Here is a 68989-nt window from a genome sequence, read left to right on the forward strand (position 1 = left end):
CCTGCTACCAAGTTTCTTCTTTATTCCTTTGATAACATCCTTCGCTTGCCTGGTAATTCAAATCAAACCAAAAACTTCAAAACTTAAGCAATCTAAGAAAGTTCCTAGTCTTTAGATCGACAAGAAGCAAGCTTTATAATTTATTCAAAATGCAAATAAAAGAAAAAAAATAACTAGCCACGAGAATATAACAGGTTCAAAATATTGAAATTTTCTCCTCGGCTAATCAGAATCAACTGTTCGATCAAATTATTAAGAAAGAAGTTTATCCAGAACATTTACAAATTAAAAAACAAATCAATTTAAATTACAAAGTAATGAGTTACAAAATTATATGTGAAAAAAAGCTTAAACACGAAATCAAGAGAGAAGAATCAAGTGCTGCGGCGCATACGTAGGGTCGCGGTTGCACATATCACAGATCTCGATATTCATAGCCCAATCAGGCCCGATCAGCATGTCGCTCGTGGCTCTTTCCACCATAGAATTCACCATCTCTGCTTTATTTTTCTTCTCCAAATTCAATCAATAAATTAATCAAATACTCAATTTGTACCACCGGACACCAATTTCCCGGCGAGATCGCAGTCAGTTCCGGCTCCTAAACTCCGGTTAGAAACCTAACGCACTAACGTTCGCTCTCTCTGTTAGGTGTTTTTTCCCTTTCTCTCTTTAGATCCTTTCTCTCTCAGAAGTCTCTCTCTCTCTCTCTAGCAGAAGCGCAAAACAAGTAGTTTCTTTTTCATTTTCCATAGATTTTTTTTATTTTCGACTTTCCCTTTTAAGAAGCGAATTTGTTATTCAAGTTTTTCAGTTGGATTGTTTGAAAATGGTGGACCATTTAGATGATGACACGCGTGGGATAGATGAGCCATAATTCAGTAGAGGGTAAACTACATTATGACCCTGGTAGATTTTATAACGTTCCACTTCGGATTCTGTTTCTAGATTTCCTATTTTTAGTCCTGTTGGTTTAAAAAGGAATTTAATGTTACTCCTATATGTTAAATAAATGCATTTTTCATCTTTTTTCTTATTTATCTCTTTCTATTTTTATATTTCCTATTATGTATGTTATAATTATACATAAAATCTTCAAATTAAAAAATAATAAAAAATAAAAGATAAACTTCATATTAATCGACAAAAATAATGATAATTGATCAGTATATTAAGATGTAGATTTTGATATACTTACCCTTCATTTTTATATAAGAATATTCATATCATTCTTATATAAGAATATTCATATTCAACATCTTCTACTCTATCAAATCAGGTAAAGAGTTTATCTAAAAACATGGTTGCAATTATTTTTTAAAGTGTTTTTTATATTAAAATACATCAAAATAATTTTTAAGATTGACGCATCAAAACGATCCCAAATATAAAAAACAATTAATTTTTTGTAAAAAAAACAAATAGAGAAGGTTTTTTATTAGAATACCCAATCTAATCATAAATTATTATTATCCATCTGTGGAATATTCAACTTTTTTTTATTATTGTTATGTTATTATTTCAAAACTCCCATGAAATCATACTGTAAGTGTTAAAAACTATAAAAAAATATATAAATATATCAATAATGAATACATGAAATAGTCGAAATATGAATTACATGTATACAGTCAAGATTCAAATCCATACATTACATCCAAATTTGAAATTTAAATACCATAAAAACATATCATATTATACAATAAAATGTTTCAACATAAAAATAAATAGCCTATAAGATGACCTTATGGTATATTATGATTGTGTAGAAGAAGAAAGATTAATTTGATACAATGGCAGTAGCCATTATAGATTGGAAACTAAAGAAAAAGTTATCTAGGTTTTGTTGATGTTACATATATTAAAAAATAAAAAATAAAATATTCATAAGTTAATTGAATTTCAGACCTTACCGTATAATCAAATTTGGTTAAACTGAATTGATTTTTTTCACTTATAGTTTAGTGCATTCTAATTAAGAAAACTAATCAAACTGAATTAAATGACACTAATTATTCAATAAATCTTATCGATGAAAATGCCTTACTTTTAGTCAAGATTAGAAGGAATTTGAATAATATCAAAGTAAATTAAGTTCAACCTACCCCAAAAATCTGCTAATCCATAACTACAATGGATTTTTTATTTTTTGTAGTGATTTTTAAATATATTCAATTACATCAAAAATCAAAATAATTATCGGTGGTTTTTAGCTCAAGTTATAATAATTTTTAAAATTAGCTACAATGGAGAGTATTAATCTCGACACCTTTTATTTTCTAGTACTAATAATCAACCATTAAGCATATTTAGGGTTAGCAAAAAAACTAAAAAACAGAAGAAAAAAAACAAAAACAATTGAACTATGAAAAAAACCAATTAAAATTATGAAAAAACCAACCGGTCCAATTCGGTTTTATAAACCTAAAACTGAAAAAATCGAACCGAACCAAACCAAAATCAGAAAAAACTAAAAAACTAAGCCAAATAGGATAAAAACTGGTTAAACTTGAAAAACTGAGCCAAAACTGGAAAAATAGGCCAAACCAAAAAAATCAAGCCAAACTGAATTAAACCGAGCGAAACCAAAAAATCAAGCCAGACCATCTGAATTGGTTTGAGTTCTAAAAACTAAACTGAACTAAAATCAGCTAGTTTGAATCGGTTTTGATTTTTAAAAAAAATTCTTTGATTTTTTTTTTTATAAAAATCAAACTAAATAAAAAATGAATACCCCTACCCATGACCATTGTAGAAGAAAAGAAGAAAGAGAGAGAAGGCTGCTAACCATTAGTAGAGCAAAAACATTTCCTCCTCCTAACTCCTGTTCACTAAAGTCGAAATTAGAATTAGATTTTTTTTTTTTACTGGCCATGCCGGGATTTAGTCTAGTTGGATCAAATAGCCATTTTGAATATACTTGGAATCGTGTGTTGGAGATTGTTTTTAAATTTTTTTTTTGCTTGTAAATAATTTAAAATAATATTTTTTATTATTTTTAAAAATTTATTTTTGATATTAATATATTAAAACAATAAAAAATACATTAAATAAATTAATTTAACATAAAAAAATTTAAATTTTTTAAAAGCATGGTTGGAGTGAAAAACAAATACAGCCAGTGCAATTATTCAACAGTAAAGTACAATTTAAAATTATTACAGATTATATGGTCAATATAAGAATTATATGACAATGGAGACTAAAATGGAATATTCTTAATATAAATAAGGGCTAAAATGTACCTTACCATTTAGTTCACTGCTGATCAGCCGACCATTTGCAATCCAACGGTTTGTATCGTTTATGCGGTGATTTCTACGGGCAATCGTTCCTCTTTACCTGCTGTTAAATGACAACTTGATTAAAGGTGGTATTTAAAGGCAAAAAAATAAATAAATTATTTTATGATAATGTTTAAAAGATTTGTTAACCCTATTTAGAGAGAAAAGGGATAAGATTTAAAAGTTCCAATAAGAAATTGAATGATTTGATTTGATTTATTTTTTAAAATCTAACCCATTATCAAACATACAAATCCCATCCTTTTTTCACCTGAATAAAGTAGCCTAACACCATATATTTTATACGGAAACTATGTGTATTATTATTATTATTATTATTAGTTATGCGTTCTTGATTATATTTCAAGTATTAACTCGTTTATTTGTGAAAAATATTTATAAAAAATTATTTTTTATTTTAAATTAATATATTTTTTGATATTTTTAAATTATTTTAATGTTCTCATATCAAATATAATTTTTAAAATAATAAAAAATATTTTAAAAAATAACTGAAACTATACTTTTTAAATATGCTGCTAAACCTGTATAAACAAAATTTATTCTTGACATTTATTTTACTGTATGTTTTTATTTATTTTTATTTCCTGGTTCTTTGTAAAGAGTGCATATAAAAAAATGCTTTCGAATAAAAATAAAATGTAATTTTTAAAGAACAAACAAACAAAGTTTTTATTTTAAATTGACAAATAAATTGAATTTCTATATTTAAAAATAAAATAAAATTCAATTCATCTTGATTTCTGTCACCCTTATTTTATTTCTTCAAATATTTTTTTAATAAATAGATGAGTATTTTAAAATTAAATTTTTATTATTTGAAATCATAAATCAAATAAATTTATACTAAATTTATTTTTATTTTATTATAAAAAATAAATTTCAATCCAAGAATCTCGAAATAATCCACCATAAAATCAAGACTTTTAAAAACGCTGAGAGTGAAATAAAGTCTTTCATCGTTTTCTAAAAGATCAAAGGTCTCTTGTCTCGAAGCAGAAAGCTTTGAAATTTCAAGGGATAAGAAAGTTTCAAGCCTTGAAACCCCGTTGAAGAAGAGCCTACCATGACAATGGCATCTTCGAGCCCTCGAGAGTCGAGAGGCGGAGAAGGCGGCACAGAAGCATATCACTTTCTGCAAAGCAATGGCTTAGATGATAACTATACTCGACAAATTTGAGGACCATGACTAGATATGCTCCACTCATGAGGTTTCAGGCACAGGTGTCCAGCACTGTCCACCACATATTGATGCAACCTGTCTGTTTCTCTGATTCATTAGTACTACTTTTTAAGGTTCCATGATCATCATGCCCTTGATTAGATGCCATCCGGAAGTGTTCCAGCAATTTAGCTGATCTGTAGACATGCACATGCAATAGTGCCCCCAGCATACTAGTGATTAGTTTGGACATTCTTTCGACAAAAAAAAAGTAGGGCTAGTAATTTAGATTCTGTTTGGCTGCGGTTGCTTCTATGTTTAGATGCGTCAAAAATTAATAATATATTTGATTAATAATGAATTGTACCTTTTGATGTATAGATATCATATATAGAAGTAGCAAAAACAACTCTACCTTGCTTTTGCTGTAGTTGCTGTTCAAAAAATATAGAAAGTAAAAAATGAAACAAAAAAAAAAAGCTTTTGAATACGAAGATTTTTATGATAGTTGTGCTTCAATGGTAAATTCAAATTAATTAATTTTCTTATGACATTTTTACATTAAATAAGTATGATAATGATACCTTCTTATTACTATTTTAGAAAAAATTATGATAGCCTTTGGAAAAGAGATATATTTATCGTGTAAAATTTATTTAAAAATTTTATTTATTTTGTGTTTTATTTATAAAAAACATTTCTTAATTTTTAATTCATTTTTTAGAAAATACACAAAGAATAAATAAATAATTTTTAAAATAAAAAGGAATTGATAATTAATTAACTTTATTATATATATACAAAAAATAATTGATTTTGGATTATATGTGTGGGCATAACACTTTGATTTATGAACTATAATTCTTATAGAATAAATTTTATATATGGTAAAATTATAAATAGTTTAATGAATAATAAAAAATATTTTATATAAAATATTGTTTATTTCATAATATAATAATAGCAGTTAAATATATAATATTTCAATTAAAAACTATCAATATTAATATATATATATATATTTAGTTATTTTATAATCTTAATTTGAAAAATATTATTAATCAAATACATTATACTACTTTTTGTTCAATCTCAATTTTAATTGAATATATATTTTTTTAAACTAACATCAATTAAAAATACTTTTTATAAAATATTTTTTTTCAAATTACAATCACAGCAACTATCACTATATCAAACATACCCAAATTCATCTCTCCTTTTTACATGCCTTCCATGCCTTGGATTTGAAAGTGAAAACCTTTCTTATTAAACTTAGATTATGTTGACCCAATATTAGACTGAGCTGTCTTCAAAATAATGACCAGATCTAAAAAGAATCCACTCAAGATTTATTAAATAAACCTTATCAAAACTAAAATAAACTATTTCCTTTAAAAACAAATGGATTAGAGATATTAGCTGATTGTAAATTGTGTTTTTTAAATTTTCCACGTTGAATCCAAGCTTATATAGTGAGTATTGAATTAGTAATTTGAATCGATTTATCCGGAGACAAAAAACAGGTTTAACTAATATATAAAAAATAGATTTATACAATATCAAGTTGTATAAAGAATAAAATATTAAATAATTATTTTAATTTATTAATTTAAATTATTAAATAAAATTTTAAAATAAAATTTATATTATTTTTGAATACACTCTCTCAAGCGAAAAGCCTTTTAAATTTAAAATTTATACAAATCTATATTATTTTGTATTTAATTTTTTATTAAATAGAATATAAGTTGTAAGATTTGAATTCATAATTTTTAATTATATAAACTATAATAGTATATCACATAATTATTTTAATCTAATAACTTAATTTATTACACCTGATTTTAATATATAATTTATATGTATTTTTTTAATAAACAGTAGCTTTTTGTCCTTAAAGTCCCTATTTGCAGCACCGAAGAAAGAATAAATAATAATGGAGTTGAGGGACCAGCACTCGGACCCAAGGGGGGGCGTCATTTCATGTCCTCCAGTATAAGATGATAAGGTTCGAGCCAAGATATGAATCTCAGGAAATTGGCTTGCAGCATGCACAAATGCAGTGCACTTGGATATTTCTCGTGGAAAAATAAGAGGGAGAAAACCCCGTACAACTGCTGCACCAAAGTTTTCCTCTGAATCTATCTCTCGCAGTCTACACAAGGGACCTACCACATGGAACCTACAAATTCTTAAAGCACCACGGCAGATTTATGGTACAGCAGATGCTCCAGAGTTTTGTTCGTAAGAAAATCAAACACAGCAACAAGGAAACATCCATCGCGTGCATACTCTCACCATGGCTAAAGAGCCGCCCACGATGGATGGCATCGTATTGATTTAGTTGAAACTTGGAAGTGTCCTAGTTTTCTGCTATGAATTGAAGAGAAACAACGAAAAATTCGATCAATAATAGAAGATGATGGCTCCATATCAACCTAGCATCACGCTTCCACGTAAATCTCAGTTTGAAGGATGCTTAGTGATGTTTTTTACCACTGCAACACAGGGTGAACAAGTTCTCCGCTGCCAATAAGCATCATGATCTCACCAGCCTTCCTTCCTCTACAGTCACTTTTTGACCTTTATTCCATGGAGTTTACCCTCCCTTAGCAGCTCCTCTGATAGCGTCAAAACTCACATAGCAGTGCACCCGCTCAAAATTTTGTCGAAGGCAGGCATCATCAGGTCTTTTTCCTAGGTAGCAAATGCCATCATTATCCAGCCAAATGGATGCATATGCACCATTCTCCTCTGCATCCATCTTTGAAGGCACCTTAGGAAGGTAATTTACACTCTTCATGGTGGCAAATTGTGGGGGTTTTATTGGGACCGATGAAGTTATATCAAATTTAATTAATAATATGTTGTTCCATACTTGTAACACAGATTTCATTATGATGATGTATACAGAAAAGCCTTACATTTTATAATTTATTGAAAAACTAGTAACAGGGATCTAAGGAAGCCATAAGCACATGATGTATATATAACTCACCAGAACATCTAGTAGTCTTCGATTTTCTAAACGACCCACGTTGTGAAATTAACCCAAGTCTTTGAAATGCAAGATTTCTTGGTATTAGACACGAATTATGCAAGTGTCCCTTGTCCAGGCAGTTTTATGCCAATATTTGAGTGCTTGGCAGAGAAGTTGAATGAGAATCCATGGGAGAAAACCAACGAGAGCAGAGCTTTCCGTCAAATAGTGGCTCGTCGTATAATTGGTTTTCCTTTTCCTACCAATCTAATTCATTTTTTTTAATCAACGATGAAGATTTGAATTGCTCTAAACCATGCTGTTGCTGACTTCAGGTGTCTGGATTCCAAGAAAAATTAAGGCAAGTCGTTTGTTTTAAAATTTTGCCAGCGAAAAATTATTTTAAAAAGGGAAATTACAATTATACCCTCCCACTCTTGTATAGGTTTCTATTTCATCTTTCTCCAATGTCATCCTCAACCTTTTAAAATTGTACACAATCTTCCCTCGATGTTATGTCTCTCAATTTCAAATTTAAATATTCCCATGTTCCTTTATGATAGACCCTGTTCCAAATCTTTTAGTTGACTTTAAATTCAAGTATTTAAATTATATCAAAGAAAATAAATAATTTATAGCTAAGTTGTTGCTCATCTTATTATATTTTAAAATCATGCCCATTCAATTTGAATTTACTAATTTACATAAAATTAATAAACAAAATGATTATAAAAGAATCTTAATCAAGTATTGTTTAGTAAATAACTAATGATATTCTATTAGTTATACAACTCATATAAAAAAATAATGATAAAGAGAAATTTTAGGTGTAGATATTTTTATTATTTTTTGTGGATCATAAATTTTATTTTTCTCTTTATTTAATTTCTATTTTTTTTCAAGATAGATCCATGAAATAACTAATAAGATATCATTAGATATTTTCTTAGCATAATAAAGTTTTTCATCTCCATCCATTAATTTTATAAAAAAATAAAAATCTTATTTTGATTTTATTTATTATTTTTTATGCTTTCAACATATAAATATTTTAGTTTATGAAACATTGGTAATTTATAATTTACTGGGTGATCCATATGAAATTAATCATAAATACAATGAAAATAAAAAAAAATTGGCACTGAATTGTTAAATTGTTATAAATTGATAATTTATCTCTAAAATTTCCATTTCTTATATATATATATATATATTCAAGGATGTCTTTTGGCATCCATTGAAAAAGGAACAAGCCCAAGCCTTATGTTCCAGCTTGGGCCTAACAGGATCACGGTCGCAGCCTGGCAGGGTCCCTCCTCTTTCCTCTCGGCTACCTTATCATCTCCAAATGATAGCAGAGTCTCTTTCTTTCTATAACAAACACTGCCTTATCTCTTCTAGGGTTAGGCCTTCTCTCACTCTCAAAATTTCCCCGGATATTCTGTCTTGTCCACTCAAAATATGACTTCAACAGCATCAGCAACAGCAGCTCAAATTCATGTTCTAACAGCAACTGGGTTCTCAACGAAACCCACAAATCTTTCTCCAACAACAGTCTTCTTTGGCCAATCACTCACCAGAACGACACACTCCTTTGGCCTTGTTGCTACAACAACATCTACGACTTCTTCAAGGTTTCCTGTTTCTACCAGTGCAAAGGCCAATCCAACTGGAGAACAGAAATGGACCCACGAAGGCTCTGTCACCGAATCACTACCTAATGGAATGTTTCGGGTCCTCCTAGACAATAAAGATTTGATTATTGGTTATATTTCTGGTAAGATACGCAAGAATTTTGTACGGATTTTGCCAGGAGATAGAGTCAAGGTTGAAGTGAGTCGTTATGATTCGAGTAGAGGGCGCATTGTTTATAGACTCCGCAATAGAGATCCAACTAGTGAATGAGTGGTCTGTGTCCTTTTCTGTTATGCAACTCGTAGAAAACATCTGAATCCACATGTTTTTTGTCTTTGTTTGCTGTCCATGCTTGCATATGAAATTATTAAATAATAAAGTGCTTTGTATTCTTAGGGTGTCAAGGTTCCATTCACGGTTCCCATTCTACATTTTGCTATTAATCTTTGAGTTTTTCTGAAGAGGGGTGTTGTTAACCTGTTTAATTTGGCCAATATTAGTAAATCAAGTAGAGTGAAGAAAGAATTTCAAATGGGATAAGGGTAGTGCTTCGAGGAAATATGTCTAGTTAGTTCTCTCTGGTTTGCCTCAGAACCTGTTTACTGTAGTGTGGCACTGATTCCATCTAGTGGAAGCAAAGTGAAAGGTAGTGTCTGGTGGGGGATTTTATCTTCAAGGCCGTTTTGAGAGTGTTCTTCTATTTTATGGTGATTTTTCTTCAGCTCTTCCTTCTCTGAGCCGTGCATGGACTAGGAAGAAGGGCAATGCTATACTGTAAATTGAGCTCAGAGCTTGGAGTAGAGTTGAAAGAGTGATAATGGTTTCAACAACCTAATCCAAATTTTAGTTTGTATGGCACTTCTTTCGCTCCCCGCTTAGGAGCATATTGCCACTTGGAAACAAAATCATCTGAGATGCTGTGATTTTGTTGCCGCAGCCGCAAGATTTGGTGATGTCTAGATAGAATTAAATGGGATCGATTTTCCCTCTGTACAATCTGGAAACATGCCCCTCCTTTTGGCATTGGTAACTTATTGGGAGCTTCCATCTCTTTCCATGAAATACGCTAGTCATCTGGGTCTCCAACGGAGTCGATGATATTCTGAAGTTTGGATGTGCCAAACACTTACCGGTTTGTTACACGGCCCAGAATTGTAGCTAAATGTCCTTTTGATATTGTAATAACGGGTAAAATCAAATAATTATTTAAAAATAAAGAAAATAATTGTTTTTGACAAGTACTTTTGTAAAAACATAAAAAACAATAATATCTTTGTACTTTCTCATCGAGTTTAATGTGCATTAAACAGGGGATAGGATATCAACTTGTGATGTCTTGGTCAATTGAATCCCACCTATCTTATTATGTATCAAATGTTATGTTCATCTTATCAAATGCACTCTTATTATTATTATTATTGTCATGAAAACTTGAAACAAGGTACTGTAAAGGGATAGGAAATGGGCTGAAATATTATAGAAAATACTAAAAAGCATGATAATGATATTGTGGCTGAATGCACTTACATCCTCTTATTTATAATTTATTGTGGATTGTTGCGGAGATTTTTATATTTTGATCATTAAAGTATTTTTTTTCTCCTCAATTAAGTTTTTTTTGTAGCCAAATAGATAACCAATTAGCTCTAATTTATTAAAAAAAGGGTATGATTGAAAGGTGGAGGACCATGATGGGAAAAACATGGAAAATAGGTGGTAACTTCAAAGTTTGTGCAAAAAATCTATTTTAGCCCCTATACTTTTCAATTTCTATTTTTCAGGCGCTTTGGTTTTTGAGATTTTGATTTTGGTCCAACACTCCATTCTTTTTTTTTTATTATTATTTTTAGAGATGAGAGAAAGAGTTATTGTATTCTGGTTAAAAAGAAAAAAAGTTTTAATTGACATCGATTCTGACAAAAAAAATTGATCTTTATATCAATGAATTTTATTCAATGAGGGGAGTCTTGTCTAAGTGTTCTTTGTCATCCCTGTCATCTATAAATAGTAAAGTTGAATTTGAGAAATTTTTTGAATTCGAGTTCGTTTTGGATTTTGGATTAACTTTGGATTATTTAATATTATTAATGGGTTTATAAAGGTCTTCGGAGTGTTTTAAGTTAAAATGGATTTTAGGTCCCGTTTGTTTGCTGAAAAATAGTTTCTTTTTGCAAAGTGAATTCCAAGAAAGTTAATTATTTTCTGATGTTTGGTAATATAATGAAAAATAAGTCAAAAACACTTTTTAGTATTTGATTATGTCATGAAAAATGAGTTAGAAAATAACTTACTAATATTTTATTTTTCTCGAGTTTATTAAAATAATAAGAAATAGATTTTATAAATTAAAAAGTTGAATGAGAATAAAATTAAAAAAAAATATAATTTCATAAATTATCTCGAATAAAATAAATAATAATCAAAATTAAATCTAAAAAATAAAAGATGAAGAAATTATAATAATAATAATTAAAATTTCATAAATTATTTCAAATAAAATAAGTAATAATTAAAATAATGAGTACCAAATTTGATAGATAAAAAATTTCAATCAAAAAAATGATAGAGAAAAAGCAAATAATAATTATAAAAATGAGAGCCAAAGTTAATATAAAAATTATATTTTAAGAGATGAAATTAAAAAATAAATATTCAAAACAAAATATATATAGCAATCAAAAGTTTGAGGACCAAATTTGATATGATCAATAAATAATATGATATTTTAAATTTTTTCACAACTTCTGAAAAGTGTTTTCAGCTCAAATTTTTTAGGAAAACACTTTACTGAAAAGCAAGTTAAATTTTTCTTTAATTGAAAAATATTTTTTGTTGAATAACTTTTCTAATGACAAATAAATATAGAAAAGTTCAGAAAGTGATTTTTCAAAAAATGAATTCTAAAAAATAAATATAACCTAAAATTAAATTTCTAGAAAAAAACTCATAACTTAATTTTTTTAAAATTATTTTATTATTGAAAACCAGGCTAAAAGATGATACGTTGGTTGCTCTATTTTTTTTAAAAAAAGTTGGATGCCACTCATATAAATCTTTTTCCAAAAAGGCATGACTTGTGTATTTTTTTTAGATTAACGTGGGTGTCTGGGCCAGCTTGCGCGCACCACGACTAATCCCACGGGCCCTGAAGTTAACGACCATGTAAGCCTCCAGTGGCCATCATATGAGCAACCAAAGACTCGAACCTGAGACCACAGAGGAAGCAAACCCCTTGATCCCAAGTCCTTACTACTTGGCTACCACCTAGATGGTTGCATGACTTGTGTATTTTATTCCTGTGAGTCGTATATTTATTGGATGGGCTAAACATGTAGGCTTGCACGCGAGCTTGGCCGGTTGTATTTTATTTTTATTTTTTTATATTTTATTTTTAATTCATTAATAGATCAAGTGAAAAATAATTTGAAATAATTTTTATTGAATATCATTAAAATTCTATTTTTTTTTTCAATGAAATCATAGCCTTTTTTATATATTAGCTACCTTTCTTTTGTATAGCAATTCCTGATTATTGTTTTTTTTTTTAAATCCGTTCAATCATTGTATTTTTCTCTCTCTGATTATTATTGTGTTGTGGCAACTATATTGTGTTATGTTGTCGGACAAAGGTAATATTTCATAACTAGTGTTGTACTTATAAATCTTGAATAATTTAGAAGTAACTTCATGACACTTCTGCATATTTTTATGAAAGAATTCTTATTTAAAAAAAATAAGTAAAAAAGTTAAATTGATTGTGTGTGTCTATATAATATCAGAATTCCAAACCAAGTCTAATATCTATAATTTATAATGTAAAAATAATAGATAGTCATATTAATTTGATTTCAGTATGTGGTTATTCAATATTTAATATTGCTTAATCATCTATTTATTTCGATAATTGTTGAAGAAATTCATTATTTTTCTCAAAATGTTGTAAAAATATAAATATAAATGTTTAATAATTACAAAATCATAAAATAATATCAAAACATATTGTCCTAAAATGATTATAAAAATCAATAGCACAAAGATTTTTTTTTCGAGATACACGTTAATGGCAAACAAACATTTAAAGAAACCACATTGGAAAGAAGCATTAAACAAAGATCTTGAAAATCCTGACGGTGCCCTTTCTTACTTCCTTGTATACAAACATAAGAAATCTCGAATCCTCCAGTTTAGAATCATACGCGCCACCGCACGCGAAACCCCGCCAAACCCCGCAACACCTGTGAAGAAATAAAAAAAAATAACCAAAGCAACCGCACGCCATAACCATAACGCCACCGTGTTCTCCACGAATCAGGCACTATTCTCACCGTCGAATCCCTTAAAATTAACGATATTTTTACGCAACTGACCTCAGTTAGTTCCTAATTAAAATAACAAACCCCACAAAATCCAAATCACATGCTTGCCTTTTGTCTCTATTCACTCCACAAACCCTAAACGTCACCGATCCGAAATGGATTTAATCAGCGACGCATTACGGCAAGCTTTCATGCCGAAACACGAATACGAATCTCTTCGCGAAGAAGACAGAGCATGGGTGAAATTACAGCGACCGTTATGGATTTCTACAGTGGGAACTATTTGCTTAGTGATTTTTGTTTCGACGACTGTAAGTTTAAAAATCGTGTTTCCTGGCGATAATGGGAAGAGACCGTTTTGTAACGGTAACAGATTACAGCCATTGCCGATAAAAAATGGCGGGGATTCGGATTTGTTTCCTGGCGCCTTTTATTTAACGGACCAGGAGACTGTTGATTATTATTGGATGGTTGTTTTTGTTCCGTCAATGATTGTTTTCCTGGCTTCGCTTGCCTATCTTGTTGCAGGTAAGGATTTTTTTTGGGGGGGTTTAGTAGATTTTGTTTCCATTTTTGGATTATGGAGGGTGTTATTAATTGTGGGTTTTAATGGGACTTGGTTGTTCATGAGGATTGGTTTGCATTTATGGAAAAAAATGCAACTGTACTTTAATTATTGAATGAAATATCAATTTAGTATTTGGTTTAGCTTTTAGGGTTTTTTTTTTTGGAAAAATGGGAAAGAGCATGTTTGAATTTTTACTTTAGATAATGATAATGGCTTATTGTATATTAACTTTTCTTGCATTTTGATACTTAAAAGTCTGTGTTTAAGAAAATGTATTGAGCATTGAAAAGGAAATGATGAGAGTCTCATTTCAGAGAATGGCCATTTGCGTAAAGTGATATGGTAAATTGCCTTTTGGACTTAAAAGCTTCTGGCATTTTGTTTTGTGTTTTTTGAGTTAAGTGGTACAGTGGATTTAAATGCAACCTTGACATGGTCAGTCTTGGAGATAGATTGCTTGATGTAATTATCTAATAGAAAGAAGCATGGAATATGGAACTTTTATTCAGGACCGATATATTGAAATAGAGATGGGCATGTGGATAACATCTTGATTGTATAAATACTCCTATTGTGTGTGGCTAGGGGAATGAGTGTGGGGGGTCTTTTGTTTTGGCATTAAGGGTAGGGTATTTGAGGTTGGGTTGGCAGGTAGGTTGTTTCTTGTTTTCTCAGTTATCCAGAATCTCATGGTTTTATGCATGATGCAGGGATGAATGTTGCTTATTCTGCTCCAGCAAGACATGGATGCTTAAAGGTGGTAGAAAATAATTACTGTGCTTCAAAAAGGGGTATGTTCTAATTTTGTTTCCCAGTGATGTAGTCTAAATATTTGCAAGGTCTGTAGTATTCCCATTAAGAGTCTTTTCATTGTCTAAACATGCAATCGTAGTTCTTTATAGGGCTTAGTTTGGCGATTTCAGTTTTAGGATTGTAATTAAAAGAAGGAAACAAATAATTCTTTACACGTGATTTAGTAGTTTTTTTTTATTTTATTTGTGCTTCAACTGTTGGTTGCTGCTATTGTCCTGAATAGTGCAACTCATGTTTGGTTGATGATTGTTCTCTCAAACTTACCAATAATGCTGACGACAAAAGGGAAAACATGCTCTACAAGAGGCACAGTAAGAAAGGGAGGGATTAGTAAATTTTGCCAGAATAACACCTGAATTGCTAATATCATATGATATACTGGTTTTGCTTTCTTAAGTGGCTTCACTATGCCTTCAAATTTCTGATTCATGTAGCATTGGGTTGCTAAGGAGATGAGCAATAAAATGGGTGATTAGTTTTCAGAAGTATCTACAATAAGGCTTTGGTGATGGATGATTCATGCGTGAGTACATTTTTGGATCAGTGAACCCTTATGGTTTTTTGTTAAAAAATTTCTACTAGGTGTCCTTTGCAATGGGTGCCTTGAGGTTTAATGGGTTCCGGGGCATTTGTTTTTATGAAAAGTGTTGTGGCAATGCTTTATTAAGTTAGATCTAGACACCAGCAGACCTACTAACTCCTTTCCCCATTGTATATTTGGGTGACAGCAGCAGATCTGGTAATTGGACAACTTAGGACAATGCATTAATTAGTTGGGTCTAGACACTTACCGACTAATGGGTTCCCGGCCATTTGTTTTTTTTCACGAGTGTAGTGACTTAATTAGGTCTGGAAACCTGCATGAGCAGATACTGAGTTTGATGCAATCAAGATGTTTTATATTAAAAACTGTAATGCACCACAGATCGCCTCATTTTCTTTTTAGCCAGTACTTAGAGATTTATGAGATGCAAATGATTTCACTCCCCCAAACCTTTTTCCCAACAAGAGATCAAGAAATAAAGTGGAGGCAGCTGAATGACATTAACACTGATTTGTGCAATCCGAAATACAGATGAAGTTAGAAACTGAAGAATCAATGGGTTGACAGACTGCTGTTGGAATTGATAAAATAAGATCTTAGCAAATCATTTGTTGCTTAATGCTTGCTACATAGCTATGAAATTAATAAGAGCTACATAGCTATGAAATTAATAAGAAGCTTACTGCAGTTTCCTAGCAAAATAATAAACAAATGGAACAATGAACTCGTTAATTACTTTAATCCTCTAGATTAATCAGAATGGGATGGCTTTCTTTTGACTCGTAGTATTCTTGAAAAGACTTGATCATGGATGATTGGCTCTGCAAATTGCTTGCTGGAAGCCAATTCTGGCTGTAAACCCCCCCCCCCCCCTTTTGTTTTTCTCTTCAATTTGCTGAACTAATTCCCATGATATTGCTGGAAAGTGAAACAAAGATTAACTATTTAAGCCCCGCCCTTTCAGCATATTCATGATATTGCTTTTCTGTGTGTTGCATAGAGGTGTTGCCCAATTATTTTATCGATGAGTATCTTTTAACTGTTTTTGACATATAGGTGGGGTGCGATGTCTGTCCATTTTGAATAGTGTCTTTGCCGTTATCTTTGGTCTCCTTGCACTGTTTCTTGGTTCAAGCCTCCTGACACTGGGGAGCAGTTGCTCATTGCCTTTGTTCTGGTGCTATGAGATTGCAACATGGGGGCTAGTCATTTTATTTGCAGTAACTGCCATCTTTTTAAGAAGGAAAGCTGCTCTGATTCTTGACGAGAGTGATTTTGGTGGTCGAAACCTGGGTCTGGAAATGTTGGAAGCCAACACCATGGTGGTCACTCCAGATGTAGAAAGACGTGTTAATGAAGGTTTCGAGACTTGGATGGGGTCGTCCCTCCTATCTTCTGATGAAGAAGACGAACCTGACAATTATTCAGAATCACCTCAAATCACTCGCACTTCTAACAGACAAAGAGTATGATCTTGAAGTCAAGTGGCATGTGTAGCTTTTTTGCAGAGTTTCCTCAAGTCCAGCATCGAGGCTGTATGGAGCTTGTCATGTTAACTGATGGTTATCAGAAGCCAGTTTAGTTGCTGACACTGTAATGAGACGAACAGTGGGTGCATGGCTTTGATGATGATGTCCATTTGACTATACCCTCTGTTGCACTTTTGGCCTTTAAGGTAGTCATCGTAGATATGTAGGTTGTAAATAATTCAGTGTTGATTTCACTTTTTATGTTGGGCTCCAGAGTTAATGAAAAAGCAAGCATTTACAGTCCACTAGTGATTTGATTAACTTGAGAATTCCAGGTCTAGCAAGCAGATTGTGCATACGATTTCTTTTTACACCGCCACATCCCATTTATCAGCTGAATTTTCAGGTGACTTCGTTGGCTAAATTTGTTACCGGGGATGGCAATGGGTGGGTATCAATGTATATATTATTGCTACATGATATAAAAAATTAAGATATTTATAAAAAAAAAAGGTTTTGAATATTTATTTTGGAATTCATTACACCGGGTATTATTTATTATTTAACGTAAAATAATATATATATATATATATATTATTTTACTTTTAATATGTATTATATTTTACTTTTAATATGTGATTTCATAAAGATAAATTTTTTTGGTAACACATCTTTTGTTTATCTTAACAAACATATTATTATATATATAATTGTTGAAGTAAACTAAAAAAATCAAAATAATATATTTATATTTTTTTTTGTGTAATTGAAAATATAGTTTTTAAACTTAACTCAGTGGTTGATTTGATTCTAAGTTGGAATCACGAGTTTTGATCCGGTCACTGGATCATCTTGGATTAATTTTTATTTTTTTATAAAACAAAATAACATTGTTTTTGTAAAAGATTAATAGTCAACGAGTTACAATCTGATTTTTAATTAGATTACTTGAGTTTTTGTTTTTCTTAATTTTTTTTAAATCTAATATGGTTTTAAAATTATAATTAAAAAAATAAAAAAATATAATAAAATCATGCTCAAAATAAATTTAAAAATTTTAATAATAAAACACCAATTTTAATTAATTTTTCATGAATAATTTGTCAATAATATTATTATTTTTTAAAAACTCAAATATAAACTTAAAATAATATTTAAAAAATATATCAAAACTTAAAAGTAAATGAATATCATGATTTTTTTTCTAGAGTGTTCATAAAAAAAAACCAAAGGAAAGGAAAAAAGAAAAAAGAAAACAGGAAAGTGCCAACCAAGCTAGCCTGCCATCATAATTGAGAAAATATTTGCAGCTCACACGGTTACTCGCCTGTTTCAACCAGGCTACAAGACTAATTCGTTATAAATAAACCAAAAAAAATATATTAAATTTCTTCTTTAAACAGTGAGCAACTTCGAAAATCAATTCTTCTCAAGAGCCCAACTCTTAATGGGCCGTATCACAACTTTTAAAAAGCCCAACTCTAATAACTAAACCCTAGTGCGTGTCCCCGCTTCTCTCCCTCGCTGCTTCTCGCCCTCCCTCATCTTCTTCTCCCCTCTCTATCTTTCCGTAATCTGCCTCCTCCGAATCCTAATTCTCCAACCATGGCAGCATCGTACGACTACGAAGACGCTCCTAGCAGATACGATGAAGAAACTGGTCCACAAGGTTACGACCCAAACTTCGTCCCGGACTCCGTCAAGTCCTTCGTAACACACTTATACAGACACATACGAGAGAAAAATGTGTACGAGATTCACCAGATGTATGAAACCTCTTTCCAAACACTCTCCGACCATCTCTTCAAAGACACTCCTTGGCCTTCAGTCGATGCGGTCGCAAATTATGTCGACAATGATCATGTTTTTTGCTTGCTTTATCGTGAGATGTGGTTTAGGCATCTGTATGCAAGACTTTCGCCTACTCTTAAACAGCGGATTGATAGCTGGGATAATTATTGTAGTCTTTTTCAGGTTTATTTATTTTTTTTCTTTTTTTCTTTTCAATTTTTTTCTGTTTTGTAATAATTGTTACAATTTTTGTTTGTTTGATTTGATAGGTGGTGTTGCATGGAGTGGTGAACATGCAATTGCCGAATCAGTGGTTATGGGATATGGTGGATGAGTTTGTTTATCAGTTTCAGAGTTTTTGTCAGTATAGAGCTAAGATGAAGAACAAGACTGAGCAAGAGATTGCCCTTTTGAGGCAATTTGATCAGGTAAAGATTTTATTGCTTGTAATTTGGGGATGGCTTTTTTATATAATGTTAATTTGATTTTTTTCTTGTTTCAATGTTGGGTGCTGTTGTGGAAGGAAAGGGAAATAAATCAGTGAATTGTAGGACGCATTCGTCCCAGAAGTTGTGATGTGAGAAACAATGCTTAAGTCTAGTGTTATTTGTGGCTTTTATTTGTTGGAAATTGCTGTTTAATTTTTCAACAGAGATGAGAAAGTGGAATTTACCCCATAAAAATTGATGAGACAATAACAGAAAAGAGGAAAAATTAGAACTAGGAAGGTTGTTTTTTAGGTTATTTTTATTGCTTGGATGGAATACTGCATCTTTATGTTGGCTTTGGGAAACATGGGGTGCACGGAATTCTGAACGAACCCTTCTGTTGCTTATGTTGATGGATGCTATAATGTGATCATTACTAGACTCATGCTATTTTACATGTGTGTTTTTTTTATTTAATTTTGGATTATTGTATTAGAATTAAAGGACTGTGTATGTACAGGCTTGGAATGTGTATGGAGTGCTGAACTTCTTGCAAGCACTGGTGGAGAAGTCGAGTATCATTCAGATACTGGAGCAGGAGAAGGAAGGTATTGAACAATTCACTGCTACTGATGGGTATGATTATAGTGGTGGCAGTAATGTCTTGAAGGTTTTGGGGTATTTCAGTATGGTTGGTTTGCTGCGAGTTCATTGCCTCCTGGGTGACTATCATACTGGCCTGAAGTGCTTACTTCCCATTGACATTAGTCAACAGGGTGTCTATACCAGTGTCATAGGAAGCCACATCGCTACAATATACCATTATGGTTTTGCCAATCTTATGTTGAGGAGGTACGCTCTAACTATGGTTTTTCATCAGCATATATCTGTTTTCTTTCTTCATTTTCTTGTTTTAAGACTCCATCCTTATATTTCCCTTGAGTTGTTCTAGTTTGCTCGAGTCTATCATGCCAGTAACTCTCAGGTTTGTATGAATTACATTTGAAAAAAAACCCATGTGAAGTAGAGAGACTAGAGTATTCCCAGACAATAAGTGAACCTGTTTAGTCCATATCTAAACTCTCAATCATACTCCCCAATTCTCATTCCAACCCAAGGGTAAAAATATCTAATCTCTGTTAGTCCCATTGTTTCTTCTTGTTTGTTAGTTTGCATGTATAATATTGTTCTGGGCTTTACCTGAATGAAACCTTTTTTTTGGCTGTCCTTTTAATGTCTCTTTTTTGTTTCTTTTTATAGGTATGTGGATGCTATTCGTGAATTCAATAAAATTCTCCTGTACATATACAAGACCAAGCAGTATCATCAGAAATCTCCACAGTATGAGCAGATATTAAAGAAGAATGAGCAGATGTATGCTTTGCTGGCAATTTGTCTGTCACTTTGCCCACAAGTGAAGCTTGTGGATGAGACAGTCAATGCACAATTAAGGGAGAAGTATGGTGAAAAGATGGCTAGAATGCAAAGATATGATGACGAGGCATTTTCTCTCTACGATGAACTCTTCTCTTATGCATGCCCTAAGTTCATTACTCCATCAGCTCCAAGTTTTGAAGAACCTCTTGTAAACTACAACCAGGTATGCTTTCACATTTTACATGAACAGAGCTACCAGGAAATGTTTGAACAGCGCACATATTTGTTGGTGCTCTTGTCATTGAGCATCGAACCTATATGGAAATCACTTGCGAATTAAATTATAGATACATGCTTTCACAGAAGTTGAGGTATGCTGTATGTTATTAAAATAAATTTGTTATAGTGATGCATATGCTAACATAATATCAAAGTGGATACTTAGAATTTTCTTAATGCCAGAAATAGGAGTAGAAGGGAAGAAAATATCAGCGACAGTGGCCACACCAAGCTAAAGCAGCATATTTTTCTCCTACAAGTATTTTTAATAATATCATCTGACTCATGTTGCCATATGTTTTATATGGAGAAAGATACCACTTATAAATTCCATATGGTTTAGACACAGCTGTACCCTTTGTGAGTTATCTGGATTGGGCAATTAGGATTCCCTCTTAATTTATTCTCTTAAAAGGTAATGTCTGCATATCAAGGAAGTGACATTCTATCTGTTTTGATGTAGGCTGAACCAAGCATTTTTGCAGTTGACCTGCTTGGCCCTCAACCTTAAACCCTCTGTGCCTCTGTATGCATATGATATTTACAAATTGCTGTTTATGTCTGCAGGATGCTTACAGACTGCAACTGAAACTGTTTCTTTACGAAGTAAAACAGCAACAATTGTTGTCAGGTGTTCGAACCTTCCTAAAAGTGTATTCTACTATATCCCTTGGGAAGCTTGCTAATTACATGGAAGTGGATGAACCAACTTTAAGGTGAGGTTTTTGTTCCTTAGGCTTATTTCATTTAAACCTTTAATGATTGGAAATGATGTCTTGAACATGCTGCTGTTACATCTTACAGGACTATCCTGATGACATACAAGCACAAGACTCATGCTGTTGATTCCGAGGGAAAGATTATATCTAATGCTGATGTGGATTTCTACATCGATGAGGTATGTGTTTTTGCATGTGACTGTTGTTGATCTTTTTTTAAGTTGTGCATGGAATTTAATATGATGTTAAATTGACATATTAGCATGTTCTTGGAGTTTTAATAGTCTCTTTGGACCATTGCAACTAGCTAGACTTGTTGATTTTACTCACAATGTTGAATAAACAAATCACTGAGCCTTTCAGCAATTCATGAGAAAATTTACCATGGCAACAACCAATTCTTTATCATCATAGCACAGAATCATGGTTCCCATGATATAATTGACTATGGCAAGAACCAATTCTTTGCCATCATAGCTGTTGTCGAGTTGTGGTGTCCACACCATAAGCCATACATTTATGTACTCGTGTTTGATGTGTGCATGTGCTGATTACATCCAACTAAGCAATGCAAGTTAAAATACTTCCAAGATATACTATGGAAAGGCAAGAAGTAGTAGGCAGTATTTATTGAAAAATTTCTGTTCTTTTGTTCTCAAATAATGCTTTACCACTGCAGGACATGATTCATGTTGTTGACACCAAACCAGTGAAGCGATATGGCGATTACTTTTTGCGGCAAATTGTCAAGGTATATACTCATTTTCTTATTTGCTAGTGTTCCTATTTTCACAACAGTGCTTAACTTCGCCTGTCATGATTTGTTTTCTTTTCCTTTATGATACAGTTTGAAGGGGTGATAAATGACATGGATCGGATAAAGCTGGAATGAGGCCTGTAACTTAGAATTTTGTATTGCCAGAACTTGCATCTAGATTCTCTTTGTTTGGCTGAGATGTTGTTATCTATTGGCATTTTTTCAGTTTTATTTATTTTAAAATTTTGAATCAGTGCAACTGTGTTAGTTCTGTGTCTGCCACCCCTGAAAAGAAGAGAGAAATTGGCTTTCGGGATCCTTAAAAATTTTGTCGCCATGTCATTCTCACAATTCATGAAATATACAAGGGGCTTTATTATTGTACTTGGAATGGTTTATGCTTCTACCATGAATAGCATAGTGTATGTACATCATGAATTAGACTAGTGCGTAGCCCCTACGTTCTTTAACCCCAACGAACAGCATCATGTTAAATCCGAGTTGTCTAGCAAGTTTAACAAGCAGCTATTTTCTTTTCAAAGGTAGTCGTTTTCTTTTTATCTTTTCCAGGAGCGATGACTCTCATGTCCAATGCTGCTAACTGTTATAGGAGGATGACTAGCTTGTTCATTACTATTATCTATTAGAATGGGATGCTGGCTTCTCAGGACTACCAGCAGTTTAGGCCGTTAATTAAATGGCCGGAAAGATGAACCAGTACCAGGTGCTGTAATGGAAACAACAATTGTGGGCATAAGTGAGGCTTCTGTGGTCTTGAATTTTTTTTTTATTTTTTTTTGTATTTTTAAATTATTTTAATGTACTGGTATAAAAAATAATTTTTTAAAAATAAAAAATATTATTTTAATATATTTTTAAATAAAAAATATTTTAAAAAAATTATAACTACATGCCAATACTGTCTATTGCACCACTGTACTGTTTCTTCTCCTGCGAGGACTCTGCTAGGATGTGATTGCTTGATCATGTGTACCGCCAATTTGTTAGAATCAAGAACGAGGTAACGCCGCCCTTGCAAGTAAGCCTGTCTTCTTGTCGTCAAGAACTTGAGGAGGGCAATCTAATTTTAGCTATCACAGCTGAAACTTTTTTTTATAAAATTAAGACACTGAGATGCACATGCGTTACCATCGAATTAAAAGACGGACTGCCCTTTTCCCCTTGCTTCTCCCCTGCGCCGCTCTCACCCTCCCTTTCTCGACATCCCTCTTCAGTGTGAGATCTCTCCCTCCCTCACTGATTTAGATATCAATATGACATGGCGGCATGGAGCATATTCTAAAGCATTCATTGATGAATTATGAGCATAATGTTTTTGGAACATTTAATAAATATTTTGTTCATATATTATAGATAATGATATATTATTTTGTTATATATTAGGTTACCTTTTTTATACGAGAGGTTGGGTGTATTGTTGCCAACAATTTGCTCTCAACATGTTATTCTGGACTTGATGAAGTTGGGATGGCTGGGCATCTAGGAATGTCATCATTAACGGAGGAAGAGGCTGTTCTTCGTGTACGAGGACATGTTCATGGTTTCAATGGTGCAGATCTATTCATGAGACATGCTAGGCTTTGTTCAAAAAAATCCAATTAGGTTTCTTTCGAAAAAACTCCAATCAACGTCGAGTCACGAACATTCTATAATGTACCAGGACCACCTGCGAGGCATCCCGTTTTCAATATGTGGGCTGTCTTCTCTGCTTCTTGATTTTGTGCTGCACAGGAAGCCATCCCTTTCTAAATTCTACTGGCCCTTGTGTGTTCCGTACGGGTGTTGGGACATCAAACGTCGCATTTTATTTATTTATTTATTTATTTTTCGCATTTTATTGTTTTGACAGATTGTGGTACTGATTTTTCCGAACCTTGAAAGAAAAGCGTAGTGGACTCGGTGTTTTTTGATGGCGCTCCATGCACACTTGACTGTTTGGTTCGCCTTCGTCTTGGTGCTTTCTGATCTTGATGTGCAGCTCTCACCTACCTTTCAAAGGAAGTGCAATTCCCACCCTCTTGCATGCAAAACATCACACCAGGAACACCCACTGTGTGTCTATTAACCACCAAAACAATATCAGTAGAACCCACTCTTCGCACATGCTTACGGACCACCAACCCCCGCTCCCTTTCCACACCAATTCAGCAGAGCATGGCGGCACTGAGTTTCAAATGGGAAATAAGCTGAGAGGAGCTTATTATTCTTCTGCCTACCAATATTGGTCATGATAGCTACTCAACACAGGTAGATTCGATACCAGAAATGACAAAGTGTGCAAGGTGTTGCTTGCGCAACTCAATCAGGATCGTCAACTTGATGATGCTCTTGTGTGGGACTGGAATCATCATATACTCACTTTGGCTGGAAAAGAAATGGGATCAAGGTATTGCTAAGTTCCCTCATAGGCAATCTCCTCTAACACCATGGTATGTTTCCTGTCCCCTCTTATTCTTCCCAATTACACACACGTTCCTTCAAACATCAATCACTTCATGGAATCCTTTTCCTTTTCGATGAATTGAGATTATATCATTCATAGAGGAAGGAATATATCAATTCATGGTTGATTCAAGAGATCCAAGGAATGGCTCCTCGGAATTCTAACGAGTTTTGTTTTTTTTTTTTTTTTCCTGGTTTCAGGTTTATATTCACATTTTTAGGAGTGGGAATTGTTGTCTGCTTAAGCACTGTTGGTGGTCATATTATAGCTAATTGCATCAGCAATTCTACTCTTTTTTTCGTATCCTTTCTGCTTATCTTTAACATAACTAGAAAGAACAAAAGAGCCTCTGAAGTATGTCAAGCCTTGTCATTTTCGACGACTGCTTAACCAGTGATCATGGCATCCTTAATATAAGCTCATTATCTGTGATTCTAGAGCAAGCTCACCATGCATTATGGCTGCATGTTGCTTGTAACATTTAGTCTGCTGCATATAATTTCCGTCCTTGACTTAAGCTTCAGTACATTTTTGCCATCTGCTGCCTTCTTTCCCTTGAGGCGACCATGGTCGTCGCGATTTTCTTCAAGATGGACTGGGGAAAGGTATGCTTGCGCTAAGTTATCTGATTAATATATAAATGAGATGCTCTTAGTAATGTGACCGTAATATGATCAAAGATTATCTCAACCGTTTTGAGACACAGATTAGCATCTACGGTTTAGTTATTGTTAAATTCGCATTTTCTTGAAGCTAGGAAGGACAGGTGTGGTTTCCACATCCCCTTTACACAGCATTTGGCTTGTTCTGCAGAATAGTCTGAAATCAAGTCTGATTTAATACGCAATCTATATGATCCCTGAGCCTACTTTCGAGTATCCATTTGATGCCCAGATGCTGGTCATAAGCTGCTTGTTCATGAATTTAATTTCCATGGTGTACTTAATTCTTAAACATTTTTCGAACAAGACTGTACTTCTCATGTCATATTTATCCTAGTCTTCTTTTACAGAAAATTTCTGCATACACGGGCAAAAAAACCACATACTTTGAGAAGTTTATATTGACCAATGTAAAGATAAGCCGTGCAATCACGATCTTGATTTTGGTGGCTCAGGTAACTCTAACACTAGAGGCTTGATAGTTCATCAGAACTTTAGTCATTAGAGTATTTAGTTTGTTCTCTCCTGAGAAGGACACAAGAATTTATAGTGGTAGTTATCATTTTGCAGAGCAGTGTCGTTATACTTTCTGCCATTCTTTGGGCAGTAGGTAGCGAGCCAAGAACTCACTTTCTTGAGGTGGATACCTCGGTATTTATTCAATCCTTTCTAGTGCCAGCAGAATCACCTGGATTTGCAGAGAGACCAGGACATGCTTGCAGAGGATTTGGGACTAGTTTACCTCTAGGAGGAGGAAATGCACTCAGAAACTTTTTGTCAAGTATTAAGAGCTTACTCAGACGGAGATTTCAGAGAACATACACTGTTTGTTAATCTCCCTTCCACCCTCTTTCAGTTGAGCACAACAGAAGGTTTCGCAAGTTCTGTACATTGTACTAATGCTTAAGATACAATGTATGGAGAAATTTTGTAGGTTCAATGAAAGCCTGGCAAGAAAAATTGCGTAAAGATGCTCCTAAAATTGCTTCCATGTCTCTCCATATAAATTTGGACACCAACTTTAAATAATCTAGTACAAAGGTTCCCGTCACCATATTTTTCTAGCATCATGTTTCCTTTCCTTTTCCATGTTCACCTTCCAAAAATAATTATTCAATTCTACGACCATATCATCTAGCAACTAATATAGATAATAAAATTTTTTATATTCAATTGTTGATTAAGGATGTGTATATACTCTAAAATTTGCCTATCATGATGATATTTGTTAAATCAGTTTGAGGTATCAAATGATTTAGGGTATGGATCATTGGGTTGCTAGGCATGTCATCATGTTAATTTAGATCAATTATTTTTATTTAAAATTATATGGTTTTATTTTTACTTTTTTATAAAAATACTTTTGATTCAATTGAATTTAAATGAGATTTAACTAGGTCAAATAAATCATAAATTAACTTATAAATCATCTATATTTAATTGGATTGATTTAAAAAATAATTTCAAATAAAACTCTATGAAAAGTGCTTGATCACCAATGATATGAGTTCAATAACTATAATTGATATTCAAATCTTTACTTAATTATAAAAGTTAAATATTTTATAAGTTTTCTAATGTTAATATAAACAAAAAAAATATCTAATTCAAACAACACCAGCAATGTTACCTACATATTCTCATAGGTTAAATATTTTTTTATCCAATAAAAAATAAATAAACAGGTTCTTTCACTGTATTTTTTAATATAAAAAAATTTCCAAACATAAATTGAAAAGCTTATACACATCTAATTAAATAAATTAATATTTGATGAAGAGCTAGCTAAAAGGAAAACACTTGATTACACACACATATACACGTGAAGGAAAGCAAAAAACCAAAATTATCAATAAAAAAATTATTGAGTGATGAAAACAAAAAAATATTTATGTTAAATCAGGCTAACCTGCTACTTTACAAAAGAAAACCTTACAGAAAAAAAAAAAATGAGATAACCCAATAGAAAGGAAAGTAAAAAAGTAAAGCATGAGGATCAATTTTTAAAAAATTAAAATTTCAAAGATGAAATTGAAAATAAATCAATTCTATTCAAGGATCTAAAAAAACCAAAATCAAATCATGTTAACTTTTGAAACCCATAACTTGTTCATGAAGATTGGACTAACCTTATAGAAGTGTTTTTTTTTTAAAAAAAAAAATTGAATGAAGAAATTGGGAAAGAAAATAAGTAAAAATATATATATTGACTCATATTAATTCTTCAAACTCATAACTTTAAAAAAATGATGAAGTTCAATCCCTAACAAATCAAATATTAAGGGATGAGATCGAACAAAAATTAATAAGACAAAATCATATAAACTAAAAAATTATAATTAAATGAATGAGTGTAAATATCAAAATAAAAATTAAATTAGAGAGTAATAAAAAAATTTAGATAGAAAGGCTAAATTGAAAAAAAAACTTTAACATAAGAAGGACAATAAAAAAATAGAACCAAATTAAAATTAAATTAAATTATTATAAAGTTGGATTGTGGATTGAAGGATGCAATTGAAAACCAATAAAACTTTTATAAAAGAATCAAAAAAATAAAAATGAAATGAATAAGGATCAAATTGTAAAAATAAATATATGATAAATTGTAAATGAGGAACTAAATTAAAAATAAATAAATTTTTTATAAAAAACTAAGAAAAAAAATCAAAATTAAAAAAATAAGGGTTGGAATTGAAAAATCAAAAGCAAAGATGATGAAGATGCACTTTTTATATAAAAAAATAAAAATAATTATTAATAACAAATTAATCATTACCCTTGACACAAGAAAAAAAACATAATAACACTTACAACAATATAATAAAAGGGTGATTTGAATATTAAGAGATGCTGCATGCATCATTTATATACACGTGTTAACTTTTTTTTAAAATAAAAAATGAATTAATTAACTTAAAAAGATCATTCTATCCATTATGGCAATGAAATTAACGAAAAAATAATATTTAAAAAACCAAAACGCCCGGACTAATAAAAACAAAATATGTCTGCGGTTAGTTTTTGTTAATGATAATCAAATCCGGTTGTCAAATAATATAATAGTAATTGATTGACTCCAGAGACCATAGACGACAAAAGGGGGGTAGCAAGGTGATTAGACTTTAAAGACAGACGACACGTCATCCAATAAATGACGTCCAGGGTGGTTCGTCTATAGGTGACACCAGACAAGCTCTACGGACACAGCCAAGACTACCGGTAGCAGAAGCAGAAGCAGTAGCAAAAACAGAAAGTCTCATCCCATGGAATCTCTGAGTACCAACGAGACAACAAGCAAGGACTACAATGGAGACTCTGTGTTTGAAAATGTTGTTAGAGCTCCTGATGTTCCAGTTTATGCTGTAATATTTTCTTCTATTTTCACATGGTTTTTACTCGATCATCATTTTTGTCACTAGTCTTTATAGTCAGAGTCTTTGTTTCTTGCTTTACTCTCATTTCTTTCTTTCAACTACTTGTATACAGTATGATTTCTTGATGAATGCAGCCATTTTATTAACCAGAAACTTTGCACTGTCTGAGAATGATAGATGATTAGGAATTACTTGTGCTGTACAGTTAAATTGTACAGAGAAATTTAAGTATCGTGTGGAATTTTCAAAGAATGTTAATTATAACTTGGTGGGTTTTGGTATTTTTGATCATTTATGCCTTTTATATGTTATAAATGAACAGGTCATGGTTGCTTATAGCAAGGACCCTAGCCCAGTTAAGCTGAATTTGGGTATTGGTGTTTACCGAACGGAGGTTAATCTCGTTTATTGCAAATTAGTTAGCGCTGATAAATTAGTGAAAGTGCTGAACTGTGTAGGAGTGCCTTTTGCTTCCATTGTAGTTTAATATTGTCGAAATTGGTTTATTTTGGGTTGGCTTTATTGATGTGATAACAGGATGGAAAACCTCATGTTTTGAATGTCGTTAGACGAGTTGAGAAGCTACTACTTGATGATTTGTAAGGTACTTTATTGTTAATTATTGCAAACTCAACTTTATAATGCAGTTGAAATTCAAGTTTTTATGATATTCAGGTCTGCTACTAAGGAGTATCTCCCCATTACTGGAATGGAAGAATTTAATAAACTGAGTGCTCAGCTTGTTTTCGGTGCTGACAGGTACAATAATTGCAACCTGCATGCAGTTGTGTTAGATTTATTGCAAGGAACCAAATGTCTTAACTTTTGTGAATTGGGGACAAAAGCTTAAAAAGTTGTCTCATGGCTTCCAAGTTGTGTGTGTATTTGAATGCTTCTTGCTACAAACTTCTATTATGATGTAATCATGGTAGCTGGTTTACTTGTGTTATTTTACAAGTTGGTTGCGACTAAAACTCTGCTTTATAGGAATAGAGCTGCCTTTTATTGATACTTCCATCTTATTGTAATCTGTAAATAGCCCAGCTATGAAAGAGAACAGAGTGACTACAGTCCAATGCTTGGCTGGTTGTGGTTCACTGAGGACTGGAGCTGATTTTTTAGCAAAGCATTACCACCAAGTAAAGTGCCCATCTTAATTGCCTGTTTCTTTTTCTCATACTTAGATTAATGTCCTGTTTCTTTTGCTAATGTTTCCCGTTATCGACTATTATGATCATCGCATGTCTGTGACAATTTTTTTTTCTAATATCTGCAGCACACAGTCTATCTTTCCCAGCCAACATATGGAAACCATCCAAATTTTTTCTTAGCAGCTGGTCTAACTTTGAAAACTTACCGTTACTATGACCCAATAACACGAGGGCTGGACTTCCAAGGTTTGTTTAGTTTAGGAATTTTGTTGCTTCTTTTGCAGAACTTCTTGCCTTCTACCTCTTTTGCCCATCAATTTATGTCACCTTGAATGATATTTCTTGTGAACAATGTTAAGCTTTATTTCTCAACTGTTCTATTCTCTAAATGACTAAAGCTACCATAATCTAGATTGATTTTAAATCTTATGCTTTTCCTAACTATAAATCTTTTGTTGCAATAGTTTGTTCATATCTAATGATCTGTTGCCTTTTAAAAAAGAATGATATATAATAAAGCTGCAATTATGGCCCTCACAAAAGAGACTGGTGTCAGATATGGTCATTCGTTTGTTTTTGGCTTCAACTTTTCGTTGTTTTTTTACTGGGTAGGAATGCTGGATGACCTTGGTTCTGCACCTTCTGGAGCCATTGTGCTTTTCCAAGTATGCAGTCATAACCCTACTGGTGTTGATCCAACTCTTCATCAGTGGGAGCAGATTAGACAGTTGGTGAGATCAAAAGGACTGCTACCTTTCTTTGATAATGCCTACCAGGTAGACAAACATTGAAGCTCAAATCTCCAACTATTCTTCATATACTTCCTGTTCCTTTGTTTTTTTAACTACAGGATTTCACTCTTCTAGGGCATTGTAAGTGGAAGTTTGGATATGGATGTGCAGTCTGTTCGAATGTTTGTTACAGATGGTGGTGAATGCCTTGTAGCTCACTCCTATTCAAAGATTATGGGACTCTATGGAGAACGTGTTGGGGCACTTAGCATTGTAAGGCTCTAGCAATAAACTTCCATCAGTTTGACCTGGTCTGTGTATTCAAAAACTCTGTTAACTAATTAAACTTTTCTGTTACTCTCGTAATCAGTGTTTTCATAGATTTGCGTGCAAAACTTTATTGATTTCCCTGGGTCTGTGTAACGACTTCCTCTCATGGCTGTTGTTTTATCAGAAGCTCAAAATGTTGACCATTTTATAGGTGTGCAAGACAGCAGATGTGGCGAAGCGGGTTGAGAGCCAGCTGAAACTTGTGATCAGACCTATGTATTCAAACCCACCAATTCACGGGGCAGCCATTGTGACTGCTATATTGAAGGACAGGTATGGTAGCAGTATTATGTTTCTCTGATGGCAAGTTAACCAGCAACATTTTGAGTCTGGAAGTTCTTCAATGAAAATCTCCACTAGAGAGTGTCTTCTGTTCATGCAAATATAAGTGTGCACATGACATATCCTCTTTGGGATCAACTACATATGTTTGATGTTCCATGGTGAAAACATGGTTTTAGAATTTGTACGTTCTATGTTTTGGAATGAAGAACTGATGATGCAACTTAACTAGACGAATAAGGAAGATTAAACATAATGATTAACACTGCTATGTGAAATAGGGAAGATCATAACTGGTGTGAAATGAGTCATGATGCACCTTGATGACAAAACCTCTTTTAAGTGTTATTGCTATGTCTGTAGGAAAATGTTTGATGAATGGACTGTTGAGTTGAAGGCAATGATTGATCGTATTATTCACCTGCGCCAGCAACTTTACAATGCTTTGCGTGATAGAGGTAAGGCTACTTAATTCATTTTGTATGTGTTATACGAATTTATTGACTTTGACCTTTTTATGCAACCAAATTTAGTTATAACCAAAGTTTAATAAGCTTGCATCTTTGAAACAGTAAACATGTAAAAAGAGAACCAGAAATACTTGCAATGTTGTCTTCCATCTGTGTGTCTCAGTGTTTGTCTTCGCAAAACCATTCTGAAGATTGATATGTAGCTCTTATTCATAATTATGCTTTAGAAAGGTGATTTAGGGTTAGCTTCTATTGGTCTGCTTGTAGTTCCTCAAGGAAGTGAACATGTTATGCTTATTCATCAGGTACACCTGGGGACTGGAGCCACATTATGAAGCAGGTTGGGATGTATACTTTCTCAGGATTGAATGCTGAGCAAGTAGCCTTCATGACCAAAGAGTACCATATCTACATGTCATCTGATGGGTAACTACATTGATCCCTGTCCTTCTAAGATTCTTAGCAATTAGTAGCTCTGAACAAAACAATTTCTGAGGATGAAATGGACCAAGTCATGATCCTATCAATGAAATTTTTGAATGCCACGCAAACCCGTGCAAGAGGTCAGGTTAGAAGAAGGCTTAGGATATTCTATAACCTCGCCTCTTTCCATGGTGCAGGAGGATCAACATGGCAGGCCTGAGTGCTAAGACTGTCCCCTATCTAGCAGATGCAATACATTCAGCTGTTACAGGGATCAATTCATGAAGCTGTAATGCAGCAATGCTGTGAGATTATCAGGAATTGGTTCCCATCAAGTTGTGACTTTGCTCCTTTATTTTCAAGGCTTTTTTCTTGTGTGTCCCAGAACTAATTAATCCCTCCCCTTTTTTCTTTTTTCTTTTGACAATCCAGAATTAATTAAGTCATTAATCATATAAAAAGGGGCAAAGGCCAATGATGGTCTGGACAATGAGCCCATGAATTGAATCCGGAATTTCTTGAGTGGTTGGCCAGGGATCTAAAAGTGGAGGAGAACAGAGGATTTTGAAAAAAAAGATAATGCAAATAACGGAGTTTGTTTGTTACAATTTAAAACTTTTTAGAGACCGAAAATATCTTTTAAAATACTTAATTCTTAAATTTTCAAGTATCTCTTGTTAAAAGGTTATTATAACCTTTTATGTTAAATAAATGAAAGTCCTAATAAGAACATAATAAAAATAGAAAAATTATTCCCTTCAAATATTAAAACTAAAAATGTTTAATGATATTAAATAGAAAAGAATAAAATTTTTAAACTAAAAAAGAATTAAGAAAATATTTATTTTTTCAAAAAGTTTATGCATCAATTTCCTTAGATTAAAAGGAGTTTGCTCTCAAAGTTCAAAAGGCTACTTTGTTAGAAACCATCCGCCACTATGAAAACATCCAAGTTTGTCTAGTAAATAATTTAATAATTGCAAACATCAATTAATTATAAGAAATCATTAGGCTTTTATATTAACAAACTAGTCGAGAAAAAATAACAAGGTAAATCTTAAAAGACTAATAACACTATAATTATGTGATATTTTTAAAAATATTTAATTTTCCTTCATCCAAGTTTGTCCCGTAAAAAAATTATTATAATCTTTTATATATAAAAAATTATAAAACTTTATTAATATTGCATAAGAAAATAAAATTAGAAAAAATATTTCCTTTAAAAAAAACTATAAAAGCCTAATAATACTAATAGAAAAAAAATCTAAAATAAAAAAATAAAAAATAAAAATAATTTAAAAATATTTATTTTAAAAAAACTCAAACATAAAAAAAGCATAAGATAAAATTGAGAATGAATTAGAATATCAGATCCAAATTTATCAAAACCAAGTCAAGATTCGGCTCTTTTCGAGTTATTGGTCCAGCCTCAAATATTAATGTTTTTGCATAGTTTTTTAGAAAAATTAAAATAATGTTTTTATTTTAAAAAATATTTTTAAAAAAATCTTTATAATTAAACCAAACTCGTTTGAATTTGTCAGCATAATCAAGTCAAGAATTAATCCATCGAGTCACTTAAATTAATTCAAGCCATCAGGATAACTTGTAAAAAAAAAAAAACTCTACTCGAGAGAGGCTCTAGATGGATGGGTTACGGTGTCGATTCATCGGACGGTCTGAATTTAATAGCTAGATCATTCATGTCCAAAAATTCAATTTGTAGGAGATGATGAAATATTATCCAATGTGGCGGGTGCCCATATCCATAGTTTTAAAACCCGACCCGGGCCGGCGGGTTGACCCGGGACCCGGCCGATCCGGGGCTGGAACCGGGCCGGGTTGATGAAAAAATAAGGTAAGCTATGACCCGGCGTGACCCGGCCGACCCGGCGGGTTGACCCGGAAACCCGGACGACCCGGCAAAACCCGGTCAAAAACCCGGTGGTAACCCGTTGACTTTTATTTATTTTTTATTAAAACGACGTCGTTTTGAATTTTTTTAAAAATAGAAATTGACCCGGCCGACCCATTTGACCCGGTCAAAACCCGGTGACCCGGTCAAAACCCGGAACCCGGGCCTTGGACCGGGTCAACTACCGGGCCGGGTTTAAAAACTATGCCCATATCTATCTCCTCGACTTACGTGCCAAATCAGTTTCATTGGACCCCACTTCACCTTCTCTTAGCACGGAACCGTGACAAGATTTTGAGCTGTCTGTAAATCAGTCCTTGAACAATAACCAGAGTTCATAGCAGTTCCTAAACGACCTGTCATTTCCAATATCATGTCCAATCATCGCCCATCTAACATTACGATTACCATAATTCATATCAAGATTAAAATATATAATCAATTATTTTGTCACGCGTCCATCATGTAATTATTTTTAATCTAAAAAATATAATTATATTTTGATAAAAAAGACATATTATTATCCATTATTATATCATTTTGTTAATCTAATAGTTAAGATATTCTTAGATTATTTTCTTATAAGAAAGATAAATCCTTATTTTAATTATATCTTAGGTAATCCATTTATATTTAAACTTTGTATATATATATATATATATGTGTGTGTGTGTGTGTGTGTGTCTGTGTGTGTGTAACAAAATCATTGTAGCATCTATCCTTTGATTTGATTAGATAACCAAAAACAGAAGCTGTAATTGAAGTAATTTAACTTCGAGGACTTTGATGAGCTCTTAATGGCAGCTATTTTCTTTTCTTTCTTTTTTTGTTTTTATTAGAAAATTTGTCCGTTCAAAGAAGAAAGATGAGAAACAACTACCTTCTTTCGCCGCGTAAGCTATAAGAAGCCCTCTCATATCTCTCTTTCTTACTAGAAGACAGGATCCCAGAACAGAAACACTTCGAAATCAAGAATTTCAAGAAACCAAATCAAGAAATCCGAAGGATTTTTAGACAAAAACTACAAAGCAAAATGAGCCCAGAATTCACGTCACCATCTTCTTCAAGTGATCGCAGAATTAGCGTATTAGCAAGACACCTTGTTGGCGTTGAAATGGACCCTCAGAACGACAGCATTTCGGCTTTTCCTACTTCAGGTTCTGACAGCAACTCTGCTTTCTCCCACGTCGTTCGCGGTCCTGAAGACCCCATCCTCGGTGTAAGTGATCAAATGGAATCCTCTCTTTGTTTTGCCCAACTGTCATATTTTGATTGGTTATGTCTTGGGGAGATCGAAAGATTGCCGCTTTGTTTATTTATTTATGATATTTTTTCTGGTGATGAATAATTATAGGTGACTGTTGCTTATAACAAAGATCCCAGTCCAGTTAAGCTCAATTTGGGTGTTGGCGCTTATAGAACTGAAGTAAGTTTCTTTTTCTTTCTTTTTTTTTGGATTAATTTATGTTATTTTAATGGTATTTTTTGCTGGATCGTGATAAATATTGAAACTTTTCTAGCAAAGATGTTGTTATGCGTATGTATAAGATAAAACTCTTGTTGTAATTAAGTGGGTTTAGGCTCATGTTGCCAGATTTTACGATTTTTGTGATTGTTAACAGGAAGGAAAGCCTCTTGTTTTGAATGTAGTGAGAAAAGCTGAGCAGCTGCTTGTTAACGACACGTGAGATTTTTCTCTAATTGTTGTTTCTTGGACATCGCAAGTCTAACATGGATGTAATGTTGTGGTTGATCTTCTATTTACTGACTTCTGTATAGGTCGCGAGTTAAGGAGTATCTTCCTATTACTGGATTAGCAGAATTCAATAAACTGAGTGCTAAGCTTATGTTCGGTGCCAACAGGTATTGATCGCCCTTTTCTGGTTTTGGATTTTGCTATTTGAGTCCTTCATGTGCTTTATTATTATAAGTTGAGGTTGTTCCTAATTGCTTGTTTTCTGTTCTCTTTTTTCCCCCATTGGAAATAGCCCTGCAATTCAAGAGAACAGGGTTACAACAGTTCAATGCTTGTCTGGTACTGGTTCGTTGCGAGTTGGAGCTGAATTTCTGGCAAAACACTATCATCAAGTAAAGCTCTTTCACATTTAACCATTTTTGGATCATTATTAGCGGTAGGAAGATGAATTCATTTTGTTTTTATTGTCATTTTGTCTGCAGCGGACAATATACATTCCCCAGCCAACATGGGGAAACCACCCTAAAATTTTCACTTTGGCAGGGTTATCTGTCAAAACTTACCGCTATTATGATCCAGTAACACGTGGGCTGAATTTCCAAGGTTTCAAATCTTCCTCCATATAACTAGCAGCCATATAGTCGTTTGATTTTGCTGTTCCTTTTGTGTACAATTCTAGATTTCCAACAATGAATGGGTGCTAACTTTCTCCGGATAAATATCTGCCATGGAATACTTTGTGTTGCACTAAATTTCTCCCATTCAGCTGCATGATGCTTAATTGATTTAATTAAATGTTCCTTAAATAATTTTTGTGACTAGTTTTTCTCATTCTTCTTACCTGCGAATCTTGTAGAGGAATTGTTAGTCTTAATTTATTTTACTGTTTTGTTTTTTATGTGTGATAATGTTCTGTTCATTTTTTACTGTGGCTAATAGGCCTCGTGGAAGACCTTAATTCTGCCCCATCTGGAGCTATTGTTCTTCTTCATGCCTGTGCTCATAACCCCACTGGCGTTGATCCAACTTTTCAGCAGTGGGAGCAGATCAGGAAGCTGATGAGGTCAAAAGGGTTGATGCCTTTCTTTGATAGTGCTTATCAGGTCGGCTACTTCTTTTGCAACAACAGAAGTTTTGGATTCCTGCCCCACCAGGATTTTATCAAGAACAATAGAAAATGATGCTTGGCATCATCTCACATCAATCTAACTTGTTTTATTTGGCACCCCAGGGTTTTGCAAGCGGAAGTCTGGATGCTGATGCACAGCCTGTTCGCATGTTTGTTGCTGACGGCGGTGAACTTCTTCTAGCTCAGAGTTATGCAAAGAACATGGGGCTATATGGGGAGCGCATTGGTGCTTTGAGCATTGTATGACTGAAACCCAATGAAATATTCTGAGCATGTGTTAGTTAATTGAAAAAAGTACTCTAAAGTCTTCTATCCGATGCATTTTTCCTAAGTCAAACGAATTTATAGTTCCGCCAATATCAGTGAGGATTCTTCATGTTAGTGGAGTGCTGGAAAGCCCATGATTTTATCAAGTTTGGACTTGTCTTTCTCACGGCATTCATTTCTTTACAGGTTTGCAAGACAGCTGATGTTGCAGGCAGGGTTGAAAGCCAGTTGAAACTTGTGATTAGACCCATGTATTCAAACCCACCCATTCATGGTGCATCTATTGTGGCTGCTATTCTAAAGGACAGGTAATTACATAAAACTGACTGCCCTTCCTGTATGATCTGGAAAGGAAAGAAAACACGGATTTCTAATTTTGTTTCTATTGGAAAAATGTGTGAACTCAAATGACACTAGTTGCACTGGAGTTCTTATTCTTGCCTTCCATCTTAGAAGGGAAATTACGTTTCTTCCACAGGCAGGTGGGGTGGATTTCATGTTCATATATTCTGTTTCAAATTCTTTCTGCTTTGCATGCAGGGATTTATACAATGAGTGGACCATTGAGTTGAAGGCTATGGCTGACCGTATAATCAGCATGCGCCAGAAACTCTTTGAAGCCTTGCGTGCTAGAGGTGAGCCACTTTTGAGTTTCTCCTCTGTTTGGTAGTCACTTAATGTGCTCCTTCTACCTCCCTTGTTCTTCTAGTAGTTTTATTATTTCTGTCATAATTTTCTGTGATGGGTCTTGGGGGGTTATCGGTGCTTTGGTGGTTATGTTAATTTGCAGAGGAAATTATGATGTGTTTTTATGTCTTACCTTTGGCTGGAATTTTAATTTCTATATTTTTATCTTCATCCTGTTTTGCAGGGACACCCGGTGACTGGAGTCACATTGTTAAACAAATTGGAATGTTTACATTCACTGGACTGAACTCTAAGCAAGTTGCTTTCATGACTAAAGAGTACCACATCTACATGACATCAGATGGGTAATAAGCTCTATTCCTTACAGTCACCTGTGTTATTCTTGTATAATAAAGAACAAACCAAGCCCACATCTGATATTTTACGTAACACTACTATATAGCTCTCATTTTGGGAGAAATCTGTTAAAAATCTTTTGTGGTTTCACCATGTACGGTGACATTGAAAGCTTGGTTGGTGTTTGGAAAAGATGCTGATTTGCATTTGAAACAAAACCTGTAGTTTACCCTGTAAAGAAATTGTTGTGTACTTCTATCAATTTATTTGGCTGGAGTGGTCAAGATCTCGGAGGATTAGGAAAAAAGTATGTTTAGTAGGAAGGATTAAGATGGAAATAAGGCATGTTTCAGCTGGTCATCTCTACCCCTTGTAGTTATAGGTGGAGTATTGATGCTGTAATAATAGAAATTAAACCTGTTAAAATTGAACACTGATGATTATCTTTACATATGTTACCTACCCTGTTAACGTCTAGGAAGAAAAGGGACGATTCCCTCGTACCATGCATCTTTCTGCTTTTCCATCTCACCAAACGAAAGGCATACCCTTTACCCTTTCTTCCCCCTCGAACTTTTCCCTCTCTGAAATATGGTGTTAATGCGTTCCGGAGCTGCATTCAGGCCTGGTTTTCAGGTCCCCCGCTACAGAAGCATGCACTTACTGTTCTCGGTTGAATTTTCATGATGGTATTGAATATTTCTAATCAGGAATGTATGGATCTTGTGCAGGCGGATTAGCATGGCTGGTTTGAGCTCAAAGACAGTCCCTCATCTTGCAGATGCTATGCATGCAGCTGTTAAGCGAGTTGTGTAGAAGCAACAATCAGGCACTCTATTTACGTAAACCTCTTTCTGCCATATCAAATTGGTTGATTGTCTCTTTTTTTTCCTGTTTTGCCACAATAATTGTAGTGCCTACATAAAATGGGAAAAATGAAAACCTTTCCATAAGAAAAAGTTCTTCGAATAAACATAATTACAGGTGCATTCTTTAATCAATGCACCTTTATCTAGCCTCCCTCCCTCCCTTGAAATACGAGTAAAGATTTATTTTGTCTTCTTTTTTGGCCTCCTGGCATGTGTTTTGTGTCTATGTTCTCCTCAATTAACTGTGAAAGATTAATAAGAAATACAAGTTCAAACTTAACAAAGGAGGAGCTTTTAGACTCAAGTCTTCAATTGTGTATTTGTTACCGAGAAAATTCTTCAGTTGACAACTGGTTAGGGCTTGCAAGTATAGTTTTTGAGGGCTTGTGCTAAACATAGCATTGACAGCCAAGTGTAGTTTTTGAGCCAGTTATCAATGAGACCTAGCCAAGCCGTTTTCACTAATTACTTTATCCTTTTGTCAAAAGTAATTATTGTTTACATCATTAAGCTGTGCTTCATGTTGCTGATAATGTGTGTGTGTGCGCGCGCGCGTGTGTGTATTGATAGTAACATATTAAAATTATCTAAAAGGAAAAAAAAAAAATCATATAAAGCAAAAAATATTCATTTTTTTTAAACCATGGCGTGGCTGTAATAACAAAAGGGCTATAAACCCTCAACAAAAAACCATCTATGAACATGAACGGTGGTGAAATTTTATAAAACTCAGGAATTAACAGATTCTTTTATCATCCTTGAACAGATAGAAGCTTCTGATTATCTTGTTATTTGTGAATGGCATCCCAGTTCTCCGAAGTCAGCACAATTGCAACGGCAGATAAACAAAAAGTTCGGTCTTTCAGAATTGAACAAAACGTGAAGTCACGAATCAAAAGGTGCTCCCAATGTTTCCTTCTCTGAAGGTGCATTTAAAACAGACCGACCCGCCAAACCCTTCCGAAGTATATTGTGTGGAGCCACCCATGCTATCACCTCTTTGCACCACCACCCTAGATTTTGGCCAGCAATTTGCCCCATGAATTTGCTCTATAATTTTCGTCATTGCGTGGAGTAAATTATCCAGAAAAATTACCGCCACTCTTAATGAACATCCTATGACTGAATTTGGCAGTGGTATTTACCTCTTCTTCATGAAAACATCGCCATTGCTTCTAGGTTTTCGTGATAACAATTTCAATGAACTTTAGAGGAAAAACAAGTGATAGAGATAAAACTATTGGGAAACAGGTCTATTTGAAAACGATATGGTGGCAAACACATCATTAGTCGTCGGTTTCCTTGCAAGTTAATTCAACCATGAACCTATTCTTCATGGCTGCACCCAAATAACTCGAACAATCTCATCAGAATTCAAGAAAGTCTTTTAAAAAACTTTGCCCAACATTTCCTCTTCTCCCCTAGTCCATCAAAAAATTTAAACAAAATAAATCAAAATAAATCCAGCATTCAGAAAAAATCAGATGGATAATTTTTCCATATTTACTTTTCGAAAGTAGAGATATCATGCATGTGTTCCCCAGGTTTCAATGGCGTCCATGTATTTGCTGGCTGCTACAATTTCAGAGAAACAATGATAATTGGAATGTGCCCCTAAAGCATCATACATTCTTTCTCCATGTGCCTATATTTTCAGGAGTGAGTACTCATGTTTTTTAAGTTATTTTCACCCTGAAGCCACTCAACTTGTCTTCCAACCACACAAACATTATTCTTCTGCAATTCCATGTCCAAGTTCTTCGAAATCAATCCTGAAAAGGAATCTATCAATTCTCTCCCAGTTGGTTAGACCACAGGTGCAATGATTTACTATACGAGCGAAGTCTCTTGTACAAATCCAGGGTGGCCTCGCTGCCCCAAGTAAAGGGAGAAGTTATTTTCCACCAACCGAATCTCATAAAAGAAGCAAGCCTGAAAAGCTGGAGAAAACAAAGATGGGGGAAGTTTGGTATATAGATTATGTATTAGGCACATGAAGAAAAATGGCAGAAAAGCTTTTCTTTAAAAGGATATATACAAGGAAAGTAGGAAATTATTGTATTTTTACAATCTATCCTGTCTATGATTCTAACGTTTCTCAACTTTTTACTGGGGTTAGCTCGGATCTTTATTTTCCACACTATGCTTTTGTCCACTTAATTGCTCAGATCTTATGTTGCCCTAAGCCCTTACCAGGGGTTAACCAGACCTGAATTCTTACAAAATAATCAAACTGCAAGTCTTGCCATCTGTCCATCCATAGCTTGCACAGAGCCTACTGAAATATGAACAGATTCAATCATCTTAATCAAAGAAGCGATAAACGTGTGCAAGGGGGGAATATCTCTTTATCATTTATAATTGAAAAGCACCGAGCAACAGGAGGAACAAAAAAAAATGACAGCAAGTATACATATATATATATGGATGTATAATATAAACTACAAACAATGACAGACCAAGGCAACCACTATCTGCAACTCTTCAGCAGATACGAAGAGGGACTTGAAAAGCTTATGGCTGTTGAAGATTTCCCATTTTCTGTTTTCTTCCCAGGTGTTCCACATTCACTAAAGTCAAGGGTCCGGCATTCGGTCTGCACAAGTTCCAACCAATCTTTTTAGCTGACATACTAATATTATTCACTGGACAAAAAAAAGGTGAGAATATTCTTGGATGGATTTTGGCAACTAAACACTGGTGATGTAAAAATGTTTTGTGAAAGTTCTGCACAATCAGTCATACCGAAACATTTGAAACTAAATGGGAGCAATTCTCTATGTCACCATCGGCATCATTGGAGCGCCTCCTTTCTTTTAATATGGACTCCGGAGTGTCTTTACCCATAACCTCCAAGGCATCAGCAAAAGCAGGGGCATTGTGCTCACTTAACTGCTTCATTAATGCAATGGCATCATAACTTCTGTCCCCGGGGCTCATAAAATAGCCCATATCCTGGAAAGAAATTCCAGATATTTAAAAGAAAAATCTCTAAACATATTTGGTAATTAACTTATCAATGAAAGTTATCTACCTCAATGGATATTTCTGTATCAATCCTTGAGCCTGGCACAAAAGAATTAATGAACCAAGGTGACTTCCATGCTGAAGGGGATTCAAAACTCCTTTTGAAAGGAGTATCACCAAATCTACAAAAAAACGCCATCAACCAAGCCTGTAATAAGAACCATGGTAATGCAAAAACAAGAAGTAGCATATATCTGTCTAATCATGGATAAAGCCAGAAATTAGCAAGAAATGCCAAGTTCCAACCCAAACATGAATTACCATCTTCTCCCATAAAATAAAAATGTGACCAGAATATTTGACATGGCAGCAGCTTTTTACTCGGTCTAAAGAGTATGGCGACAAAGATCATAAAATAAATGCAGGTAAACTCACATGCCAAAATTTTCAGTGCCAGCACTGTTCCCAGAATTATCAGGCATATTCTCTGAGGGTGCTGATGAAGGAATAGGTTGTGCCGATGTGCTTTCAACTATGTGACTTCCATGATTCTTCTCCATGCAAACAGTAGGACTAATGATTATGCATGGATTTCCGGACGATGATTCTGAAGCACTGGCTTGCTCTGATAAAGTGCTCAAAATTTTACGGTGAAAATTCCCGGGAGTTCTAGCGCTAGGACCAAATGTTCTGTCTGCCTTAAAACCAAGTTGATGGGGAGAAAATACAAGATAATCGGAGTTTTCTTCAATAGGGACCTCAGAAGACTGTTTCACCTATGAAAAGGAGGAAGGGAAAGACAGACATTTAAGAAATGCCAATAAGATAGAAGCTAGGGGAATTATTAATGGTAAGGAAAACAAATAAGAAAAACACATGTAAACAGACTGCAGATTTTATTTTTTGTTTTTTTTTCCTTACAAATCAAATAGTATAAAATTTTAGTAATGATCAAACTAGCCATGAACAAGGACTGTGGTACTACAGAATATGCAAGTAGAGAGAACCAACGACTCCCAATCACAGTAACACAAAATAAAATAAAAAACTCACATTCTGAGCAGCAGCATCAGGATGTGCCTTGGACCTTGCATCACTATCACCTACCCCTTGCTTTACATTGTCCTCGGAATTACCAATATTTTCTTCTGCACCTTCACGAGCAGGGTCCAAATTTTCTTTATTTTCACCTGAGGATTCATGGTTCTTTTCTTGATCAGACGATGGAGATAGCAGAGATGATCTGTTGCGAGTCTCACTCTCGTCAAACATAACATCCAAACGTGAAAAATCTTTGCTCAAATTGGATGCCATGTCAATCTCAAGCTTTTTGTCACCTCTTCTCTCTGACAAGGGTGACAATAAATCACGGTTTCGTTTCTTCAGGATGGATGGTGTACCTGTGAAAGTCTTGGCAGCACTTTTCAGAACAGCATCAGGGCTACCATCCCGAGATGGTGAATCCCATAACCTAAATGGAGTAATGCAATTCATGGAAGAAGACATCATTAGCTGGCGGATACCAAGAGGACTATACTCTTGTTGCATATCACTTCCAGATTGTATGAGATCACAACTGAGAAAAGGTATATCCAAGCACGGGAAACGAGGAGGTTCATAGCAAAGACCCCCTGCATGCACATTTGGTTGCTCATCTGCAGGACAAGATGATATGGTATCTGAACCAGAAGGGAAAGCATTCACGGGCACTAGCTTTGACAGTTCCTTCAAATATGGTTGCTCTTGCAGCTCTGTGTTGCATGTACCATCATCACAAGAGGAGTTGATGGCATCATTGGTATAGATAAAGCTGTCATGTACGCTTGTAATAAACTGTTGTTCATGAGTTCCAAATGATTGGACCATTAACTCATCGGGTTCCCTATCATATACAAGTGGTGTACTGTTGTCAGCAGAATATAGTGAAGGACCAGATAGAAATGATTGACTACATGAAGCTCCCAAAACAGCAGACCTTGGAGGACAGTATGACTGTGAGGCACGTCTCTCTGTTTCAGATATCTGGGTGCTTGATGATTGAGGAAGTGAAGAATCCATGCCATCACCTAAGTCAACCACACTCGAGTCTTTTGTAATATTTTCAGAGGAAAAAATTCCACCATTTGCTGCCTCTGAAAATAGAATCCTGCAACATTCATCATCAGATATGAATATCTGGTCTGATTGCACAGAACTTGTAGTGATATTTCCCATGGAAGCAGGAGCACTCAGGCCAATGGAAGTTTGAAATGGAACATTCACCAGTTCATGGCTTTCATTAGCAGTTATGCAATGAGTTGGCAACCCTGATGATTCCTGCCTTAGTTCTAGGGAGGAAACGTTAGGTAGCTCCTGGAATTCAAATTGATAATCACTGCTAACGGAAGTCAGAGTGTTATGAGAGAAATTTTGCTGGAGAAAATTGGAAGAGCCACCCAATTCACAACGCATTTCAGGGATGTAATATTGTTCTGAACAAGATGCTGGACTGGAGCTTTGCTCCTTTCTGAGACCAGATTCTTCAGCTAACTGAAATTCTTCTCTTGTATGAAAAACTGCATTACCCAGGTCACTCGCAGACTGTGAGCAACCAACAATAGTTGACTCTTGACTGCATTCTGATATATCTTCAGCTTCTGCACCACCTCTCTGAGCATTATCATCTCCAGAACAGTGCAGCCTTGAGGAAGACGAGGACATGGGTAGAGTTTGATGTCCAACAAGAGGAAAGGCTTGGAACTGTTCTAACAGACCTGATGCCAAATAAGAATCCAGCTTCTTCTTTACAGAACTGTTCCAGTGATTTTTTATGGCATTGTCTGTCCTGTTCACCATGCAACATAAATCAAATTCACATTTAGTAAAGATCACTTCTAACACCACTGTTGAACTTCTAATTAACAGAAATAGAGATGTAAATTAAACAGCTGGCAGGCAGATGGAAAGAAGATAACTCAAAAGCTTGTTCATCCAAGCATGCAAGTAACCAAGGAGCTAAAAACACCTCCAGATAAAGTTAAATGCAACAATGGGGGTCTCTTCAAATAAGGAATGAACAAACCTTCCAGGCAAGAACTTTGTCAGCTCTGCCCATCTGTTCCCATAAATCTGATGTGCACGAATCAAGGCCAGCTCCTCTTGCTGAGTCCATGCCTCTTTGTTTATTGAAGGATTAAGATGATTATGCCACCTAAATTATGTGAACATTAGTGCAAATGAAGCAATATACAGAACAAATTTAAACCATAAAACAAGATTATATATGAGACAGAAAATAATTGCAACTTTTAAAAAGGGCAGAAGAATACAGCTTCTAAGTAGCTCTATAATCTTACCTTTCCCGGCACTGCTTTCCAATACGTCCAGGCAAATGCTGTGCGATTGTGGACCACTTCTTTGGTCCACATTTGTTCACCAATTCAATTATTATTTCATCCTCCTGTTTACATTTCACAACAGAACAGGTCAGTTTATCATCATGAAAAATCATCTTCAAGATAGAAAGTAGCAAGAAAAAAAAAAGCAGAGTTTGACATAAACAGAAACAACCATGTGGTATACCTACCTCCTTTGACCATGGACCTTTAACAAGTTCAGGATTCAAGACCTTCTGCCACCTATGCAGACATTGTACATCAGTCCTGTCCTTGAAACACTCAGCTACATAAAGTTCAATATTACAAATTAGACAATATTTGCTGTGTATTACAAATACAAATGAGGATGAGCATGTGGTACCAACTAAAAAGTGAAACTAAATTGGCTGAGATGGTTTTGTCACATTCAACAAAGACCTAAAAAATATTGTAAAATGAGAATGGCTCCAGTGAAATAAGGCCAGGCAGTGCCTGACAGATATAGCCCTGGAGATTCTCATTGCTCACATGACACAATTGATCCATTTACAGCCTTGTTAATTACAAATCAATTCAATACCATTAACTTCATCACACAAGCATTTTCTCCTTGGCATTTCAAAACTTCCAGAAAAAGACATGGAAATTCTTTTTTAGAAAACAGCAGTACGAACAGTCATGTGGCATGACAATTTCAGGCAATAATGAGGTAATGTGCCTATAAAAGAACATTGTTGAATGAAAAGCTTAAGGTGGATGTGGTGATGGAAAAAATAACAAATAAATAGTCTAAAAAAGTTAACCATATTACCAACTATAGTAAAATTGATGGAATATTGTGAAAGTTGGTTCAGGCATCTGCAATCTAGACCTTCAGAAGCACTGATGAGGAAGAGTCACTGTATTTGAACTCAAAGGTTGACAATGGTAAAAGGAAAACCAAAAATACTTAGCATAGCGTAATAATTATACGAAAAGATTTAATTTTTAAGCGTTTCACTTTAAAAGCTGGCTCAAGAAAGAACAAAATGAAGGCAGTTTTCATGTAACAAATTCAGACAAGTTCAATAATGAAGCTTAGTAATCCCAAGACTACCAAAAAGAAGGACTGCATTTAAAAGAACATAAAATTAAACGTAAGTTTAAATTAAGATTTTCTACAATAGTTCCAAACTGCAAAAATAAATTCTCTCTAACTATCCTAAGGTAGCGAAATTCCTTGTACTCTGGGACAGAAGGATTCGAACCTCTGAATGGTGGGACCAAAACCCTAGATAAACTGTAGTTAGCTGAGAAGGTACTTTTTAAATAGCTAAATCGTCTTTTCTATTGATCCATTATCAAAACTAAAACTTGACAGGTTGATGTGCATCCTCTGCTTCTTATCCTTTATATGTTATAATGATTCCCAACCTATTAAACGTAGGTAGAATACTTTTAAGCCCATCCCCAGGGAAATAATTTTAGATCATCAACAAAAATAAAAGCAAACAAGGTGAACGTGCATTGCCAACAATCAACTTTCCAAAGCAAAAACTAGAAAGAATTGAAGCCCAAAACAAAGCACAAAGTTTATAAACTTCTAAAGGAAAGATAATGAAATGAGAAACTTGGAAGAAAAAAAAGAGTAGAATTAAACTTATAAGTTCACAACCATACCAATTTTTTTCCAGTTCTTTCCTTTGAAACGTTGAACAGCCTTGCGCAGAATCTCATCCTGAACATAATTATGAAGACTTGCTCATTACTGTATATATAAGCAGAAATAAACTGAGAATTTGGGAATTAAGGAGTATAATTATGAAGACTTGCTCATTACTGTACATATAACCAGAAATAAACTGAGAATTGGGGAATTGGTGATTATAATTATGAAGGGGAAAACAGAAATTAATGAAAAAGAAACTTATGCATGATGGGAACAGGTAAACAATAAACCCTAAGCATCACCATGTGATGGCATTTTGGACTTGAGAAAGTAGTGAAAATCATAACAGGTAAGGTCTCTCTGTGAACTAATCCAATCATAAAAATGCAAACAAGTTCCCTTATTAAAATCTCCACGGCATAAAATTATTCTTCTGCCTAAATACTTAGAGTAAACACGAACACTAAACATGAAAGAATACTCAATTACCTCTTCAGCTGTCCATTGCCCCTTTGTGGAACGCCTTGCAGGGCCACTAGTCCTCCTGCAAGATAAAATCATTCAGAATCCAACATATTTAACAAGTTTAAACTCTCAATCAAAGAAAACATTGAAAAATTACCCATGAAGAAGCTTGGGTCTCGGAACCCCCTCACTAACAAGCCCATCCACAGGAGCAGAAATTAAACTGTCACTACTTTCCATTGTTGCTTGATATACAGATAAAAAGGCTACTAAATACCCCAATTCCCACTCGACCACAACTCATTATAAGCCTCCCTATCAGCCCGTTCCAATTTCCCTCAAAATCACAAGCTAGCACAAGACACAAGAAGAAAAGGAAACCCGGATCAGAATAACCTCTAAATAACAATCTTCACTTAGTTAAATCACAAATTAGGGCTTTCTATTTGAGTGCAGTTGGATTGAACTGAACTCCACTAGGGTTTCAAATTTAAAATTCTTCAAGAAAAAGAAACGATTGAAAGTTTAATTCTACAGTTTGTGAAATTAATTAACTGAAAAAAGTTCGAATTCTTAAATCATTCAATTTCCTCCAAGAATAAAACTGAAAATGAGTTCTACAATCAGTAGACTTAATTTCTTCAAATTAAAAAACAAAAACCCTAAAACATGATCATAGTGACGAAGTTTCAATCTTTCTTGCCATTCAAACTCAATAGAATCGAATTAAAATGGAAAAGGTTTTAAGAAAAAATTATTTCATCCTATTTAAATATCAAAATAAAAAATCCCTTCAAATTCAAACTAAAAAGGAAAGGGTGGGGGGGCTCAAGCAATTACCAAACACAGCTTCAAAGACAGAAAAGAAGAGAGATCAAAACACGAGAGGGAAGATAAAGTGAATAAAACGGTGCGCATTTGCAGATCCAAGTGAGGTTTAGAGAGATTTTAGAGAAGAGAAAGGGATCTGCAAATACGTTTCAGAGAGAGAGAGATTGAAACGGTCGAGAGAAGGGGGGGGAGGGAGAGAGAGAGGGCTTCGTTTCTTCTATTCATTTCAAAATTAAAGGGGCGGACTATTGGAGTTTATTCAAACCTTCTGGGTGTTAAATGTCGAGCAACTTTTTTGAATTTTAGGACGGTTCTGATGTCTCCATTTTGGAATCTTAGCCGTCCTTTTCATGGACTTTCTTCCCTTAGGTTTTTAAAATCCCAACGGACAAATTTTATTTTCCTCTTTCACCTCTCTTTTTTTTTTTTTGTATTGAATATTGAGGCCTGAGGGTTTAGTGCACTCAATATATTTTCCTTTTTCCTTTTTCTTTTTTTATTTTTACAAGTGATTTTTTTTAATAATGTAGTGGCAGCTTATTTATTGCATTTTTTGAAATCCACCAACATTAATCTACTTTAATAAAAGAAAGATATATCAAGAAAGAGCCATTCTCCTAGGGTTTTAAAAAATTTCTTACTTCAATTGGTAAAAAGAGAAATTCAAATCTATGATAATTGTACTTTAGCATTGTTATTATTTTTTTCTAGTATATTTTTTTTCTTTTATATATTAAAAAAATATATAATTAAACGAGTATATATACCATGATGCAATTTACTTTTTAAGAGTATTTTTATTTTAAAATATATTAAAATAATTTTTTATTTATTTTTAACATTAAAATTATCAGAAAACATTAAAAAAAATTAAGTTAATATTTTTTCAATTATAAATACAAAAAAAAATGATGAATAAATCATAAGACTTTTTTTATATATATTTAGAGTTTGTTTGGTATTATAATAGTAGTTATTTTTTAAAATATTTTTATTTGAAAATGAATTGAAATATTTTTTTTTATTTTTGACATCAACATATTAAAACAACCTAAAATACCATTAAAGTAAAAAAAATTAAAAATATTTTTAAAATACAAAAACAAATATGTATTATTTGGCTAATTGCATGATTAACATTTGTTAAATGTTTATTGGTTAAAAAATCTCATTTAAATTTGTATGTGTTAATTATGAGATTTTGTTATTATAAACTGCCGAGCAAAACAAAGGATTGTTATCCTATGTGCAATTATATATATCGCATATTTATTTTTATGTGAGGATTTTATTAAAATTGTTATCCTATGCTGAATGAATATTGATTGTCTGGTGGGCTCAATTTATTTTCCTCTATTTTTTTTGCCTTTACGTTTTTTTTTTCTTTTTTAATATTGTGATTGTTGCTTATTTATTGCATTTTTTGTTAAATACACCAATATCAGTGGTCACTGGTGAAATAAAAGAAAGAGGTCAAAGAAGAGTCATTGCCCAGAGACTCAAATAAATGGAATACTTCAATTGGTAAAAAATGAATAAATAACTAAATAAATAAATCAAATTTGTGATGATTGTGTTTTAGCTGTATTATTATTTCTTGGCGAATACTTTCTTTCTCTTCTTTAAATGGCAAACAGCAGGATTTTATCTAAATACTAAAAACGTTTACTTGGGATATGTTCAAATTGTTGAGCATTGGCTGATTGCATATTTGATTATCATTAATTTATTAACGCTTAATTGTGTGATTAATGAATGAGTGTAATCTCTTTCAAATATATACATGTTAGTTACTAAGATTTTTCAGGTAGAAATGGTGATTTTAGGCTGGTTGGATTGCTAAAATATAGTTGGTTAAAATAAATTTAAAATGAAGTAATTATTAATATTAATATTGATTGTAAGGATATTTCTAGATGAAGAAGAAAAGGATTTACAACTACTTGAAGAAAAAAAAAAAAAGGGTTATAAATACACTCATAACAACCTAAACAATAGGTTTATAATCTTCATTTTCAAAATTTATTCTCAGCATTTATGTAACTTGAACAAAAAAAATATTTTTATTTTTAAAATTTAATAATTGTTTATTATAAATCTTCATAATAAAATTATTAATTTAATAATCAAAGAGTCCTTAAATTTTTTTTAAAAAAATGTTTTTACAAGAAATCTAGTCTTCCTGACCAACCATAGGAATCCTCGGTCTTGAAGAATAAAAAATTGAAGTAAACCTATAATTATTCATCATCCAAACATGATGAAAAAGATTGTAGAGAATAAAAGATTAACATAAATTTATAAATTTATGATTATTTACCATCTAAACATGGTAAAAAATAACTTTCCCTGACTTCCTAGATCTTTAAAGCATCATGGATTTTTAAAGCATCAAAAGAAACAAACATTCTATAAAAGGCACGCGACTTAGGTTTGCTATCAATTGGGAAACCTAGGGGGATGAACTCACATTGAGAAAAAAAAAAGTTCATGGACTATTATTGAAATTTTTGTTTCGAACGAATTTTGCCCTGACCAGAAGTTCCAGGGATGATCACCTCTTAGCCTATACATAATGATCAAGTCATCTCCACTACATCTACATGTCCTTGCGCTAAAAAAGAAAAGGAAAAAGAGTAAACCATTTGCATTTTATGTTTATATATTATATGATTCCCCTTAGCTTTGGACTTTGCATGGTGCGTGGTGGTCTGGTTCTTACCAAGGCAGTCCTGCTAATATGTTCAGGGGGCAGGCAGGGCAGCTGTTTTCAGTTTGTTATATACTTTTTTCTGGAAGGCCTGGACATAACCCTTCTCCCTTGTAACTTATATAATATAATAGTGGGAACTACTAAAAAACTCAAACCTCGATTCACTGAAATAAACTGCCAACAATAAGCTGCCAAAAAGGCAATTCCCACCTGCAATCTGCGATTACCCGTTGTTAATCGTCCTAACCTGCTTAAAATTTCAAATATGCTGCCTCTACCTACCAAGCCTTGTTCTGTAGCATCCTTTCATTTTGCCTTCAAAGTACTAGCAATAAACTTCGGGTAGTTCCCCTTGATTCCAGCTCCCTTCCTCACCTGGTGTTAAGATACAGACTACATAGTTTGGACAGCCAACCAGCATTTTGCTATCTTACAGACCATCAGAATATTTAATAGAACTCCAAGCTACCAAAAGAGCTGATGAAGAAAGGCAAGTGGAACTGGCAAGTAAAAACAGAGCCAGTGGAGAATTTACTCAAAAGGTTCTCCTCCGAACCAAACATCACCCCCCACCCCCCCAACTTGGATGAGGCAAAAGAACACTACAGCAAGCTGAACAACAGACCGCTAGATACTGCAGATGAGAACATCTAGATACCCCTAGTTTTGCAACATGTTGGCTTCACTAAGTGCGGACGAAAACTATTAGTATCAGAATATGGAACACTACGTAACACCCAGAATACAGAGACCACTTATGTTTCAAGCCTCAAACTCATTTAAAATGGCCGCAGCAGTTTGAGATCACCCATCAAACTCTTAATTCGTTTGGAGGGTCATTTCCAACTATAGAATAAATTAAGAGCAACAAAAAATACAAATAGAAACACATTTTGTAGCTTATCAAGACAAAAAAGATGCCAGGGAGATCAAGATCCATTGTGATTGTATCACATTCGTACTATTAAGGTGCCATACAAAATTGTCACAAAACCAATTATAGGCATGGTTAGCTCTCATGATGCTCCAACTTTCTGAGCTTTATTTGGTCTCCCATAATTGTTTTCTCTACCGCGGGGATGTTTGCCACCACCCCTGTAGTGTTTCCCACCCCTGAAAAACACAAATATAATTTATAATGGAAGAAATATTAATCATAAATGAACCAACATTATACCCATTGAAGTGAATAACCATATCCCCCACTCATCAACCAACCCTGGTTTTGGAGGGAAGAACCATTTTATCAAGTGCTATTCCAAGTGCTTTATCATCCAAATGAAGTGGAAGTAAGAATTACAATAATACTAACCTTCCTCGGTTGCCCTTATTTTCAAATCGCCTTTCTTTTTGTCCACGGAGTTGGTTCCAGTATTCCTTTTCTGCCTCGCCTGAGATTAAAATTAACAGTACCGGCTCTCTCAGTGCCACTTAAAATAATGCATGATTAAAAAAAATAATCCATCATTTAACAAGGAAAATACAATTTTATGACAGGATTCTAGTCGAAAAAACACATCAAGACCACAGAAAATAAAAGAACCCAAATCAAATTGTAACCAGGGACCCATGAAAATTATCTTTCCACATTTAATGACAGTAAATAAAATTGTTCAACAAATAAAAATGTATATGCAACAAGTTTTGCTCATGTAATCTTGTTATCATTACTAGAATTCCAAATCCAACAGAAACATTAGCTACTGGACTCATCAGCCTTGGAAGAAAAGACTAGAAAATAGCTAAAAAATAAGCATTCTTCGTCTCAAGAATCACACACAAAGAAAAACATTAGTGTTTCATTGATCCATATTTCCAAGATCCCAGATCCTTCTATTTTTCAACAACAATTAATACATTTTAACATTCTTGGATGTCAAACACCAAAAACAACTGTGAACCCATGGGAAACAGTTTCATGCTAGCTAGCTAGCACTTGCAGACAAACAGATTTCTTAAAAGGAATCCATACTGAAACCTTCTTAACAGAAGTATCAAAAGCGCTCATTTTAAAATAACAATTCCAGACAACACTCTCCTAAAAGTCAGTTTGGTGCTCACCAGTCACAGGTTCTAAAGTGGCAATGAAATTCTTCACAACCAGACCCTCTTCTTTAGCTAGTACTGCAGCTGCTCGAGCTTTCTGAGCTGCTTCTGCTTCTTCAAATCGAATGTATCCTGATTCATCTCCCATCTTGAAATCAACGTACTACCAAAGTGATATGCATGTGAAAAGGAGTCAGCATAACAGATAAAGAACAAAAGACTAGACAGCACCGCAAGATTGAAAATGAAAAGGGAAGGCATATCCATGAGAGATCAATGAAAACAGTGTCAAACTTCTAAATAATCTCAGCATAACACACACACACACACAGACACACACAGAGGAGGGGGGGGATCTCAGCATAACACGCACGCATGCACAGGGGGGGAGGGTGGATCATAGTACCTTCACAGTGCCAAATCTTTCAAAGACAGCCTTCAGATCTTCACGCAGAACAACATTCTTGTCATCCTTGGAAGCAGCTGGGTTAGGTTTTTCCTTCCCTTCTTCCTTTTCATTTGAATCTTCAGATGATTTCTCCTCTCCTCCAGTTTTTATTACTGTGCTTTCAGAGCCATTGTCCCCATCAACATTTTCCACAATGTTTTCATCATCAGTCTTGACATCTTCTGGCACCTTCTGTTCAATTTCTTTGGTTGTATTCTCTGATGAATTTGACCCTCCATCTGCTTCACAGACATTTGCATCACCATTGGCAGGTTCTTGCGCACCATTTTGTTCTGCAGAACCTCCAGCTAGCTTACTCTTTAAAGCGAACGCAATAATTAAGCCCTTTGGGTAGCTGTCATCAACAAAAGTGAAAGAATCAGGTTAAAAAACAGTAAGCCTATGTTTGGGTTTGTGGTTGAAACTCAGTTTCATAGCATTAAAAAAAATCAAATTGATACTTTTCATGCTATGAGACGCGGTTTTGACTGCTTAACCAAACCAAGCCTTAGAGAAGACTCCACAGTCCTATAGGAATACATGGGAACTGTTAATTACTTACTTGCCCTCTCCATTGGAACTGTTCTTGTTATTGGGGCCTGTTGAGGGACGGGAATTTTCAAATTCCTGTTCTTCTTGTGCTCTTTCTGTATCAAATTCCTTCCTGAATTGGAAAGAGAGTGTATTAGGAGCATAAAATATGGAGCAGCAGCTTCTTTCTATTAAGTTCTACACTGTGCACAAACAGTATAACTGATTAAAATATAGATCAAAAGATAGATCAAAGGCCCAAGGACGTCATATATTTCAAAAGTTATAGTGCCTTTTCAAATATTGTCACAAAAACTTGTTATACCATAATTCCCAACCAATTTGCTACCACAATTTTAACTTTCACATGGAACTCTAACTGTTCTACAAATCAAATCACAAACATAGCCACTTCCATCTAAATCAAATACAAATTTGATAATGATTTCTGTATGATTTAGGTCAAAGCTTTTGCTAATCTTTTACCGCCAAAATGAGAACAGAGAAACTTGCAAAAGTATAGAATATCACCATTGTATATTTCATGTCACCCCAACTATTTAGTTTAAAATGCTTTGCCTATATAAGGAAAGATATATAACCACAATTTTCTTATAAAGGTCACCAAGCATCTTATATCACAAGAAAGTTCTAGTCCATTTTATATTTCTACAATAAGAGTAGAGAACAAATAGGAAACCTAAATGTTATAGCTACTAGGTGTCTGTCTGTGCATTAGCTTACTTTGGTTTTAATTCTAGCTCAGCACCTTCAAAAATCAAGTTTTGATTTATTATCTTTTCAGCATCTTCCTCTGATGAGAACTCGATCAAAGCAGTGCCACAAAATACCCTTTTGTCACCGACATGACGAGGCATCCTCACACTTGTAACCTGAAATAAGTGTAACATAATCACTCATAGTACAAGCAAAATATGCTAAATATCTCCCATATTTCCCTCCTCACATGTCAAAAATTGAAATTGAAAACGCAGAGCATTAACAACCAAAACAAACAGAGACCCTTTCATTACCTTCGCATGTTGACCAAAAAAAGACTCCAGCTCTTCCCGCTTCACATTATATTTTAACGGTGAGACAGCAACTGTTCTTACATCTAATTGCTCTATAACCTCATCCGGCTTCAATAGAGCAGCCATCCTGCCTACCTTCTTACCTGCAAACCACCCACCATGAAAATAAAAATAGACGAAACAATGATTACGCCCATCTTCCTAAATCATATCCAATAAACTTAGACCCCATTGAAGCAAGATATTTTGCACTCTAATTTCTCCCAACATAGCACACGCATTCCAAAAATTCAAAACTTTCTTTGATCATCCACTTTCTAAGTAACCATACATTGAAATAAAATCACTTGGGAAAAGGAAAATACAACTAACCATCTTCAGAAACTTTAAGAGAGGTAGATTTTCTCAACGTTTCTGCTACAACCTGAACAGTAGCTTCAGGTATTTCTTCAGGCTTCACGTCCATTAATTTCAAGTAACCTTTCATCTTCTTAAACGAACAAATCAAGGCCAAACTCACCACTGTTATCTAAAGTCAAGACCAACAGCAGAAGCAGCAGCAGCAGTAAAAAACCAAAACTAAACTCAAAACTAACAAAAACCCACAATTTATATTGAAGAGAATAAGGATACAGCCATCTTCACTGGACTTGATTGTGTTTCTCAAGAAATTATCACGAGGTATGTTGCTGTCACTGAAGTAAAATTCAACCTGAAAATAAAGAGAGAGAGAGAAAACAATAAAATAAGGATCCTTTTAATGGTTCCAGGAAATTAAGAGAATTATAGTGGAGAGAAAGTGACCTGTCTAAGGACTTCCTTAGCGGTTTCTTCGTCCAGAGAAGGAGTTGCCATTGTGGTGAGGATGAAGGTAGAGAGAGAAAGTTGTAGAGGGAGTTGTTTTTGTTAGGGTTTTGGTGATACTTGGAACTTGAGAGTGCGCTTTTGTAGAGCCGGGCGTATGCTATATACTATTTCAGTATTTTGCTCTTAAAATAAAAGGGGGAAATTAGAGGAGAGAGTTCAGGAAAAAGGAATTATGTTAATACATACATACATACATACATACATACATATATATATATATATATATGTTGTATTCCCAAATGCACTTTTCTAAAAAAAATCTGTAATTTTATTAAAAAAATGATTTTGAGGAGAATATTTGCAAAGATTTAGCACTGGTACAAAGAAAAACCTAAAATTTAATTAGTATGAGATTATAAGAAAGGAGGAAAATTTATAACTCATTTAAAAATAAAAAATTATAATTTTTTTTTTATGATTATCCAATATAACTTAGGGTTGACCCGACTAAAAGCCGGATCTCGAGTCGCATGAGTTAATTCAAGTTGATCAGAAAAAATTAAAAAGAAAATATTTAAAATTTTAATATTTCATCAAAAAATTAAAAAAATTCATGTGGATATAAACTAAAAAATTATTTCAAAATATTTTTTTATTTCCTATTAATAAGATATTATTTTATCTTTTTAAATTAAAATATTTAAACTAAATTTTTTTATTTCACATTGAAAAATCATAACTTTTTTTCTATGAATATAAAATGTATATATTAATAAGTTTTAAATTTTATATTAGAAAAAATATATATTATTTTAATATTACTTCACTATATTATTAAAAGTATTGTTGTGTTCTCTTCCGGATGATACAACATATATCCATTAAATATATATCCCTGTTAATGGTTTATTTTAGCATCGATGAGCCTTTCTTCTTATTTTTTTTATTTCTTTTCTTCTTAAAAATTAAAGCTTAGCTTTTTAATTGTTGACATTTCAACTTCATTATTTATTATTTTAATTTTTTATTATTTATCTTGATTTTTTTGGTAAATATTTTTTTTTTTTTTTATCATTTAATCTCAGTTTACCAAATATTACGCTCTTCAATGTGGTTTTTATTGTTTGGATTTTTAAATTTTATCCTTAATTATTTTATAAAAGTTTTAGTAATTTTCAATTTTACTATTTGATTTAAATTGATAATATTATATTTTTTAATTTGTTCCTGTTGTTTTGATTTGTAATTTTTTCTTAATTTTTTTTATAAAAGTTATTATTTTTTTATATACAGTATTATTTTTATTTTATCCTTTTATAAAAATAGTAAAAGGATATTTTTATAAAAGTTTTTTAAATTATTCTTTTTATAAAAATATTCGATTAATATTATTCTTTTTTGTAACAAAAAAATAGACATATGGCAAAGCACGGGCAAAAAGCTAGTAAAAGTTAAAAAAATTATTGTTACCATTTTTTTTAAAGAAAAAACAAGTGAAAATTAGAGTCATGTTCTTCTCTAATTTAATCGACTGTCTACGAATCTAGGATTTGAGATCTTGGGCGGATCTTAGCTTTTTATTTATTTATTTATCATCTTTTAGCGTTTTTTTTTAAGGGGATTTAAAGAGTTTAAAGTATGTTTTAACATTTTTAAAAAAATATATTTTAAGAAAATTGAGAAAAAGGCATCCCGTGGAAAAACATTAAAGAAGGTTCTTTAATTAAACTACCCTCCTAAATGTCATATTGCAATCTCCCGAGACCTGATATCGACCTTACCAATACTCTTAATTTTTTATGTCATGTGCATTAACCAAAACTAAAGCAACGCAGTTAAAATATTGTAGTGTTTTAACTGTTTATTCACTGTGAATTATAATAGCCTATTTTTTGTTCTCGAAATTTTTTTTTTGAGCCATTTTTAGCCTGGATAATTGCATGGTTTTTTTTTTAAATGATTGAATTGAAAAAAAATAAGGTGAAAAACACGAATATAAATGATGGTTTTGAAATTTATTTAAAAAATTCATTTTTATTCCCTGTTTTTTTTAAACTATTAGGTGACTAATTCTTATAATTTTAACTTGAAAAAAGAAAGTTGTTGTTGATGAAAATTTTGAATGCTAAAATAATTAATTTTTATGTTAAATGGTTCCATATGATAAAAAAAAAGTTAAAAAGTATGTTTTTTACCTTGAAAAATAACTAGAAAAACATATATGAACTTAAAAAAATTATAGTTTTGGTTTATTTTTGAGTTTCTGGCTTTTTGAAAGCCATAAATTGGTTTAACAGGCTTCTAAAATGTTTCTTAAATGCTTTGAAAATTGATTTTTGTTTGTTTTTATTTTATAATTAAAGTTGATAACTTGTCATCTACTTATAAAATTAAAAAAAAAAATTTCCATGCAAGCCTTTTCTTGAAGGATTTGGCACTTGTTTTGGTTCACCAAACCAAGTAACACCTGGTCTTATTTTATTAATTAGTATTTTTTTATTTTTAAAAAATATTTTTTTGATTTATGTTTTAGTTAATATCCTTTTTTAGGTTTTTTTAAATAAAAGTTATTTTTTAATTATATTGAGCATGTTTAATTTCTTAGGAAGTTAATATAATTCATCAATAATGTTTTTTTATATATTTTATATAGATTAAATAAATATTTTTACAATATTTTTAGCATATGCAATATTGCATAGTATTTTTTTTATTTTATATGTTTCACGTGTCTGTCAACTTTTATTACAAATTGATTTTAATAAATAAATTTATTGAATACAACCAAGCAAATGACTTGTGATACAATATTAAATATCTTAATCTATATTTATCTCTTAATTTTTTCAATTATATTTTTATTCATCATTAATGGCTTTTTTTTTCATTTACTTGCTCAATGGTTTGTAATTTATTTATGCAAAAAAAAAATCTAAATGTTTAAATTTTTTTATCAAGTATTGCTGTTTTCAAGATTTTTTATTTTAAATTTTACCATTGAATCCAAATTGATGGTATATTTTTTTTTTCTTTTCATTTTGGTTCTTTTCTCTTTTTTAATTTTTTTAATTTTTAATTCCTTTTTGTTATATGTATTTTTTAAAAAATAATTTTTAAATGTATACTTTAATTAATATCCCTTTTATGTGATTTGTTTTGGTTTTTTTAACCCTTTTTAAATAGCATTTATATTTTTATTATTGAGCATGTTTAATTTTTTAGGAGGTTAATATATATATATATAGAGAGAGAGAGAGAGAGAGCTTAAATATTTTTTTTTATATTTTTAATATTCACAACCTTGCATTATTTTTTTTTATTTTTTTTATTTTTTTTAATAAATTTTTTATATGTGTCAATTTCTATTATAAATTAATTTTAATAAATTAATTCATTAAATACAATTAAGTAAATAATTCATTTTCTAGTAAACTTCTCATGATTGCTTATGATTTTTATGAGATTATATGAATGGAGGAAAATTTATAATTCATTTAAAAATAAAAAATTATAATTTTTTTTTATAATTATTAAATATGACTTGAGATTGACCCACCTAAAAAGCTGGAACTCGAGTCATATGAGTTAATTTAAGTTGATTGGAAAAAATTAAAAAAATATTTGAGATTTTAATGTTTTATAAAAAATAATTAAAAAAATTTATGTGAATATAAATTAAAAGATTATTTAAAAATATTTTTTATTTTTTATTAAAAAGATATTATTTTATTATTTTAAGTTGAAGTATTTAAATTAAATTTTTTTATTTCACTTTAAAAATATATATTATTTTAATACCATTTCACCATATTATTCAAAACATTGCTGTGTTTCCTTCCGGATGATACAACACGTGTCCTGTTAGTGATGCATTTCTTCTTCTTTTCTTATTCTCTCTCCTCCTCAAAAATTAAAACTTAGCCCCTTATTGTTGATATTTCAACTTTATTAATTTTTATTTTTTATTTTTATTTTTTATAAATATTTTATTTATTTTTAATTTTATTATTCAATCCCAGTTTATTAAATATTACACTCTTCAACATGGTCCTCGTTATTGGAATTTTTAATTTTTATCTTTAATTCTTTTATAAAAGTTTTAGAAGTTTATAATTTTATTATTTAATTTAAATTAATAATATTATATTTTTTAATTTGTCCCTGTTATTTTGATTTGTAATTTTTTTCTTAATTTTTTTCATAAAAGTTATTATTTTTTTAATTTTTTTATTCACAATATTATTTTTATTTTATCCTTTTATAAAAATTGTAAAAGGAAATTTTTATAAAAGTTTTTTTAATTATTCTTTTTATATAAATAATCAATTAATATTATTCTTTTTTTAATAAAAAAATAGACCTATGGTAAAGCTCGGGCAGGAAGGTAGTAAAAGTTTAAAAAAATCATTGTTGCCATTTTTTTTAAAGAAAAAACAAGTGAAAACTAGAGTCTTGTTCTTCTCTAATTTAATCGAGTGTCTACGAATCTAGGATTTGAGATTTGTGCGGATCTTAGCTTTTTATTTATTTATTTATTATCTTTTAGCTTTTTTTTCAAGTGGATTTAAAGAGTTTAAAGTATGTTTTCACATTTTAAAAAAAAATATTTTAAGAAAATTGAGAAAAAGGCATCCCGTAGAAAAATATTAAAGAAGGTTCTTTAATTAAACTACCCTCCTTCTAAATGTCATATTGCAATCTCCCGAGACCTGAGATCGACCTTACCAATACTCTTAATTTTTTATGTCATGTGCATTAACCAAAACTAAAGCAACGCAGTTAAAATATTGTAGTGTTTTAACTGTTATTCACTGTGAATTATAATAGCCTATTTTTTGTTCTCAAATTTTTTTTGAGCCATTTTTAGCCTGGATGATTGCATGGTTTTTTTTAAAAAAAAAATGATTGAATTGAAAGAAAAAGAATTAAAGTAAAAAACATGAATAATATAGGTGATAGTTTTGAAATTTATTTAAAAATTTTATTTTTATTCCTGTTTTTTTAAACTATTAGATGACCAATTCTTATAATTTTAGCTTGAAGAAAAAAATTTATTGTTAATAATGATTTTAAATATCAAAATAATTAATTTTTATGTTAAATAATTTTATATGATAAAAAAAATTAAAAAATATGTTTTTACCTTGAAAATGACTAGAAAAATATATATGAACTCAAAAAAATTTATAATTTTGATTTATTTTTGAGTTTCTGGCTTTTTGAAAGCCATGAACTGGTTTAATAAGCTTCTAAAATATTTCTTAGGTGTTTTGAAAATAAATTTTTAACATGTGTTTCTAAAATGTATCAATTTCTATTATAAATTAATTTATTAAATACAATTAGATAAATAACTCTCTCACTTTTGAACAAAAAAAAATCTTCTCATGATTGCTTTATTTATATATATATTTTTATTTGTTATTGTTTTTTTTTCTCGACATAACTCAAATAAAACTAATTTATTTAGTTTATCAAGACTATAATATAAATTATTTGATTTAAAAATAAAATAAACTAAAATGCAATTGCGACACAAACATTTTACTAGTCTAGTAGGTTCTCTTACAAAACATTCCATCTCCTGCACAAGGGCAATCCAGTTCAGGCTGCAGGGTGTACGGTTTCTTTCTTGTGTCTGAATTTGAAGTCGAAACAGCAGCAACTGGAGGTGTCCTTCTCTACCTGCGCTGTCCTTCTGAAAATACCGAAGGCACAGATAGAAGGAATCTCATAGCTTACGCCTGTATTGAAAATTAATGACCTAAGCTTTGCATTTCACTAATTGCATGGATCTCGAGATGGACTCAGCTCTCACGGGGAGGGATGGGGTCAGCCATGATGCACCTGGTAACTCTGCAGACATGGTCAGCTCTCATGATGATAAAACAACCCTCCAGATCACAGGAAACTATGCATAAAGATTTTCCAAAAGAATTGATTACTCATGTCTAGCAATTGAAAAATATGGCGTGACAACTCTCGTTTTCTTGCTTGTCAAACTTTCCATAACTTCATAGTTCGTAGTTTTCTAAGATGCACTGGCAAGCAAGTCACAAAGAATCCATCTAATTCAATATCCACTTTTCAATTTGTGAAACGGAAAGGATATGCCCATGACCTGAACACACCACATCAGACCGTGGAGCATTCTGTGTAAATCAGTCAGCAAATGGCTGACCTGAAAAAAACCAAAAATCTGAAGGCTTGATGATGACCTGAAAACCAACAAATCAACCATGAGAAGGGAATTACCAGTGGAAAGAAATTGCCAACAAATCAGGTGATTAAGATTGTGACAACCAATAGTCGTTCATTTCTTTAACTACTTTCAAAAGTTTATTGACATGAAATTTGATAAGCATTGCTAAAAATCAGAATACTGAAACTTCAAAGGATCAAGACTTATTCCACATATTCAGATCAGTGTGCATGCATGTGTGTGTGACCTAAGAGAAACAAAATTCAATAAACCTTGTTGCACAGACTAAACGGCAAGATTAAAAACTATTAACTGTGAAAAATGATGTCTATCACACATTAACCACAATCAAGTCTCAACCATGTTTGTCTTTCTCATCATCATCAGAGTACAGCTTACATCAGACAGGTAATTCCCCATCCATCAACCTCAACCCACCACTCTCCTCCCTCTGCTCGGCATTAAAAATTCCCTTCCCAAAATTTATAAGTTTATTCATAAAATGCTTGAAGTTACAAACTGAATGACAAGCCCGCTTCTTTAAGGGGCAGCAGTATGGCAGAACCTTTAGATACTGTTGTTTCACATAAAGTCATCTTCCAGCTCCTGCAAGGATTTGTTTTCAGATGCTATTTGTTTATTAGATGTCATCTTTTCAGCCACCATCAAACCCTTGTAGCTCCTCATCTCTGCCTGTCTCTCCTTTTCAAGCCTTTCCATTTCCTCACGTCGTTTCTGCAAAGCCAAAATTGAGATTTTTATGCACCTTATAATTGACAATAAAATGGGACAAGATAGGCTCCAACCGGAATTGAAGCACTCCATCATATCTCCTCATATGGCAGAAGAGCAGGGGTTGTACTGTCATTGTTGCCACTTCATTGATTAAAGCAAATATTAAGTTTTTATCTCATGGAAGAACTTATATTTTAGCTATTAAACAAAAGAAGCAATAAACAGAGAATTGGCAATCCTCCCACAAGATAGAGAAGAAGACTCAAATATGAAAGCCCAGAAAGAGGCACTGATGAAATAAGAGCCATCAGAGAGAAACTCCTGCATAATCCAGGGAAGCATCACATTGAAAGGAGAGTAGAAAAAATTATATCCCACAACAGTGGTTTGGATAAAAAGCAGTTTTCAAAGTTTCAAGCTTTCCTTTCCTTCCATGAGCACAAAATAATCAAAAGAGGAACACGTTTCTAGAACATCCAGCAATTGTTAAACATAATAAATTTAAACCACACCTGAGAAATGAGATGAAACATTCTAGGCAGGAGATCAGCCAACATATGGAATGTCAATAAAATTTGAAGCAAGGATTTGCTTCACTTAGAAGCACAGCGTGCTTGATGGCTAACCAAAGAACATGAACTTGCAAGACAAAGTAACTTAATGGCCTAAATTACTTAAAATGACAATTGGCAGCTCAAAGTAGATCTCAGCACCGAGAGGTTAACTCTATGACAAGTTTTCTAGATACCAACTGCACAGAAACATAATCCAGATATAAAAGGCCATACTGTTGCCACCTAGTATTCATCGAATTCACCATGTGAGAGCACCTCCTTTTTTCAACAATACCCAGGTCAGTCAATCAAATAGCTAAAAGAGCAAGCAGTGAACATTTGCCAACATGAAATGCTAGGAGAAGATATAAATCCCAAAGGACATTTAAAATGGTAATAAAGCCAAAAATTCTGCAATTTAAAACTTAGTGTACATAACATTAATCCCTAAAAACAAAACAGGTTGCAGCTAGTGTTAGAGGCATTGCAACTGGTGATATAACTAAAAAATTTGCAATTTAAATCTTACAGTGTTCATCACATTAATGCCATAAATATGTAACACGTTGCAAGTGAAGATGCTAGGAGGAGGATTTTAGAATTTCCACAATGTTTGAGATCATTGGAAGCATGTGCAGTATTTCTTGCAATGTGTCTAGATAAAATGTGCTGGAGTTTTTTCATTTCAATCACATCATCACTAAAAAATTGGGTATCAGAATATCTGATAACTGTCCTGGTGCTGCAAAAAGAAAGCAAAAGGAATCTGTTCTTTCCATAGGAAATTAAATGGAAGAATGCTCAGTATGTTTTAACCACTAACTAAGCATGCCCAAACTGACATTTCACGTCCTGAAATTCAAATGCAGGCTTAATAATCTCAACCATGATAAACTACTGCCACTAAAAGACAGCCACTTGAGGACCTAAGAAGAACAGAAGGACGAGGTGAAAAGGGAGGAGGAGGCCAAGGAGAAAGAAAACTATCCTATCTTCAAAGTAAGAGTGAAAAAACCTAGACAAGGTTCCAAATAGATATATTTTCATCAGGTATAGCTCAATGTTAGAACTCCAAACCACTTGACTTAATGATTTAGCCACATGGGATTCAATAAAACTCACTTTATCTCTCAGATGAAGCTTTCTCTCTGCTCTTTCAGCTGCATTGACTGCTTCTCTCTCGGCTGCAATGATACATGGTAATTCGTAACTATTAGCATCAACAAGGCAGACAAGAAGAATTTATAGAACTCAACAACTAAGCTGTAGAACAGAAAACATTGCTACTGGAAATACTAAAGCACTCAGTACTTTTGGTTGACCTAAGATGAGAAAAACTTTAAACTTCCCTGCCTTCCATGTTCTGCACAATAGTTTTGTACTAAACTAAATGATAGGTGAGATCAAAGGCTTACCTTTCAAATCAGGCTTTCTTTCCACCTTTGTTTTGTTCAATCTATTAACTATCTCATTTATCCGCTTTTCCACTCTCACAGTTCGAACCTAGATTAAGTATATCCAAAACCAGAGAAACATATATCATTCACGAGCATGCTAATTATTGTTCTAGCAAGTTGTGAACATAAACTACAAAACAAAATAAATCACCATCTTTGAATTGTGGAAGCCGACTTGGCCAACATCCATGGAAGCAGTTTTCTTCAAATTGGCCCATGGAGTGTAAACAACATCGATGTTGTTCACCTTGTTGCCTGCAATGTGAAAGAGAAACAACTTAAAACAACTAACTCGTTGTAACTTGCCTCCATGTTCAAAACAAAAAGGGAATCCTTTATTAAGGGAATGGCTGTAACTTTCTATCACGAGACAAACATTGAGCTTCTTATTTAAAATCATAAAGTAGCAAATTCACAGTGACAAGGGAGAAGCTACTTTAAAGACCATCCAGGCATAAAAAACACAAACACCTGAATCATGTAAAATTAAAGGGAGGTTCAGAGACTTTGCCTTGAATCGAATTTGCTTTGACAAGCTGCACGCAATCCTCAAGTACACCTTCACTTATACAATCGATGGTCTGACCTTTATGCAGCCTTAAATAAACATGGGCAGAAGACATTTTGTCCACATGAAACCTACAACAAAGGAATCAAGAAAACTCCTCCTCAATTCAAACAAAACCCGAATAATGAAATTACAAACACCCTTCCCTTCATGACCCTATTCGAATACATGGGCTCTTCGAATTATAAGCATTGACTTTGACTTAATAGAGAAACCATCACACTACCTCCTTGAATTACTCCCTACCCACTTAAAAACTATGACCCGTAATAAATAAATAAAGCAAAAAGAATCAATACCCAGATGGAATCCTGATCTTCTAAGAAAGAAACTAATTAAATTACAATCGACCAAAAGAAATCAAAAGAATCAATAAATCAAAAACCCAGATGGAAAAAGATTGCAAATTTGAATTGAGTTAGCAAGAAACTGTAAATAAAAATAGAAGAAGAAGAAGAAGAAAGAGTACCAGATGTCTTCAGGGAAACCATATTTGATAAGCTCCTCGTTCTCGTGCTTGTCAAGACCCATAAAAATAGTGTAATCTCCTGCCTCTGGTCTGGCTTTGAAGTAGAACACCATCTTTTTAGCTTCTTTTTTCAAACAACCAAAAAAAATTCAGAATAATTTCTGTGGTTTTGTGTTTCCCCTCCTCAAGGCTGCTTTGTGTTTGTGCTTTCGTTTTGGTTTGACGGAGGATCGCTGCTTTTGGTTGATTCGGGGATAACGCGGAAATAACCTGGGAGTCTTCTATACGCTCTTTGAATTTCTTTGTCTCCACGAGAGCGGTGGGCCTATCAAGGAAGCTACTTCGGCCCAGAATAGAATAGAAAAAAAAAAAAAAAAAACCATGTTTAAACTTCAAAGTTATGATACATATTAACTATTTGACTTAGAGTTCTAGCCGCGTGTCATATATATCTATATATTAAAAGTTAGATATATACATTATTTTATAATGTAAATTAAAAGGTTGATGCAAATATCTAATTAAATAAATTAATAATTATACATATATATAATAATTAATAATAATTAAAAGTAAAACTTGAAAAAGTAATAGATAAATATAAATTAAGGTATTTAATCTTATAAAATAATATGTTTATTAAGTTGTTTTTACTAAATTTTTTTATTAAAATAATAAAAATAGACGTACACATGAAATTGATTAAATAAAAAAAATATTATACAAGATTGGATATATTAGAAATATTATCTAAAAATACATATTTTTTATTTTAAAAACAAATTTCATCTATATAAAACAAAAAAATATAGATAAATCAGAATAATATCTTCAAAAATTAAATATATACAAAATAATTTTTTAAAAATATTTAAAAAAGATATGCAAAACTCGTGATTTAGATCATCATACCAATGTAAATTGATAGAAAATTTTTTGAAGATAATCATGAGATCATTTTAACAAAAAAAAATGATATAAAACAATGATATCAAAAAAGAAAATGAGCCTAAAAATGATGTCAAACCATATTAATTTTTCAAACTTGTAACTTAGGTCATTAGAGCAAAAATATTATAAATGGAATAATTGTGAAGCTCTATTCCCAACAAATCAAATGCTAAAAAATAAAACTGGAAAAAAAAAATCAATTACACAAAGGGATAAAACAATTATGATTGAAAGATTGATGGTAAAAATTAAAATAAAAAAAAAATTAGAGGGCAATAAAAAAATTTCAATTGAAAGGTTAAATTAAAAGAAGATATAACTTTAACAAAAGAAAAGATATATCAAAAAAATAAGAGCTAAGTTGGAAAACAAAATACACTATAAATTATGATTGAATGATAAAATTAAAAACTAATAAAACTTTAACAAAAGGATTAGGATAACAACACTAGAAATCAAAAGAATATAGTTTGAATTGAAAAAAAATATAAAAAATTATAATTGAAGGACCATATTGAAAACAAACAAAACATTTATAAAAAAAAAAAAGCCAAGACAAAAATAAAAAGCATAAAAACTGAAATTGAAATACAACAATAAAGAGTACAAGTATGTTGTTTTAAGATTAAGACAACAATAATAACCAGGAAGGAGTAGATAAGTTGTTCTACTAAGATATATAATTAGTGCAATTTAGTTTAATTAAATATAGTGACCAAAAATATAATTAAAGTGCTTAAAATAAACAGGTAAGGGAGAGAAATTACAAACTTAGTTTTTAATATGGTTCGGTAAGTCTCCATCCACATATCAAGCACCAAGCTGATTTTTAGTATTGTATTCTTTCACTAGTCTAATTTAAAAAGTACAATTTTCATTTGATGAATTTACGAGATTTTTACATAACTCGAAGATACTCCCTCTTTAATATTTTTCACCACTTGATGAATTTATGTCAAGATTTTTTTCACTTTAAGATATGTCATTTTCGAGATTTTTTCATAGTAAAATTACCTCATAAATACCAAGAGTTTATACCTAACTCTAAAAGGTTTATAAGTGAGATTTTTTTTATAAAAAATAATTCTCTCAATAGAGTGGTTAATAAAATTCAAAGTTCTAATATTTTTATATCTCACGAGATAATACTAAAAGGATATGAAGGTGTTTAAGTGTGGTGAGAATGAGATTAAATACTTTTATGCTAGAATATAAAAGTTTTAAAAGTGATAATTAGAGTATAATAAATGATTGATGATCGCACTTTGAGTAACTTGAATATCATGTAGGTTTAGATTTCTTCTTTTAATTCTACAATTTGACAAGCTATATATATGTTTAAGCAAAAACTAGCCTTTTATAGCCATCACAACTCCACAAGCAACTAAAATGGTCTACTAGTTCAAATTTGTCAAGCTAGTCGATCGACCAGTTCTTGCAAAATTTCCAAGTATTTATCACGAATGAACAAGTGGTTGACTAATTTATACAGCGATCTAGTTTTACCAGTTTTAATCCTGATAAATTCTTAGAACTATTTTATCGATCCTTTTAAAGACATGTAAAGTGAAGTATATGCATTCATTTTAATTTGTGCTTTCACGTAGGTTATAAAGATTTACATTTTTAGCACTAAAATAAATATTTAAACTAAATCTTTATTTTGCTTTTCTCTTGAACTTTTATTATGCTTGTTTATGTGTTCTCTATATAAAACTTATTCTTAACTAATCATACTATTAGTCCAATTTTTATATTGTTGTTATCATCAAAATATATAGAAAAACATAAATGTAAGACCTGAAGATCAACAAAATATGTGTCTTTTTGGATAAAAAAGATAAAAAAGGGGGCTAAAAACAAAAAATAATGACAAATCACCTCTTAGATGTCGTTGCATGCTGAACTAGGAGAAAGAGGACATAATAGCACTTCCAATAACATGACAGAGTGGCAAGTTTGACCTCCGATAAGCATCAAACATACCATCCAAACGATATATACACCTTCCACACAATGAATTTTTTGAATAAAAAAATAATTATTCAATGTAAAAATACCAAAATGCCTTTTATGAGCATGGAATTAAAAAAAACATATGAAAGGACTAAAATGTCTCTAAATACATGCCTTGTTTTTTTTAATGTTTTTTAGGGCAATATATCTTTTTATTGTCTTTTAAAAAATAAAAAGACAAAAAAATCATTAGTCAACAATTCTAATTTATTTTACAATGGGATAAATAAATCATTTTATCATTTAAAAAATTTAGGAAAGAAACATATACCTTTTAACAATATTTTAATGA

The 68989-nt window shown here is 32.6% G+C and overlaps 10 protein-coding genes across 12 annotated transcripts in view; 6 read left to right on the forward strand and 4 right to left on the reverse strand.

The window, feature by feature from the left end:
- The window catches only part of LOC105122300 (TOM1-like protein 2), a 5734-nt gene extending 5005 nt beyond the window's left edge, over positions 1-729 (reverse strand). For both annotated transcript variants that reach the window (XM_011021339.1, XM_011021338.1), the window contains exons 1-2: positions 395-729; positions 1-49 (exon numbers count right to left, since the gene is read on the reverse strand). The exon at positions 1-49 is cut by the window's left edge and continues 30 nt beyond it. In XM_011021339.1, the coding sequence (XP_011019641.1) occupies positions 1-49; positions 395-495 (150 nt within the window). In that variant the 5' untranslated portion in view covers positions 496-729. The remainder of the gene's footprint in view (positions 50-394) is intronic.
- Positions 730-8765: 8036 nt separating this feature from the next.
- On the forward strand, positions 8766-9546 carry LOC105122301 (translation initiation factor IF-1, chloroplastic-like). The gene has a single exon (XM_011021340.1). The coding sequence runs from the start codon at positions 8912-8914 to the stop codon at positions 9353-9355; it is 444 nt and encodes a 147-aa protein (XP_011019642.1). The 5' UTR covers positions 8766-8911; the 3' UTR covers positions 9356-9546.
- Positions 9547-13168: 3622 nt separating this feature from the next.
- Positions 13169-17100, forward strand: LOC105122303 (uncharacterized). Its single transcript, XM_011021341.1, has 3 exons — positions 13169-13929; positions 14680-14760; positions 16383-17100. Exons 1-3 carry the CDS (start codon positions 13557-13559, stop codon positions 16796-16798), a joined length of 870 nt encoding a protein of 289 aa, XP_011019643.1. The 5' UTR covers positions 13169-13556; the 3' UTR covers positions 16799-17100.
- Positions 17101-18291: 1191 nt separating this feature from the next.
- Positions 18292-22530, forward strand: LOC105122304 (RNA polymerase I-associated factor PAF67). The gene is made up of 8 exons (XM_011021342.1): positions 18292-18769; positions 18856-19014; positions 19535-19866; positions 20275-20614; positions 21238-21386; positions 21475-21568; positions 22069-22140; positions 22237-22530. The coding sequence occupies exons 1-8, from the start codon at positions 18401-18403 to the stop codon at positions 22279-22281; spliced, it is 1560 nt and encodes a 519-aa protein (XP_011019644.1). The 5' UTR covers positions 18292-18400; the 3' UTR covers positions 22282-22530.
- A 1677-nt stretch (positions 22531-24207) lies between these two features.
- Positions 24208-26336, forward strand: LOC105122305 (tetraspanin-19-like). The gene is made up of 5 exons (XM_011021343.1): positions 24208-24596; positions 24811-24910; positions 25135-25215; positions 25623-25727; positions 25843-26336. The coding sequence occupies exons 1-5, from the start codon at positions 24433-24435 to the stop codon at positions 26104-26106; spliced, it is 714 nt and encodes a 237-aa protein (XP_011019645.1). The 5' UTR covers positions 24208-24432; the 3' UTR covers positions 26107-26336.
- A 2137-nt stretch (positions 26337-28473) lies between these two features.
- LOC105122308 (aspartate aminotransferase, cytoplasmic-like) lies at positions 28474-32543 on the forward strand. The gene is made up of 12 exons (XM_011021347.1): positions 28474-28637; positions 28972-29043; positions 29187-29248; positions 29325-29408; positions 29689-29788; positions 29926-30046; positions 30413-30576; positions 30667-30804; positions 31013-31134; positions 31507-31601; positions 31919-32039; positions 32234-32543. Exons 1-12 carry the CDS (start codon positions 28539-28541, stop codon positions 32319-32321), a joined length of 1266 nt encoding a protein of 421 aa, XP_011019649.1. The 5' UTR covers positions 28474-28538; the 3' UTR covers positions 32322-32543.
- Positions 32544-34778: 2235 nt separating this feature from the next.
- ASP3 (aspartate aminotransferase 3) lies at positions 34779-39092 on the forward strand. Its single transcript, XM_011021346.1, has 12 exons — positions 34779-35173; positions 35309-35380; positions 35577-35638; positions 35734-35817; positions 35943-36042; positions 36133-36253; positions 36590-36753; positions 36882-37019; positions 37233-37354; positions 37587-37681; positions 37918-38038; positions 38762-39092. Exons 1-12 carry the CDS (start codon positions 34988-34990, stop codon positions 38844-38846), a joined length of 1350 nt encoding a protein of 449 aa, XP_011019648.1. The 5' UTR covers positions 34779-34987; the 3' UTR covers positions 38847-39092.
- A 2032-nt stretch (positions 39093-41124) lies between these two features.
- On the reverse strand, positions 41125-48360 carry LOC105122306 (myb-related protein 3R-1). Its single transcript, XM_011021345.1, has 12 exons — positions 48176-48360; positions 47493-47686; positions 47360-47414; positions 46882-46939; positions 45432-45526; positions 45202-45305; positions 44928-45056; positions 42920-44690; positions 42302-42642; positions 41934-42048; positions 41645-41854; positions 41125-41495 (listed from the first exon to the last, which is right to left on the reverse strand). The coding sequence occupies exons 2-12, from the start codon at positions 47573-47575 to the stop codon at positions 41370-41372; spliced, it is 3087 nt and encodes a 1028-aa protein (XP_011019647.1). The 5' UTR covers positions 47576-47686; positions 48176-48360; the 3' UTR covers positions 41125-41369.
- A 3274-nt stretch (positions 48361-51634) lies between these two features.
- On the reverse strand, positions 51635-55892 carry LOC105122309 (la protein 1-like). Its single transcript, XM_011021348.1, has 10 exons — positions 55743-55892; positions 55572-55650; positions 55311-55460; positions 54939-55081; positions 54649-54797; positions 53936-54037; positions 53332-53728; positions 52941-53088; positions 52192-52270; positions 51635-51992 (listed from the first exon to the last, which is right to left on the reverse strand). Exons 1-10 carry the CDS (start codon positions 55791-55793, stop codon positions 51896-51898), a joined length of 1395 nt encoding a protein of 464 aa, XP_011019650.1. The 5' UTR covers positions 55794-55892; the 3' UTR covers positions 51635-51895.
- Positions 55893-61470: 5578 nt separating this feature from the next.
- Positions 61471-65999, reverse strand: LOC105122310 (coiled-coil protein). Of its 2 annotated transcripts, XR_841679.1 has the most exons (7): positions 65731-65999; positions 65205-65332; positions 64845-64948; positions 64652-64739; positions 64359-64420; positions 62347-62682; positions 61471-61963 (listed from the first exon to the last, which is right to left on the reverse strand). XR_841679.1 is itself a non-coding variant. In XM_011021349.1 (6 exons), exons 1-6 carry the CDS (start codon positions 65841-65843, stop codon positions 62530-62532), a joined length of 648 nt encoding a protein of 215 aa, XP_011019651.1. In that variant the 5' UTR covers positions 65844-65999; the 3' UTR covers positions 62231-62529. The 2 variants fall into 2 exon arrangements, 1 of the variants encoding a protein (XP_011019651.1); XM_011021349.1 differs by lacking the exon at positions 61471-61963 and having other exon boundaries at positions 62231-62682.
- Between the last annotated feature and the right edge of the window lie 2990 nt (positions 66000-68989).

This window comes from Populus euphratica, unplaced genomic scaffold, assembly GCF_000495115.2.
Source record: "Populus euphratica unplaced genomic scaffold, PopEup_1.0 scaffold19.1, whole genome shotgun sequence".
In the NCBI taxonomy this organism is placed as follows: domain Eukaryota; kingdom Viridiplantae; phylum Streptophyta; class Magnoliopsida; order Malpighiales; family Salicaceae; genus Populus; species Populus euphratica.

What these genes read in the sequence shown, in the direction of transcription:
- LOC105122303 (XM_011021341.1), top strand. Translation starts at nt 13,557, where the DNA reads ATGGATTTAATCAGCGACGCATTACGGCAAGCTTTCATGCCGAAACAC. An exon ending in GCTTGCCTATCTTGTTGCAG is followed by an intron (nt 13,930 to 14,679) that starts GTAAGGATTTTT and finishes TGCATGATGCAG; the next exon opens with GGATGAATGTTGCTTATTCT. An exon ending in TTACTGTGCTTCAAAAAGGG is followed by an intron (nt 14,761 to 16,382) that starts GTATGTTCTAAT and finishes TTTGACATATAG; the next exon opens with GTGGGGTGCGATGTCTGTCC.
- LOC105122301 (XM_011021340.1), top strand. Translation starts at nt 8,912, where the DNA reads ATGACTTCAACAGCATCAGCAACAGCAGCTCAAATTCATGTTCTAACA.
- LOC105122304 (XM_011021342.1), top strand. Translation starts at nt 18,401, where the DNA reads ATGGCAGCATCGTACGACTACGAAGACGCTCCTAGCAGATACGATGAA. An exon ending in TGGATTTCTACATCGATGAG is followed by an intron (nt 21,569 to 22,068) that starts GTATGTGTTTTT and finishes TTACCACTGCAG; the next exon opens with GACATGATTCATGTTGTTGA. An exon ending in TTTTGCGGCAAATTGTCAAG is followed by an intron (nt 22,141 to 22,236) that starts GTATATACTCAT and finishes TTTATGATACAG; the next exon opens with TTTGAAGGGGTGATAAATGA.
- ASP3 (XM_011021346.1), top strand. Translation starts at nt 34,988, where the DNA reads ATGAGCCCAGAATTCACGTCACCATCTTCTTCAAGTGATCGCAGAATT. An exon ending in TTGGCGCTTATAGAACTGAA is followed by an intron (nt 35,381 to 35,576) that starts GTAAGTTTCTTT and finishes GATTGTTAACAG; the next exon opens with GAAGGAAAGCCTCTTGTTTT. An exon ending in GCTGCTATTCTAAAGGACAG is followed by an intron (nt 37,355 to 37,586) that starts GTAATTACATAA and finishes CTTTGCATGCAG; the next exon opens with GGATTTATACAATGAGTGGA.
- LOC105122306 (XM_011021345.1), bottom strand. Translation starts at nt 47,575, where the DNA reads ATGGAAAGTAGTGACAGTTTAATTTCTGCTCCTGTGGATGGGCTTGTT. An exon ending in GGAAAGCAGTGCCGGGAAAG is followed by an intron (nt 45,057 to 45,201) that starts GTAAGATTATAG and finishes CACATAATTTAG; the next exon opens with GTGGCATAATCATCTTAATC. An exon ending in ACAAAGTTCTTGCCTGGAAG is followed by an intron (nt 44,691 to 44,927) that starts GTTTGTTCATTC and finishes CATGGTGAACAG; the next exon opens with GACAGACAATGCCATAAAAA.
- LOC105122309 (XM_011021348.1), bottom strand. Translation starts at nt 55,793, where the DNA reads ATGGCAACTCCTTCTCTGGACGAAGAAACCGCTAAGGAAGTCCTTAGA. An exon ending in CAAGTCCAGTGAAGATGGCT is followed by an intron (nt 55,461 to 55,571) that starts GTATCCTTATTC and finishes TTTAGATAACAG; the next exon opens with TGGTGAGTTTGGCCTTGATT. An exon ending in GAGCTAGAATTAAAACCAAA is followed by an intron (nt 54,038 to 54,648) that starts GTAAGCTAATGC and finishes TTTCCAATTCAG; the next exon opens with GAAGGAATTTGATACAGAAA.
- LOC105122310 (XM_011021349.1), bottom strand. Translation starts at nt 65,843, where the DNA reads ATGGTGTTCTACTTCAAAGCCAGACCAGAGGCAGGAGATTACACTATT. An exon ending in GGTTTCCCTGAAGACATCTG is followed by an intron (nt 65,333 to 65,730) that starts GTACTCTTTCTT and finishes CCTTTGTTGTAG; the next exon opens with GTTTCATGTGGACAAAATGT. An exon ending in AGCTTCATCTGAGAGATAAA is followed by an intron (nt 62,683 to 64,358) that starts GTGAGTTTTATT and finishes TTGGCTTTGCAG; the next exon opens with AAACGACGTGAGGAAATGGA.
- LOC105122305 (XM_011021343.1), top strand. Translation starts at nt 24,433, where the DNA reads ATGACAAAGTGTGCAAGGTGTTGCTTGCGCAACTCAATCAGGATCGTC. An exon ending in CAATCTCCTCTAACACCATG is followed by an intron (nt 24,597 to 24,810) that starts GTATGTTTCCTG and finishes TCCTGGTTTCAG; the next exon opens with GTTTATATTCACATTTTTAG. An exon ending in TCTTGATTTTGGTGGCTCAG is followed by an intron (nt 25,728 to 25,842) that starts GTAACTCTAACA and finishes ATCATTTTGCAG; the next exon opens with AGCAGTGTCGTTATACTTTC.
- LOC105122308 (XM_011021347.1), top strand. Translation starts at nt 28,539, where the DNA reads ATGGAATCTCTGAGTACCAACGAGACAACAAGCAAGGACTACAATGGA. An exon ending in TCTTTGATAATGCCTACCAG is followed by an intron (nt 30,577 to 30,666) that starts GTAGACAAACAT and finishes TCACTCTTCTAG; the next exon opens with GGCATTGTAAGTGGAAGTTT. An exon ending in ATCTACATGTCATCTGATGG is followed by an intron (nt 32,040 to 32,233) that starts GTAACTACATTG and finishes TCCATGGTGCAG; the next exon opens with GAGGATCAACATGGCAGGCC.